The sequence below is a fragment of the Mesoplodon mirus genome (genome assembly GCF_964341445.2).
Source record: "Mesoplodon mirus genome assembly, chromosome: 18".
NCBI lineage: Eukaryota > Metazoa > Chordata > Mammalia > Artiodactyla > Ziphiidae > Mesoplodon > Mesoplodon mirus.
This window is the reverse complement of record NC_138994.1, coordinates 62,153,976-62,226,064: the sequence shown is the minus strand read 5'-3', so window position 1 is coordinate 62,226,064 and position 72,089 is coordinate 62,153,976. Positions and strand designations below refer to the sequence as shown.

General features: G+C 38.2%; 1 protein-coding gene across 3 annotated transcripts; it reads left to right on the top strand.

Annotated features, from left to right (window-relative positions):
- The first annotated feature begins 17,356 nt into the window (after nt 1-17,356).
- On the top strand, nt 17,357-69,574 carry DHX40 (DEAH-box helicase 40). Of its 3 annotated transcripts, none has more exons than XM_082604366.1 (18): nt 17,357-17,477; nt 18,379-18,546; nt 19,572-19,717; nt 21,193-21,312; nt 21,512-21,739; nt 22,329-22,395; nt 23,572-23,703; nt 32,590-32,689; nt 34,708-34,794; nt 34,942-35,124; nt 39,905-39,985; nt 41,401-41,558; nt 56,246-56,360; nt 56,960-57,068; nt 57,775-57,869; nt 66,517-66,586; nt 66,891-67,119; nt 68,289-69,574. In XM_082604366.1, exons 1-18 carry the CDS (start codon nt 17,426-17,428, stop codon nt 68,426-68,428), a joined length of 2,280 nt encoding a protein of 759 aa, XP_082460492.1. In that variant the 5' UTR covers nt 17,357-17,425; the 3' UTR covers nt 68,429-69,574. The 3 variants fall into 3 exon arrangements, with proteins under 3 accessions (XP_082460492.1, XP_082460491.1, XP_082460493.1); XM_082604365.1 differs by having other exon boundaries at nt 17,357-17,537; XM_082604367.1 differs by lacking the exon at nt 18,379-18,546 and having other exon boundaries at nt 17,357-17,537.
- The last annotated feature ends 2,515 nt before the right edge of the window (nt 69,575-72,089 follow it).

The window sequence follows — 72,089 nt, the reverse complement described above, 5'->3', positions numbered from 1 at the left end:
CCTCTTTTCTTGTGGTGGGATTCAGGACAAGTTACCCCAAAATGTGGCACCTTGGCTTTTGAATATTTTAAACTGAAAGGGTTTGAGAAAAACGGCAAAAGCAGTCAGGTCACACTGACCTTCCCCTTGCCCTTCTCCCCTGAAACTTGTCATAAAACCCTCAGGTAAGAGCTGCCCTCCTGAAACGGAGCAAGACCCTATGGTCCTCCCCTCCACGTCCTCAGCCTGCCTTTTGTCTGTGGAAAAACTTTAGCCAAAGAATACGTTTAATCAGAGAAATGTGAAACTGCAGAAGCAAATAAAAACAGTCTAACAAGACTAAATAATAATAGCTTAGTCATTAAGCATAGTCAAGGACCTTTCGTTCCTTCTCAAGGGCTATAGGTAATATTCTGAGCCATACCCTGTGAGTTGTTTTACAGATAATGAAACATCCACCAGGTGGAAGAAGTTAACTACATGATGCAGATTGTAGCCATGACATAAGCTGCCACAGTTCCGAGAATATGCCTCAAAGAAATGGAAACAAACCAACCCTGGAACTGAAGATTAACTGTACTTAAAACAATCAAAATGACGCTGGTCAGACCACCGATGACCAATTTCAAGATGACCGTCAGAACTGACTGTGCTGTTTCTGCCTGTAGCCCCCTCCCTCTGTCTATAAAAGCTCTTGCTCCCTGATTGTCAGGGGCGAGGGGGAGTCTGTCTTTGGACAGGAGTCCAACCCCTCCACCCGCCAGTTGCCACATCCAAAATAAAGCAAACCTTCCTTTCCACCAACCTTGCCTACTTATTGGCTTTTGAGCAGCGAGCAGCCGGACCGCACTTTTGGTTACACTCCCAGTACCTGGAGGAAAGGAGCATCCTTACCTCTTGAGACAAAGGGATCTGAAGAAGAATCCTAACAGATAGGAGTTGTTAATTTTCACTCAATTTACGACCCTTACCTCATACTCCTTATCCTATCCTATTTCTACACAACTGCCCACACTTCATCAAACCTAGCATAAGTATACACAGGTCTGGGTTTTTTGGGTTTTCATTTCCACATGAAGGTTCCATGTCACACAATACTCATATTAAATTTGTATTCTTTTCACTTGTTAATCTGTCTTTGGCAGTTTAATTTGCAGACCCAGCAGGAGACCCTAAGAAGGTTGAGGAGAACTTTTTCCTCCCCTACACTTGTGAAAAGTAAACATGAAAAGAAAGGAATCCCTTTTTCTCTCTCCAACCTGTAACATGAGCATACTTGACATTCCTTGGCCCCTCTGAGGCCACTCTCAAATGTCATCTCATCCAAACAACAGGAATCCCACTGCAAAAATGTTGGTGAGTAATAAATTTTTACGGAAGGTTTCATGGGAGACAGAGAGGTGGTTATGTAATATACCACAGCAGCATCTTTTTTTTTTAAAAAACAACTTTTAATTTTATATTGGAGTATAGTTGATTAACAACGTTGTGTTAATTTCAGGTGTACAGCAAAATGATTCAGTTATATATCACATGTATCCTTTTTCAAATTCTTTTCTCATTTAGGTTGTTATATAATACTGAGCAGAGTTCCTTGTGCTATACGGTAGGTCCTTGTTGGTTATCCATTTTAAATATAGCAGTGCATACATGTCAATCCCTAACTCCCTAACTATCAGCAGCATCTTTTAAATACCTACCTGAACACTTCTCTCTCCCTGAAGTTTCTCCAGCATCAGCCTCTTGTCTTTCTCATTTCTCTTTCTCAAATCCATTCAACCTCCTCCCTCCCTGTCTTTGTAAATTTATTTATTTATTTATTTATTTATTTATTTATTTATTTATGGCTGTGCTGGGGCTTCGGTGCTGAGCGCGGGCTTTCTCTAGTTGGTGGTGAGCCGGGCTACTCTTCGTTGCAGTGCGCAGGCTTCTCATTGCGGTGGCTTCTCTTGCCACCCTTGTGGCACATGGGCTTAGTTGCTCCGCAGCATGTGGGATCTTCCCGGACTAGGGCTCGAACCTGTGTCCCCTGAATTGGCAGGCGGATTCTTAACCACTGTGCCACCAGAGAAGTTCCCCCCCGCCCGCCTTTGACACTCTCATTTCTCCTTCTCCTCCTCTTTCTCCCCAAGTTCTTTGCCTTTGGGTCTCTTCCCATTTCTAAAGTGGAACAAGTGGCCCTCTTTTATTTTATTTTATTTTATTTATTTATTTTTATTATCTTTGGCTATGTTGGGTCTTTGTCGTTGCCCACGGGCTTTCTCTAGTTGCGACGAGCGGGGGCCACTCTTCGTTGCGATGCGTGGGCTTCTCATTGTGGTAGCTTCTCTTGTTGCAGAGCACGGGCTCTAGGCTCACGGGCTTCAGTAGTTGTGGCATGCAGGCTCAGAGTTGTGGCGCACGGGCTTAGTTGCTCTGCAGCAAGTGGGATCTTCCTGGACCAGGGATCAAACCCGTGTCCTCTGCATTGGTAGGCGGATTCTGTTTTTTTTTTTTTGCGGTACGCGGGCCTCTCACTGTTGTGGCCTCTCCCGTTGCGGAGCACAGGCTCTGGACACACAGGCTCAGCGGCCATGGCTCACGGGCCCAGCCGCTCCTCGGCATGTGGGATCTTCCTGGACCAGGGCACAAACCCACGTCCCCTGCATCGGCAGGCGGACTCTCAACCACTGCGCCACCAGGGAAGCCTTGGTCGGCGGATTCTTAACCACTGCACCACCAGGGAAGTCCCCAAGTGGCCCTCTTTTGACTTCTTCAGTTTACATCCCTACCTCCTCAGTAGGTACTCTGAAGGCTTTCCATCATTAATAGAAGATGGGAGAGAGAAAGGAATGGCAAATAACTGATTTGTTTTCTTTTTCTTTTTCATATTCCTTTTGTTTGAAATTGCAAAAAGTGAGAAATTGAGTGTGCAATACAGTAGAGAAAACAACAAAATATGAAGCCTGCACCTAAGGGGTCTGCAGGGACAATCATTTGTACCAAATGGATCATCAGTTGGGCACTAAAAGGATTAAGTGATTTGTCTTGGCTTTTGTACTTCATTAATGCCAAAATGGCTAGTTTATGTCATTAACACGTCAACAGGTAAGGCTTCTCTGTGTATCTGTTAGGGAACCATTGTCCAAAACTGCCTGCCCGGGCCAGGCATGATAATCACCACTGCGTGAGTTGTCTCACTACAGGAGGTCCCGATAAGAACAGGGAACTGACAAGCTGTTGCCAACCGGAAGAATTTGGGAGGGGTCAAAAGGAGAGAGGAGATGCCAGCCCATAATATGTCCTGCCAACCTCCCAGAGACCCCCCTGCTGGAAACCATCTTGACTGAGAGATTCTCATACCGCCAGGAAGGACCTTGAATCGGACCAAATATGGGCCCAGGCAAGATGATTGGCCAGAGACAACTGGGAAGGCTAACCCCACTACCAGGAACCCTGAGACTGCAAGCCACGCGGCAGAGCAGTTCTCCGGGGTTCCCTTACCCTGCTGCTCTCCACTTGAGCACCCCTTTCCAATAAAGTCTTCTGTTTGTCAGTATGTGTGTCTCCTCAGACAATTCATTTCCAAGTGTTAGACAAGAGCCCACTCTTGGGCCCTGGAAGGGGTTCCCCTTCCAGTAACATAACTTCTAAAAGAATACATTACAAATAACCTCTGTATGATTAACTCACTTAATCCTTTCTCATTTAAAGTGTCTTTTATTGTCTTCCAGGTGCAATTTTTTTCCAATAAAAAAATGTATTGCTAAATCCTTCACTGAACTAGTAAGTGCTTGAGACACGATAGGCCCCCTGCACGTCTTCCTTCCTTTTGCCAATGTGGGCTACCAATTACACGAATGTAGGTCTAAGGACACTGGAGAAGAAATTTTCAGACTCAGACCATTCAAACAAATGATTAATGTCCAACCAAGAGCTCATTCTATATGGGACAAAAATAGATGGAATGTGTTATTTGTGGTTCATCTTGGCTTGCTTTTTTTTTGACAGCACAGAACTGATTTCATTTTTATATCCTGCTCTTTTCTGTACAGTGACTTAGAAACATAGGTTATAGAAACTTTCAAAAGAGTTATCTATTTCCAGTGGCCCAAAATGGATATTTAAAAGGGTCTAAAAGCAACATAGACTGCAGGAACTTCCCTGGTGGTGCAGTGCTTAAGAATCCGCCTGCCAAGGAAGAGGACATGGGTTCGAGCCCTGGTGCAGGAAGATCCCACATGCCTCGGAGCAACTAAACCCCTGCGCCACAACTACAGAGCCTGCACTCTAGAGCCCGTGAGTCACAACTACTGAGCCAGCGTGCTACAACTACTGAAGCCCACGGCCCAGAGCCTGTGCTCCGCAACAAGAGAAGCCACCGCATGTGCTAGTTGTTTGTTAACAGCATTTGTTATTAGTTATTCCCATAATGAAACCATGATATTCTCACAAGATTCTTTCTTTAATCAGCTTTATTGAGGTATAATTTCTATGCAATAAAATTAATCAATTTTCAGCGCGTAGTCTTTTTTTTTTGCGGTACGCGGGCCTCTCTCTGCTGTGGCCTCACAGGCTCCAGACGTGCAGGCTTAGCGGCCATGGCTCACGGGCCCAGCTGCTCCGCGGCATGTGGGATCCTCCCGGACCGGGGCACGAACCCGTGTCCCCTGCACCGGCAGGCGGACTCTCAACCACTGCGCCACCAGGGAAGCCCCAGCGTATAGTCTTTGAAGGATGCATACAGTTGTGTAATCAGCCCCACAAACAATACATAGAATATTAACATCACTGTCAAAGGTTCCCTTACACCGCCTTTGCAGGAAGTTCCATCCTTCTACCTCCAGACCTGGCAACCACTGATTTGTTTTCGGCAAAAGATACTTTTCATTTATTAAGCAAATAATTATGAAGTCTTTCTATTTGGAAGTCCTTTAGCTAGATACTTCATAGAATACAAAGATAAGTAAGACAGTGTGTGTCCTTAAATAGCTTAAAATCTAGTCTAGTTTTATGTAATTTTGAGATTACTTGTCTACAAATAAAATGGGACTGAATTTCAGTACGTATATTATTATGTCTACTAAAAAGAAATAGGAAGAACAAATATTGCAAATGATTCCCTTACTTTTTAGAACGCTGAATGAGAACAGGTACCTTCATGAATGCCACTAATTATGATTTCTTTAAAAAGGTACAAGTTTGTGATTGCATGATGATCCAGATAATTATTTAAAAGTAAACTGTTTTTAAAATTAAGTAACAAATGGACTTCCCTGGTGGCGCACTGGTTAAGAATCCGCCTGCCAATGCAGGGGACACGTGTTCGAGCCCTGGTCCGGGAAGATCTCACAGGCCGCAGAGCCACTAAGCCCGTGTGCCACAATTATTGAGCCTGCGCTCTAGAACTTGCGAGCCACAACTACTGAAGTCTGCGTGCCTAGAGCCTGTGCTCCGCAACAAGAGAAGCCCCCGTGGTGAGAAGGCCATGCACCACAATGCAGAGTAGCCCCCGCTCACTGCAACTAGAGAAAGCCCTGTGCAGAGCAACAAAGACTCGATGCAGCCAAAAATAAATACACTTATTTTTAAAAATAAAATAAAATTAAGTAACAAACATATCAGAAAAAAGTGCAGAAATCGTAAGTGCACAGCTTGATCTTTCCAGGTTATTTAATGTCAACCTAGACCAACTCTCTGACCAATACAATAAAAAGGCAACATCCTAAAGCCTTTTGGTTTAGGTAGAATAATTACATCGTTGAAAAAAAGAAAGAGATAAGAGAATAATGTTCTGCAAAGGCTCACAAAGAATTGTGGGATGGCACAATGAATGGAGAAAATGGATGGCACATTAAAATTCATGAGGAAATGCCAGTTAAATTCCATGAATAACAAAGCGATTATTGTGCAGGATTGGGTTTTTCTTTCATCACTACAGAAAGACACAAAATCATTATTGTGATCTGCCATGTGGTTTTCCTTTGTTATTCGTTGCTGGGACTGCCCTATTAAATGTTTCATGTTACCCAGGGGAACGGTGGTCGCAGTGCACCACGTGGCTTTCTATGGTTCTAAGTGTAAGTGCATTTAGACCAGAGGAAAGGAACAAATTAAAAAGAAGGGCAGAACGGCTGGGTGGGCATTTTCTTGTGATTACAAAGAACCGAGTCTATCCTTAACCTTACTGCCCCTTGCTTCCCGCTTTACACCTGCCAATTCCAGAACAGGCGAAGCTGATATTTGCATTTGGAGCCTCCTTGGCCAATGCAATGGGGACTACAGGTAATTTCAAAAGCGGTAATACATGCAGATTGAGGAGAGGTATTAACATCAGGAGAAAAAACAATCTGGAAAAATAATCCTTTGAAGATGTGTGTAGAAGGGTCAAAATTTTATCCACAGTATAATTTCAATATGCACAGAAAACGCTGTTCTTTATCTTTTTTGATGGACCTAATTTTCCTTGCAAACTTCCATACTGGGAGGAAAAAAACCCCCAAACTTTAAGCTTGTCAATTCAAAGTAACTTTTTTTTCCAGTTTAAATAATAGTCACTTTTGAATAATACGTTTTCTTTTGGGTAGGTGCAAAAACTTTCACATTTCTTTCCCCTTACCCTTGCTTCTCTTCAGAATAATGTCTAGATGTATAGAAGGATTTGTGACCTAGTGGTGGCAAGGAGAGGAGAGGCCCCAGATGTCTGTGTGTCTCAGGATGCAAGTTTGTCCCTGTGGCAGAACAGCATCTCTGTTGACTGGTGGCCATTGAAGGCCCCTTTGAGATGTAGCGGGTCTCACCTGGCCTTTGGGCAGTGTGCTGGTATCATCACTGGGTCTGTGTTTTGCCATTTGCTCTATACACTGCATGCAGCCTCTTAGTTGCACTTGACTCATCCTCATTTCTGTGGTCTCTCACCAGGATCCCCTGCAAGTCACACAGGAGCCAGGACCAGTGCTTCAAGCTGATCCATCCACTGACTTCTGTCACTGCTGTACAATCACCATACTGGCTTTTGCACTGAGTCAAATAGAAGCAGGGCATGAGCCCTTTTATTTTCAGCTTTCTCCTCACTCTAACATATGCTCCTTCTCTAGAAGGTTGCCTTGGAGAAAGGCACTCAAGACACAGGGGACTAACCCCTCTTTCCCCTTTCAGGGCCACCATTCACCTTCCACTCCCTCTCTCTCTCTGAACAGGCTTTCTCTATATCCTCCTGCTTCACTGGAAGGAGGTGGGCACTGGATGGTTCCATCTTAATGGCAGACAGGAGTGATCCTAATAGGGTAAGTTGTCTTCCCCTGCAAGACAGTTGGGAACTGGGGGTTTACAAAATATTTATTTTTCCCAAATATTGTTCCGGTTTCTTTTTGAAGGAGCATGGCAAATGCTCCTTGATTATATATGCCATAGTGTTCAAAAATTATGACCACCTAGGAGAGACAAAAGAAATTTGTGATTTCATATTTTAGGCTGCTCATTATTTAGGCCTTTTATGAAAACAGAATTTCAAAAAGACTTTCAAAAAATTTCTATTTGAACCTTGAGGTAGGTTACTTTAAAGAAGAGTGCATTCCAGTTCTTATTTGGAGGACTTTAATCCCATTTCTTTTTTGTTTGGCCCTTTCCTCTCTTCTCTGTCTTCTCCAACATCAAAGATTCATCTAACTCTCCCATGACAAAAGACCCACAATTGCCTTGAACCTATGGATGGTCAGAAAAACAAAAACATGGAAGCACCAAAGTTCCCGTAGGAAGGGTATACCTTTTACTTCCTTCTATTTCTTTCCTTCCTTTGAAAACTACTGAACCTTTGTGAGGAGAGTGTTTTGGATGCATCATAATATGTGCAGAAATACAGTCTTGGATCTCAAGGATCTTCTACCTTCAACTTCTCGGCAGTAGAGGGTCAAAGAGATAACCAGGAAGACATGTGACATGGTACATTGTCTCTCCTATAAGCTATGTTCACAACTGATGTGGAAAAGACAACTTTGCTGTCTCCTTCAATGTCTTCATAACCAGTAAGATGTTTATAAATATTTAATTATTGATTTGCACAAATAGGCTTATTTATTGAGATATTTCTGAAATGTTTTGAGAGTTTTTAGTGTAGTGTTAATATGTCAGATATATAGAAAAGTATAGAAAATAACATGATAAACGTTTCTGTACTGAACAGCAAGTCTTTTTTGTTTGTTATGTTTTCTTTTGTTTTTAGGCTGTGCTAAGCAGCATGTGGGATCTTAGTTCCCCCACCAGGGATCGAAATCGTACCCGCTGCAGTGGAAGAGCAGAGTCCTAACCACTGCACTGCCAGGGAAGTCTCTTAACAGCAAACCTTAACATGTTGCCATATTTGTTTCAGATTCTTTTAAAAGAAATAAAAATTAAAAATAACAATTGAAGCAACCATCCCATCATCTCGTTCCCTTTCCTACTTGCCACAGGCAACCAGTGTCCAGAAGTTAGTATGTATCCCATGTTTTTTTGTATTTTACTACATAGATATGTGTCCATAAGCAATGTTATTATTTTTTGTGTTTAAAATTTTATTTAAATGTTATCATGCTGTAAGTACACTTTTGCAACTTTACTAATATAGTAGAGTTTATTTCTACTTTCTTATTTTGTGTTTTCGGTTTATCATGCTTTTATTTCACTTCCTTTTCTATACTTTCTTGCCTTCTATTACATTTCTGAGTTATCTTTTTCCCCACTTCTGCTGGCTTGAACATTACACCTTAAAAAATATTAACCTTGATTTATTATGGGAATAAAAAGGATTTTCTCTGGTAAACAGGTGGGGTTTCAGATTTATTTACATAAACATTTATGTGATACATAAAAAGTATCAGAAAACAAACTATGCTATTTTCTTATAGGCTTACACGTTTTGAAATCTATCTTTTCTTCACTGTAATTATATATAAGCTTTAAATTTTTTTTTGTTTTATTTATTTTTCCTTGGATTCTCTTTTGGTGAGAAGTTCATGGTTGTCAAGTATTTTTTTTTCATAGTAGTAAAACTAACAAGAACTTAACTTTGCTTATGTTTTACATTTATATAACAATATACACTTTTCTTTTTATTCATTCAGTGTTTACCCTTAAATTTATAACATGCACACTCAACCAAGCCTAAGATATCGTCAGCCTCTTTCGAACAATATACAATCCTAGAAGCTTCAACCCTCCCATCATTCTTTTTATTTTTTAAATTTATTTATTTATTTATTTATTTATTTTTGGCTGCCTTGGGTCTTTGTTGCTGAGGGCGGGCTTTCTCTAGTTGCCGCGAGCGGGGGCTACTCTCTGTTGCAGAGCTCGGGCTTCTCATTGTGGTGACTTCTCTTGTTGTGGAGCACGGGCTCTAGGCTTGTGGGCTTCAGTAGTTGTGGCATGCTGGCTCAGTAGTTGTGGCTTGTGGCTCTGGAGCACAGGCTCAGTAGCTGTGGAGCGCGGGCTTAGTTGCTCCACGGCATGTGGGATCTTCCTGGACCAGAGTTCGAACCAGTGTCCCCTGAATTGGATTCTTAGCCACTGCACCACCAGGGAAGCCCCATTTGTGTTATTATAGTAGTTTGGTTTCACCTTTTCAACTACCCTCTCAACTTAGAAATAAGTGTCAATATTGCTTTTTAACACTCAATATTAATTTAGATTTAGCAATATTTTTTACTAACTATTATGTCCACAATTAGTACTTATAGCCAATGCTTTTTCCTGGCTTCATTGTCCTTCATCTTGAAGTATATACTTGAGCATATTTTAAGCAACAATTTATTACTATTAAACTATTTTAGTATTTGTCTGAAAATAACGTCAGTCTCACTTTCAAATGATACTTTGAGTATAGACTTCTTGATTATTTTCCCTTAACAATGTGGTAATACCTGTCATTCTATTGTCTTTCCTCTATTTTTATTGAAGAGAAATCTGCTGATAATGTGTTATTTTTCCCTTGTAGGAAATGTTTTTTATCTTGTTACTTTTAAGATTTTCTCTCTTTCTGTTGTGTTCTATGTTTCACTTTGTTTAGGTATGTATCATTTTTATTTTTTCCTGTTTGTGGCTCAGTGATTATCTACTCAAATATTGCTTCCTTCCTATTTTGTTTATTCTATCACTCTGGAATTCCTTTTCAATATATATTGGGTCTTCTCAATTCTAGTCTCCATATCTCTTAATTTCTTTTTCATATTTTACATCTCTTCATAGTGATGTGCTGCATTCTGAGTGATTTCCTAAGCTCTGTCTTCTACTTTCTGATTTTCTCTTGACTTGTTTAAACTGTCCATGGACTTTTTAATTTCAATGAATACATTTTTAATTTTTTAATGTTTAATTTTATTATTTTTATAAACCTTCCTGTTTGTTTTTGTAATGTTCTCTTGTTTCACTATTGATCTATTTTAAAAATCTTTTTAATAATTTAAAACGTTTGTAAAGTTTTAATAAAAATAAAGTTAGTGACACATTCAATAAGGAGGCCACAAACAGTTGGCAGAAAGAGCAATGGCCTGAGATTTGGGAAGCTGTGCCCTGGACTTTGCACTGCCTCTGTCTAGCTGTATGACTGTGGGCAAGTCACTGGAGATATTAAGGTCCCTGTTTCCTCATCTCTAAAAGGGGGGCTGGTACTCTCTATGGTTTAAAAGTCCATAATTCTAGGTAGTGCAGAGATAGATAGTGTCATAGGAAAATACCTCAAAATTCTGACACTACTAAATGGAATGAAATGAGAGACAGAAAAACCAAGACACAAACTGCTCTTTTTATTTATTTACTGATTGATTGATTTATCCAGTTTTTTCCTTTATTTAGATTTCACATATAAGGGATAGCATACAGTATTTGTCATTCTCTGTCTGACTTATCTAATTCAGCCTAATGTCTCAAGGTCCATCCATGCTTTCAACCACTTTTTAAATTCAAGTATAGTTGATTTACAATGTTGTGTTAATTACTGGTGTACAGCAAAGTGACTCAGTTATAATATATATACATTCTTTTTCATATTCTTTTCCATTATGGTTTATCACAGGATATTGAATATAGTTCCCTGTGCTATACAGTAGGATCTTGTTGTTTATCCAAACTGCTCTTTTTAAATAGGGTGTAATAATTGGAAAGTAAAGTGAAAAAACTGAAAAACAAAAAGTTGAAAAAAACTCTCAAACAGGACCTATTGCAGATTTTAACTGTATAATTTAAAAGCGTAAGTCTCTACTTCTGCTACATTTTTCTCCTATGAAGAAATGATGCTTGAACAATTGGACATCTATGTGAAAAAAAGAACCTTGACCATATATAAAAATCAACTCAAAATGTACTATAAACCTAACTATAAAAACTTCAGAAGAAAACACATGAGAAAATCGTTGTGACCTTGGATTATGCAAAGATTTCTTAGGTACCACACCAAAAACACAGTCAAAAGAATAAACACTGATAAATTGGACTTCATCAAAATTAAAAACTTCTTCTCTTTGAAAGACACAATTAAGAAAATTAAAAGGCAAGCCACAGAGTAGGTCAAAATGTTTGCAAAGCATATCTGATAAAGGACTTGAATCCAGAATCCATAAGGAATTCTCAAAACTTAATAATAAAATAAGTAACCTCTCTCTCCCACACACAAGTGGGCAAAAGATTTGAACAGACATTTCACCAAAGATATGCAGACTACAAATAAATACATAAAATATGTTCAAAATCATTGTCATAGGGATATGCAAATTAAAACCACAATGACATACCACTACTACCTATTATTAGAATGGGTAAAACAAACAAACAGACAAACAAACTGAAAATATCAAGTCCTAGCAAGAATGCAGAGCAACTGGAATTCTCACACATGGCTGGTAGAAGCACAAAATAGACCAGCCACTTTGGAAAAAGGGTTTGGCAGTTTCTTGTAAACATACATTTATCATTCGACACAGCAATTCCACTCCTAGGTATTTGCTCAAGAGAAATGAACATATGGTCATTCAAAAACCTGTATGTGAATGTTTATAGTGACTTTGTGCATAATCGCCCAAAACTGGAAACAACATAAATGTCCCTGAATTAATGAATTGATAAATTGTGATACATCCATACAGCAGAATACTACTCAGCAATCTAAAAAGGATTACATTTTTAATACATACTACAACTGTATTCGACTACAGCTGAATCCCCAAGTAATTATGCTGAATGAAAGAAGCCAGATCAGAAAAGAGTACATACTGTACGATTCCATTCATTTTGGAAGAGGCAAAACTAAAGAGACAGAAAACCAATTAGTGGTTGCCAGGGCCTAGAGGTGAAAGAAGTGATTGACTACAGAGGAGCACAAGGGAATTTGTTAGAATAATGTAACTGTTTTATATCTTTATTATAGTGGTGGTTACATATCATATGCACTTGTCAAAATTCATAAAATGCATACAACTATACATTAAAAAAGAAGCTTTTTACTACTTGGAAATTATGCCTCAGTAAACCTTACCACACCCCCAAAGACTTATACACAGGCTCTATCACAGATTTTAATGGTCATACTTGAAAGTATAAGCTCCTTTCTTTCTCCTACGAGAAAATTGTATCATAAGTAAGAAATCAATAAGGACAACCAAAACTAAAAATTTTAAATGTAAAATACTTGCAATACAAAATCTATGTGCTTTGAAATAAGTAATATTAAATATGTATGGTATTTACTTGCTGGTAATTTCAATATTTTTCACTTTTTGATTTTACAAGTTAAATGTCAATGAAAGTTTGTGGGGTTTTTTTCTAGAGAAATAGTACTGTTTCATTTTTCCTTCAAATAATGTTGATGCTGACGTTTCTCAAATAAACCCAGCTTGCCACCTTCAGGCAAATGAAAGATTTACAGAGACCATCACCAGTGATAGAACATCAATTTTGCAGATTTCTCAATCATCCATAATTAATAATATCTTGGTCACCCTATTAGTGTCTTTGTGAGATTTCCTCTATCCAGAATCTTTCCCTGGCATTTATTGAAATCTTTCCAACTTTCAAAGCTCAGTTCAAATGCCAAAGTCTTTCCTCATCACTCTAGCTAGTTTTTCCTCCTTTAAATATTTAGCTCCTTGACTGCTTGCAGGTAGTGATAATCTCTTACGCATATTTTTATGCCTCTTTATGGCTATTAAGAAGGGTGAATAATATAGTTGTGCATTCTAATATTTACTGAATGAACACATGAATGAATGAGTGAATAGGAAGTTAGAGTACCCATTGAGCTTTTATTTGAAAGAGTTCCTATTTTACTGATAGAATAATGGAAATGCCACACATTCATGCACGATTATATGCATATGTGTAAAGCATCAATTTTCATTGATAATGACTAAAAGTGTCTCAATTTTTATTAACCTCTCAATTAAATAATATTATAGATGAATGATTAATGGCTGCTTGGTAAGTGGCCTTGTGATACTTACTCAAATCTTAATATCTGGACAGCAAAAAAAAAAAAAAAAAAAAGAGAGAAGAAAGTAGGATGATGTTTTTTAGTTTTGAACTGAAAGGTGGGTACTTCTCTAAGTTCTATGATATGGCCATCTAAACATTTTCCTCCAAATGCCTAAATGGCTAACATCCTACATGCATGTTAATAGAATATGTAACGAGCATGGGGTCCACTACCTCACTCATAGGAAAATTCCCTATTGTTTCTGTCTAACTCTGGTTAGGGAGTGAGGTTCTTCATGCTTCCATTCCCTCCAGAACGTACAAGCTCCCCTCTCTCTTTCCAGGCTTACATGTATCCAGGACTGCTAAGTGACTAACTGGTCACAGTTTTGGTTTTTTATTTATTTTTAAAAGGAGAAATGGTCTACACTTCAGATGGCTTATCTTCTTGAATGCCTACCACTAGAACTTTCTAACAAAAGATTCTCTTTATCTTGCCTACTTTGAGGGCTCCTTATTCCTTTGATCAGTTCTTCCTTTCTCATTACATTCTCCCTTCTCTCTGCCCTCTCTAGGCTCAGTCTTATCTGTCTGAGAGAGGCAATAACCAGTTCTTCAAGCATGCACAGGAGGCCCTGATCTTGGCATTTAGGTTAGCAGTGTCCTTGGATCTTTGTTTCTGCTCTGGTGAGGGCTGGGGCGGAAGAAAGGTCCTTAGTTTACCAGTAAGACAGAAATAAAGGAGGGAAATAGGGAGGAACAATCAGATTCATATTTTGGGATACAAATCTGTCACAAATGCAGATTCATTCATTCAAAGTCATACCTGCTTTGACTAAAAGTTTGTTCTCTCTCTTCCAGACCTGCATTCATTCTCAAAATGTGAACTTGCTTTTTCTCCCTCATCAGTACCTCTCTGTTTCAAGTCTCCTAAACACACATTCTAATTATACCCCAATGATACCATTGACCATGAATCATCACACATACACTGTAGCAGCAGCATCTTTTTCTGGCTATTCTCTTCTCTCCTTTCATTTACCTTAATTAATTCTAACCATACATCTCCAAATGCATTAAGTACCTTTTCAGTTTGCCCTCTATTTCTCTTCCCACCCACTTACAGTCTGGCTCCTATCTACTTCCCTTTACCAGACAACTATTGTTTTGGTCAAGTTTATGGATTAAAAAAAAATATTGGGCTTCCCTGGTGGCGCAGTGGTTGAGAACCTGCCTACCAATGCAGGGGACACGGGTTCGAGCCCTGGTCTGGGAAGATCCCACACGCCGCGGAGCAACTAGGCCCGTGAGCCATGGCCGCTGAGCCTGCGCGTCCGGAGCCTGTGCTCCGCAACGGGAGAGGCCACAACGGTGAGAGGCCCGTGTACTGCACACACACACAAAAAAATCCATGAACTTTGACACTATTGCTCACTCTCTTGACTTCCAGTTATGATTAGCTTTCTACATGCTGCCATTTGTCTGGTGTTTTTGACTTTCTGTATTTCATTGTATGAATATCTTTGATAATTTTCCTTTCTACCCCAGTTAAACTATAACAGTGGTTCTATACTCTCCTTTCTTTCTTGAAGAGGATTTAAAATTCTACTCCATTTTTAAAAATCTAATACTGAGCCTCTTTCCTGTCTTCTGGATTCTCTGAAGTAGACTGCATAGATTCAAGAACATTTTGAAAGACTGCTTATGACGCAATAGCAGCAGGGTGCAAGTCATACTTTTCACACTTCTTTGATTATCATTTCCTTCAGGTTTTTAAAAAATTAATTAATTAATTTTTGGCTGCGTTGGGTCTTCGTTGCTGCTACTTTTTGTTGCGGTGCGCCGGATTCTCATTGTGGTGGCTTCTCTTGTTGCGGAGCACGGGCTCTGGGCACACGGGCTCAGTTTCTCCGCGGCATGTGGAATCTTCCCGGACTAGGGCTCGAACCGGTGTTCCCTGCATTGGCAGTCAGATTCTTAACCACTGATCCACCAGGGAAGTCCTCCTTCAGCTTTTTCTTTTTCTACCCAAAGATAAAAGGAAGTAGATTCAATGTTGTTGAGAACACTGACTTTTCTTCTCAGATTAAACCCATGTATTTTCTATTTTCATTCTATATTTGTATCTTGTTTGCCATTGCAATTTGTAAACTCACTGAGCAGGAAATAGTTGTTGTTCTTTCAATATGGAATAGCCCTAAGCACATGGTTATTAATGATGACATGTTTTAAACACCCTTGGTTTTAAAGTCAACAATGTTAAACATCATTTGAGTTTTTCACTTTTACTTTTCTTTATTCTTGGCTTGCAGGTTTTATTCTGGATACTCTCACTATGTGGTTCTCATACGAGAATGGAGTCATTCTATAATAGTTGATTTACAAACATTGGAAGAAAATATATTAGCCACCAAGATTTAGATAATTCCGTCTCCCATTACAGTACAGTGGTATTAGTGTAACTTTGAAATCTAGTCATATTACCTCTGTTTTGAGGCAAATATGTGAGCTTTGATTCCCATGTATGAAAATTAGTGATAATAACCTACTTGTATGGGTTTTTGTGAAGAATAAGTGAAAAAATTTATATTACATGTTTGACTGCTAAGTGCTCAATAAATGGTAACTGTCATTGTTCTGAAATTATTCTGCTCATTTTCTTAAAAGTGACTACCATGGCCTGTACTCACCAATATCTTGCCTATACTACAAATGTATTTTTGCTTTTTCTGTGGTTTTTCTGAGTTGTGATATTTTGAATTCTAACAGAATGCAGGGTGTTGGGGGATTCCTTTAATGGATGAGAGAAATCTGGGATGTTCTCCTATTATCTCATTTATTCCTGTAGCTCCCAGGTTTGGAGATATAAAGTTGTTAGAAAGTTGCTCTCACTCACTTGCATTTTAGGAGACGTTAGTCCCATTTAAAAGGAGTTGGTATACATATATTTTAAATAAGCACAGAAAAATCTTGGGGTCCAATGACATCTTTTGAAGCCTGGTTGGTTAGGAGAATAGTGAACTTCAGTTAAAGTGACAACTTGAGCTGTCTTTTTTGGCAGTAAGTGTTGGTTAATACTAACAGCAGGAATGATTGAAAAGTCCAAGAAACAATCTTCTTGCATGGATTTTGTTATGATTGACACTACTTACAAAATTGTAAGGTTCTATAACAGAAAGACCTGCTTCCCAAAGTACCTTTTCTGAAAATTCACCCCACCCCGATTGTTGTATATCTGTTTAATTTTTCAGTTCTTGTGGTTTCCAAGGAATCCACAACCATTAAAAGTGAGCTTAACTCCTCTGGAGATCAATCATTCATTCATCCATCAGCGAATTCAAAAAATATTGACGGTCCAGTTTGAATCACTTTGCTGTGCTCCATGTACCATGATTTTCTAAAGTTGCCGCCCTTGCGTCTAGTTGGGGGAAAGGGGAAGAAAATAAACATGGAAATAAATTAAAATGCAGGGTCCTATGAAGGAACTGGACAGCGTGGGGGACCTAAGTTTTGGACACTACGGAAATAGAAGTTCAGCTCTGCAACTCATGAGCTGTGTGCCTTGAACAGGTCATTTCAGGATGAACAAGGTGAGAATGTCGTGGAACGCCGAACTTTAGGATGGTTCCAGCTCCTGGCAAAGGGTCACATCACGGTAGGTGTGTGAAGGTAGGATAGGCTTGCAGTGACCACTGAGAAAAAAAGGTGTCGCCTGGCCCTTTTGCGCACAAGGGGAGAAACAGGAGGGGTCCCTTCGGGACCTCTGGGCTGGCTTCGCCGGCGGAGCCACAGCGCACGCCGGCGTTTGGCGGGAAACACTCGAGGGTGTGCCCTCTGCTCGGGGCTGGGTCGCGAGGGTTGGGCAGCTCTCCGGCTGCCTCGCGCTACGTCATCGAATAGCTCCTCCTCCCCTCGCTCGAGTCGCACGCGCGGAAGTAAACACCTTGACGTCATCAGGGCGCGTCTTCGCCTTTCCCCTCCCATCTTCCCAGAACCGTGGACGTGCTCATCTCCGCTCCGGGCCAGGTCTATGTCCCGGTTTCCCGCCGTCGCGGGCAGGGCGCCAAGGCGGCAGGAGGAAGGTGAGCGATCAAGAGACCTCCAAGAAGAGCGGCCTTCGGCAGTTCCCATCGCAGATAGAGGTGCGGTCCGCGGGACACTACGGAGGCCAGCGGGAGTTATGGCATGGGGGTTCTGGGGGGTGGATAAAAGTCCGCCTTAGGCAGGCAGAGAAGAGTAGGGGGAGAGGCCGCAGCGTTCTTGTCGCTCTCCAAGCCGGAGGCGAACTTTGCATCCAGTGAGGACTTTGGTCTAGAGGGGGGCGGTCCCAGACCCAAGTTGGGTGAAAACCCTGCTGGGGGACAAAAAAGTGAACCCCAACGCCGAAACGCGTTCCTCTCTTAAATGGGCTCATAAAGCCTTTGTTCTCTACCCATCCATTCCCGCCTCCCCCCCTCCGCCCCTTCGTCGGGCCGCCAGCCTGCCTTTGGGTACGGTATGAGGGAGCCAGTTTCCAGGAGCCAGTTTCCATGGTTACCCACCACTTGGCCTTCTGGGATATCAGTCACTCTGAACAGGGACCTAACTTGAACCGTGAATCAGAAGCAAACACAGGTGGCTTTTAATTCAGCTGAGAGTTTTTCTGCTGTGTTCCAGGTTTTGGTCTATTTTTTAATAAAATTGGGTTTTGTTCTTCTGTATAGGTATGCTTGCAAATACATTGCCTTGTGCTAGGCTTAACTTTGTCAGCTACTTTGAGTCATGCATTAGCAAATGCTCAAGTTGATTTCACTAAAAAGTTGCTCTCGGTTTATAAACCCTTGCTTGCAAATTGGATGTAGGTGATTTAACTGAGGAGTCATGAGTTGATTATTTCCAGCCCTGAAATTCTATTGTTATTCCCTTTTCATTTTTGGGAGATTAAATCAGAGATATCTTTACAGGCCATTGAATTGCACAATTTTTTTCCCCCTGTCATTACAGAAGAGAAAGGATGCACATCACAGGAGGGAGGAACTACTCCAACTTTTCCTATTCAAAAACAAAGAAAAAAGCTTATTCAAGCTGTGAGGGACAATTCATTCCTTATTGTTACTGGAAATACAGGAAGTGGTAAAACAACTCAACTCCCAAAATATCTATATGAAGCAGGTAATTTTATTCTGGGAAAATATTGGGAGTACTTTAAAAATATCCTCTTAAAAGCTAATAGGACTTCTGTATTACACAAATGCCCATCATTTGTTTTATAGTCCCAGTTCTTCTCTTGGCACACTGTCCCCACATCTTCCTTGCTTTTTTACGGTCTTATTTCAGATTAGTTGAAATGGCATTTTCAGTTATCATAATAATTCCAAATAGAATTATAGGTAGATGTTGATTCTGTGCTATAGAATAAGGTTGTCTTGCAGTAGACTGTTGACCACTGGGTACTGAAATAATTCTCAGAGGGAAGGGAGATATTGATATCTGCTGCTGACATTAGTATTTCTTGGTTCTATCTCCAGAGTGTTATCAGGTAACTATTTATTCCTTGACTCTCCTAACACCAAGCCAGCTAACAAATTATCCTTACGGTGTCTTTCCCTTCAATACGGTAAAACTTTCTATCATAAGGTTGGTATAGAGCAAAATTATGTTGGATATTATAAAAATTTCGTAGTGTATGTTAACTTACTCTAATGCATCAAATCTAAGATGCCGTCTATTAAGACATACCACTATTTTACATACTATTAATTAAAAAAATGCCATCAGTTATAAGATGCATCTCCCTTTCAAAGATATTAAAATAGTAAAATATGCTTGTAGAGTCTATGAAAAGTGGTATATTTAAACTTCTGTGGCAAAGTTAAATCCATTTTAGGAAGTGTGTGGAATTTTATGGATTCCTAGGGGTTAAAAATTCTTGGCTTACTCTTTAGAGTAAATCTTTAGACTGAAATTGAAAAAAATTAATTAAAATATATACATTTAGAAGGGCTATTAATATGTATTCTTATTTTTAATTAATACTTAAATTTCCATGGTGCAAATGTAATACAGTGTGTTGTTAATTGTCAGAGTTTTCTTTTAGAAACACTTGAACAGTTTGTATTGATTGACCAGAAACAATTTAGCTCTGATGGGAAGCAATTGTTTACAATTTTGTGTTTTTTTACCTCTGGTTTTGATAGGGTTTTCACAACATGGTATGATTGGTGTGACTCAGCCACGAAAAGTAGCTGCCATATCTGTTGCTCAGAGGGTTGCTGAAGAAATGAAATGCACTTTGGGATCCAAAGTAGGATACCAAGTTCGTTTTGATGATTGCAGCTCTAAGGTACAAAAGTTTTTTGCTTGTATTTAATTAAGTACTGTAAATTTATAGAAAGAGTGAGAAAGTGATGAAAGATTTTGACTTCAAAATTCCATTTATATTTTAAAGAAACAAAGCCTCAGATTAGAATTAATTTGTGTTGCCCATTGTTAATGCTCTAGTCCTGGGGTGTCTAATTCATCCCATTTTCTCCCTTCTCAATTAGTTTATGTGACAGTTATGTTGATTTTTCACAGGACTCTCATGTATTTTAGCTGTAAGGATCCTTGGCATGTAACTTACATTTGTATTCTTTAAAAAAAATTTTTTATTGCAGTAAAATACATATAAAATAAAATTTACCATTTGTATTATTTTTAAACCATTTTTAGGTGAACAATTCAGTGGCATTAAGTTCATTCATAGTGTTGTGTAACCACTACTGCTATCTATTTTCAGAATGTTTTCACCATCCCAAAGAAAAACTCTGTCTACTAAACAGTAACTCCACATTCCCATCTCCCCGCCCCTAGTCCCTGGTAACTTCTATTCTGCTTTATGTCTCTATACATTTCCATATTCTAAGTACCCTGTACAAGTGGAATCATACAATATTTTGTCCTTTGTGTCTGGCTTATTTCATTTAGCGAAAGTTTTCAAGGTTCATCCATATTGTATGGTTGTATTCTTGAAGTCAGTGGAAAACTGACAGCTTAATGAACAAAGTCATTGAGCAAGTATTTATTGAGCATCTTCTATATGCATGGCAATAGTTCATAGCTACAATTTACATTCCTTCAGGATTTCTTAATCCTGTACCAGATATAAAACAACCTCTCATTTGCCCTTGGTCCCTGATAGGAATGGCCATCAACAGTGGCAAAGAATGACTCCCCAAAATACTGTCTTTGCCTTCCTAGTGGTCACTGCTGGGGATTTTTCTTTATTTTTTTCTTCCTTGGTTTTATGGATATCATTGCTGTTAACTCCTCCTCTGGACCTTACTCTCACCTTGTTTTAATTCTAGTCGACTGACCCTATTTTTGTAACAGGAAAGTGGTCAAGGAAGAAGAGAGTGAGAGAAATGGTGCACCTACCTTTTCTCTTGAGTCCTCTAAAATAGCAGCTGAGACAGGGAGATGAATTCCATTTCATTATTGTTTTCCCACAACTTGCTCACCTGCAGTCATTGCATTATCTTAACCACTTTCCACTGACTTCATTGTATTTCCTCATTGGTCACTTTTGTTTGCTTTATCCCAGAATATTCACCTTAGTTCCTTATCCCTGTCTCTGTATAGATCACAAGTTTCGTAATTTACCATCCATGTTATTAGACATGTTATTAGACTATTTTATGTACTCTTATTTCATCAGATTAGTTTGGTCATTTAATATCTGTACATCTGAGGGGGAAAATTTAGTTTGCAAAGCAGGGATGAATTTCTGTGATTTTATTTTTATGTATATGTTAATGTACTCTGCTGTTTGAACATTAGGAAACAGCCATCAAATACATGACTGATGGATGTTTACTGAAACATATTCTGGGAGATCCAAATCTTACCAAGTTCAGTGTCATTATATTGGATGAAGCCCATGAGAGAACCCTAACTACAGTGAGTATTTTACTGTATCGGTTATTTATTAGACAGTTTACTTCTTTTGGGTAGCTTTGTACTGTATAGTGAATTGCCTTCTCTTACTTACATTTTAATCTATTCAAATGGGAATCCTTTGGTTAGGAGAGCAAAATATTTAAAATAAATTGGTTGTTATGTACACTTGTGACTTACTAGAAATGTACTTTTCTTTCAGGACATCTTATTTGGTTTATTGAAGAAGCTGTTTCAGGAGAAGTCTCCTAATAGGAAGGAGCATTTAAAGGTCGTAGTGATGTCAGCAACTATGGAATTAGCCAAGCTCTCTGCATTCTTTGGAAATTGTCCAATATTTGATATACCTGGAAGGCTTTATCCGGTCAGAGAAAAATTCTGCAATTTGATTGGTCCACGAGATAGAGAAAATACTGCATATATTCAAGCGGTATTACTTGGCATCCTTTTTATGTCTTTTCTGTATCTATGATTCTAGTTGATTGAGTAGTTTGATAATTCATTTGTCTCCATTATTTTAATGGCAGCCCTCATAGGTCCTAGGACTTTTTTTTTTTTAAGATTTATTATTTACTTATTTACTTATTTTTGGCAGTGTTGGGTCTTAGTTGTAGCACGCGAGATCTTCGTTGAGGCACGCAGGATCTTTTGTTGTGGCGTGTGGGCTCTTCTTTGTGGTGCACGGGCTTCTCTCTAGTTGTGGTTTGCACGCAGGCTCCAGGGCACGTGGGCTCTGTAGTTTGCAGCACGCAGGCTCTAGTTGAGGCATGCAAGCTCAGTAGTTGTGGCACGTGGGCTTAGTTGCCCTGCGGCATGTGGGATCTTAGTTGCCTGACCAGGGATCGAACCCGCGTCCCCTGCATTGGGAGGCGGATTCTTTACCACTGGACCACCAGGGAAGTCCCAGGTCCTAGGACTTTCGAGAACCAAATTTAATTTTTCTGTGGAACTAGGGGAGGTGGTGGTGGTGGGGAGACTGTATTTCCACTAGCATATTATGCTTGTGTTTCTTGCTTTAGATTGTGAAAGTGACCATGGATATCCATTTGAATGAAATGGCTGGAGACATCTTGGTTTTTCTGACTGGTGAGCATTCAGTACCAGGTTTAAAAATTTTACTATTCGTACGAGGGAGTGGGGCACCATGATAGAGTGTTACCTTTGTTGGAAACTCTAGGCTCTACTCATGTTATCCTAGCCTTTTATGATTTTCTGAGTAGTTTTAGCTATTATATCTATTATAAGCTATATAAAGTAATTCTACACTGCCCTAGAAACCATGAGTCTCATTAGTAAACATAGGTAAAATACACTCACCTTTTAGAAAGATATTAAATGGTAAAGTATTCATGTTTTTAGTACTCTGTCTTATATAGAGCTGTTAACCACACTGAACGGTCCTGGATCTGAATGATTAGTGTCATTATTTCAAAGGACATACTACTTGCTCCTTTCTTCTGTGAGTGGTGGGACGGTACTCTGTGGTGGCAGTGCACAAGGCGTGGAATCCATGTCTCAGACAAGCCTTGTTTGGAGGTCAAAAATAGAATAGTTACATCTCAGACGAGTGTGATTTTTCAAGTAGCAGCATCTTACTAACAGATGTGAGTAATTTCATGGCTCACCTCCTACACTGCCTTGTACCCATGTCAGAAGTGAGACATTGTAACAATCTCTTAGCCTTTTTGAGGTACCTAAGTATTTTGAAATACACCTAAATGTAGTATCTCCTGGACTAGCCTCCCCTATGGTAATGATTAACTTTATTGAGTCTTCTCAAATATACCATATTAGCAAGATGAAAGGCTTGATGATTATAAACTTTTTTTTTTTTTTTTTGCGGTACGCGGCCCTCTCACTGTTGTGGCCTCTCCTGCTGCGGAGCACAGGCTCTGGACACGCAGGCTCAGCGGCCATGGCTCACGGGCCCAGCCGCTCCGCGGCATGTGGGATCTTCCCAGACCGGGACATGAACCCATGTCCCCTGCATCGGCAGGCGGACTCTCAACCACTGCGCCACCAGGGAAGCCCGATTATAAACATTTTTATTCCTTTAGAGATTTAAATTCCCTTGGAAACTTTCTTCTATTTTTAATTTTATTGTTGAGATTGAGTACAATTTATGTGTTCATCTACCTTAGATCAAATGAGAGATTTAAAATAACTATTATGTAAAACCACTATTAATCTAGAAGGGTTTTTTTTATTCTTAAATTAATTTTGCTGTTCGGTTGCTGACATTATTTTCTCCCCTCATTTCAGGTCAGTTTGAAATCGAAAAAAGTTGTGAGTTACTTTTTCAGATGGCAGAGTCTGTTGATTATGATTATGATGTCCAAGATACCACTCTAGATGGCTTGCTAATACTGCCATGTTATGGATCTATGACAACAGGTAATTCCTCGCTAGAACAGAAAATTTGATTTTTAAAACTTTTCATTGAGTAATAACATGTATACAGAACAGTGTGCAGATCTTAGGTGTTTAGGTCAGTGAATTTCACAAAGTGAACTCACCTTTGTAACCAACACCCAGATCAAGAAACAGAGCATTAGGAGAACCAGTCAGCATCCTTTGAGATAAGTGATTTTTTTTTCTTGAAATCTTTTCACATTCACTTTTTCAAGACCTTGGACATCTATTCTATCCCCCTTACTATTGTTAAGAGTGGCTTATGTCTTCTCCCAGCAGAACAAAAATATTGTTGGTAATTTTTTGAAATTAAGGCTATAATTCCTTGATAGTAGTACCATAAGTCAAATCTGATTTGCCACTGCCACGGAATTTCTAGAAATTTTATATATCCAGATATATCTGAAACAAACCAGTGGATTGTTTTCTTTTTATGTAGCTACACACATTAGTCTACTTTTCAAGTACGATGTTCTTTTTTAAGTTCAAAGAGCAAATGCAAACTCTTATCATTCTATTTGTTCATAATAAATGTTGTTGAATGAGGTTTAGAATTTGTTTTATAGAACTATTTTATTATGGAATTTGACTTGTAAAAGCAAAGGGAAGTTAACCTGCAGTCTCCTATTTGAAGTTTGATTGGGATTAGCATTTAATGTAATGCAAAAAGCATTTAAATGTCTTTATATTTTACGTGTAGTTTTGTTTTTGTTGAGTAGGTGGTTCTTATCCTTATATTACGAAAAAAGTTCAGGAATACATGTGTTGGTAAATAACCATAGACCATGTGCTATTTTGGAAATCCCTTTTGTGATGATATTGGGCCCTTGCTCTCAACATTGAGATCTATTTTAGATTTTTACATCTTCAAGGGAATTTGTAGGGTCATTATTAGATATTTAATGTTCTCATTGTTTTTTTTGAGATTTTATCTACTAACTTTTATAATTTACTTTATAACTGATAAGATAATTCAAAACCTGTTGCAGTTGCTTTGTTAACTATTAACAATATATATATTTTTTCTTTTTCTATATAAAGTAAATAATTTCTTTCTTTCCATCTTACTGCCATATTGAAAATAATGTTCTCTGTCTGCCGCTTCTTGATTATCTTCCTGAAATTCAGTTTTTGTACTATTAAACGTTGCTAGTGACCTTCTATTCCTCAAATACCATGGCTTTTTTCTATTTGTATTTTGATTTTGTGTTAATATAAGTCTCCTTAAATGCTGTTGTTTAGGATAATTATTTTGGTTCTCCTGACCACTATTTCTATAAGGCTGCTGTCTTCCCACCCTCCCTGGCCTTTGTTCCCTTCTGAATGTGACTGTTCCCTAAGGTTTCATCCTTAGCTTGCTGTTTTCTTAGAATTATCTGTTTTTGGAGAGCTTGGCTCCTGGGATTCACCTGTCACTTTGTGATGACTCCTGAAAGCTGTCTCTAGTTCAGTCTCCTGCACTCTAGACCTGCTGGGTCTCACAGGGCTTTCTGGTCTGTGCATCCTAGATCATACAGTCCAAACAAGTGGCAACTCCTACAGGTTTTCTTTTACCTTTATCTTGTCCAGATCATTCATTTTTCTTTTTTTTTTCCTCATTGTCATCATTAGAATTGGGATCCTCAGTTTGCTTTCCTGAGCTGTTAACATATCCTGCTAACTTGTTTTCCCTGATATAATTTACCATCCTACCTGCCATGATAAACATAATCTTCCAAAAGCACAGCTCTGATTGTGTCAGTCTCCTGTTGGGTACCTTCAGCCATTTCCTATCGCCAACTGAATTATAATGCGAACTTAATAACTTGGTATTCATTATCCTTCCAGTATGACTTCAACCAGCTTTCAGCCCTAATTCCCAGTGTATGTGATTTTCTTTGTTGGTGTATATGCGTAAATGGTAAAGATGCGGGATTGGGTGTGAGTAGAGCCATTATTAAAGGGTTTTGTTTGTTTATTTTAGTTTCCCTTCCGGTTCCAAGGACACTGTAGGTGAGCTACTGGTGATCCATTATGATCATAACAATATTTATTGTAGCAGTTTATAACAGTGCAAAGAGGCATTCGGATGGAGCTGATGAGGTACTAAGTAATGGGTGAGGTGGAGTTGGATGAAGTAGGGAGAGGGTGGCAGGTTCCTGGGATCTAAGGCTTTCTTTCTAAGCCTGCTAAATACAATATAGCACTTATTTTCTTTATTATTGCTACTTTGGGTTGTGGGGAGAGACACATAACATTATCATGTTATTTCCTTTATTTCCTATTAGCTTCAGGAACAGAAAACTTGCACTTGGGAGTGAGGAGAGGGAAGAAGAGTTTCCTGCTTATAGCCTGGAGTGAGGGGGTACAAATGGACCTAGGTTTAGTGAATAAGTAAAAATTATGAGGTGGATATTTTATATTTGCTCTTATTTCTGGGCTAGCCATGAGGGTGGCTGACTGTTTTAAAGGGACATCTTAAAATACCTCCCTACTTGACATCAAAAATTTTCATCTGTCAAATGTGAAGAGGTGCTGTGGTATCCCTTCTACTACCAGGGTCATATTACCCTGCTCCCTGGGCTGAACTCCCCCAAGCCCCACCCTTTGCAATGTTCACTCAAGCTCAAAACGTAAGAGAGATTTTTGATTCCTTTTCTTCCCACAACATTTTTCTGACTCTGTGTTTGCTCTTTCCTGAACTTGTACTCCTCCTTTCCCTTTTATTCTCCCCTTTCACTGGTTAAAATATGCTATTTTGTTTCACAAGTGCAACCAACTCCATAAAAACCTTTCCTGATTTCCCTCCTCACAGCTGGTTTTTATCTCTTCTTCATTTGAACCTCATTGTGCTTTACCGTATCTCTTGTGGCGCTTAACACATTTATCTTGTGTTACGATTGTCTCACCCCCTCTATGAGATTGTGAACTTCCTGAGGACAAGTACTAAACGTTGAAAAAGTCCTGACTAAGTATTTGTTAAATTGAGTTCCAGATTTTTTACTTTCTGCTGGATTCTATTAATGTCTTACACCAAACACTATGTCTGAACCTTTTTCTTGTTTCTTTCAAACCTTTTCCCTCTTCTGACTTCCCCCTTTTTGTTTAGGTCTTATACTCCTTCAGGTTGGTCATGCATTTAGGGAAAGCTGAACCCTCACAAAAATTTATGAACTGAAATATACCTGTTACTTCATCAGTGACAGTTATTTGCATGGCATTAGACACTTTTAGCACTGATGTAATTATCTAATTCAGTGCTTCTTAGCCTTTTGTGGAGGGTGGGGATCTCAGATTTTTATTTTTAAGTAATGAAAGCCTGGCTGTTTTTCTAGAAAAGTGCACATATACCCATATATCTATATTTGCATAATCAGATTTTTTTATTTTACAGATAGAGGCTAAGTGATGTTCCTGAGGTCACATGGTGAATCTACATTTGATAACTGGTTGTTTATTCAGTAGTGGAGGATCTAACAGTACATGTGTTTCCAGAATAGATGAAGAAAGGAGAGGAGCTTTACCTTGGATTAGTGTACAACATTGTAAAAGGGGAAAACCTACTCATTTGGATTATTGCATAAATCCAAAAATAGTTTTGTTTTCTTTCTTCTGCTTGCAAACCAAAGATATTACTTCAATATAGCAAGTACCAAGTGTCTAAGATAGTTTTCTTAAATGTTAAGATTAAAGATGTGGGGGAATAAGGCTAGTGAGTTTCACATAAAAACTTTTAGTCTATGTGGAGTCTCCCCAAATGGGAAAAATTTTCTTTTGTCTTAAAAAGAAATATATACTTTTTAAAAACAATAAAATCAGCAAAGAAAAATAAACTTACTCAGATGCCACCAACATGATTAAGTGATAATAACTATTAATATTTTGAGGCATATTGTTTTGACCTTTTTATTTATACATTTAGATATATTTTATTGTTTAGTGTTTTTTTTAACAAAAATGAATTTATTTTACATATGCTCCTTCATTTTTCTTTTTTGCCCTTTGTAGTTTTAAAAGTATAGAAAAGTACAAAAAAAATCCATTTTCCACTATGCAGAACTAATAGTTGGTGTCTCTCTTTTAAGAAAAATTACTCAATTAAGGGAAAGTAATACAGTTTCATTATAAAGAATTCAAGCAGTGTACAGTTTTGCAAAGGTAAAAGTAAAGAAATCACCTCAAACTCCATCCAGAAATAACCATCTTTAACATTAGAAAAAACATTATTCAGATCTGTGTGTGTGTGTGTGTGTATGTGTGTACATATAGAAGGATAAGTGAGTAGTTAGATAGGGTGACAGAAATACTTTTTTTAAGAATGAGATTATAGTATTAGCTGCTTTTTTAAAAAGTATTTAATTTTACTTGAATTTACTTGAAGGAATTGTTAACTTCAAGAATATCTTTACCACATGAGATAATATTTTACAAGAGTGCTTTAAAGTTTAAAAGGATGAAAAATATTAAGCTGAAGTTAATATCTTCTTTTTAGACTATATTTGATTGGAGATCTTATCTGTTGCCTGATTTGAAAGATGAGCACTTAAGTACTGATATTCTTCTATATCCTCCCGTTCTGATTTTTGTTAGTTATTTCTACATTGTTCAGTTGTATTCAGTATTTACTATCAATCCTTTTACCATGGTTTTTCCATTCCTAAGTTACTTTCAGTTAATTTTAGATTGGCTAGATTTTAACCTTTTTTTTTTTTAATAGAAGAGCTCTTGGGTGTTATTTTTTTTTGTAGTTCTTTTGTTTAAGAATGTCTGGCTTTTGCCTTTATACTTGAGCTACATCTTGGCTGGGTTTTATGTTCTTGGGTCACACTTTCTTTTCCTTAGAACTTGGTAGACGTTGTCCAGTTGTCTTCTGGCATTGAATGTTGCTGCGGAGAAGTCTGAGGCCAACCTGATTTTTTTTCCCCTCCTTGTAAGTGATTTGCTTTTTCTGTCTGATTGCCTGAAATTTTCTATTTTTATCCTTAAAGTTCAATAGTTTTTAATTAGAATATTTTTTGGTGTTGAGTGTTTTATAGTAAAATTTTCCTGGAATTTTATGTGCTCTTTTTAAAAATCAACTTTATTGAGGTATAATTTACGTACAATAAACTGTGCCCGCTTTAAGTATATAGTTCAGTGAGTTTTGACAATGTACATACCTGTGTAACTACCACCACAAACAAGATAAATTATTCTTAGTTGCTCTTTTGATCTGCAAATTCAATTCTTTATTTCAAGGAAATTCTCTTGGGTTATATCTTTGTATATAACTCTTGTCTATTTATTGGTTTCCTACTTCAGGGATACCAATTATTCTTATGTTGGATTGCATGTCTTCCATATTTTTTAGCTTCCTTCTAGTTACTTTATCTTTTCACCTGCAGTTACTGATTATCTCAAGCCTTTTCTCTATGTCAGAAGTTTGATTTTCATCTGTATTAGTGAGAATTCTCAAGATATTTTTGACTTACCCAAAAATGACTTCGGGGGGTGGGGGTAGAGTTTGAGCTGAGCAGTGTTGTACCTCTTTTATTCTGTTCCAGAATCATCTTTTTCCCCCTTTGATTGACAATTTCTGTTTATAGCTTTATGTTCCTTTTATACACATATTCTCTCTCTCTCTCTCTCTCGCACACACACACACACACACATACACACACACACACACTTTCTCTCTCAAACACGTTTCTGCTTTGGGATCAATTTGGAACAAGAAATTCTATGAGGACGTTTCAGTTGGCCTTAACATATAATATGTCACATACATGTATCTTAGTAACATTACTCCATTAAGAGCGTTAAGTGGTCTCTCTCAGTATCCTTATTTCTTGGTAGATTTTGGAACATCTTTCTACCTCTTTGCCAATCCCCCCCCACCATTAATTTATACTCTAGTACCTTATTAGGTGCATGGAGGTAATCAGGAGAATTGCTACATCTTAATGAAAATATTCAGTTTCCCTTTTTCTTTGTGGAAAGTGAGAATGTGCTTTAGGATATATGTATTTAACTTTTCCCCAAACCTTTATAAACAAACATAAAATTGGCATGTGTTTATACTTGTGGAATATGGTGAAAGTATGTGGGTAAAATGTAAATGTGAAACAAACGTGAGTCTTGTCAAAACAGCAGTTTCAGGACTTTTTTTTTTTTTTTTTTTTTTGCGGTACACGGGCCTCTCACTGTTGTGGCCTCTCCCGTTGTGGAGCACAGGCTCCGGGCGTACAGGCTCAACGGCCATGGCTCACGGGCCCAGCCACTCCGCGGCATGTGGGATCTTCCCGGACCGGGGCACGAACCCGCGTCCCCTGCATCAGCAGGCGGACTCTCAACCACTGCGCCACCAGGGAAGCCCCAGGACTTTTTAATTGACTGTAGTGAACAAAATGATAAACTGAAATTTTGCCTGAACTGAAGACTAAAATTAGGTACTTTTAGACATGGGTTAATTGAAAAACAGTTACTCATAAATATGCTCAGACTAGACATTTCTAATTTATTTAAAATTTTAGGGTAATATGGAATTTCAAAGGTAGAAGGATCTCAATTTATTGTTTATATCATGCATTTTTAAATTGATCAATTCATTGAACTTTACTGAGCACTTTCTATGGTCCAGCCATTGTAGGTACTGGGCATATGTACCTACAATGACAATGTACATACCTGTGTAACTACCACCACAAACAATAAAAGAAAGTCCTTATTCTTACAGAGCTACACTGTAGTAGAATAGATAGACAATAAATAATAAATAAATGTGTAAACATATAACTTGAACTGCAAAATAGTATATGAGTCCTTTGAACCGTCTGAGCTACCTAAATCTAAGAAACACCTAAAAAATAATTTTTATCACTTATGTGTAAGCTGCCTTTCTAGCACTTTTTTACTTGTGAAATAATTTCAGAATGATTTTTAGAAAAATAGTAGCAGTACTTGACTTGGTTTTAAACTTGGCTGTCTATATGTAAATCCTGGGCAAGCTGCTTGACCTCTCTGGGCTTTAGTGTTCTCATCTATAAAATGAGATAGTTGGCCTAGTAACGTAATTTTAAAACTGTGATTGTCTGTGCCACTCCTTTTCCCCTTCATAATAGTTCAACTTTGTTCTGTTTTATATATTGCGGATACATGGACCTTTTTAAGATTTTCTTTGGAAACAGGTTTTGTACTTTATTTAAAAACAGGTTTGGTTAAGATTTTCTTGGCTGCTGAAAAGAAAACAACTTGAGGTTGTTCAGGTAGAAAGAGTGAATTTTCTGAACAAATTTCCAAATATCTTGTGGAAATTGCAGCCAGGCATTTAAATTTTTTCTCTTTTTAAAGGACATATATGGGGCTTCCCTGGTGGCGCGGTGGTGGAGAGTCTGCCTGCCGATGCAGGGGACATGGGTTCGTGCCCCAGTCTGGGAAGATCCCACATGCCGTGGAGCGGCTGGGCCCGTGAGCCATGGCCGCTGAGCCTGCGTGTCCGGAGCCTGTGCTCCGCAACGGGAGAGGCCACAACAGTGAGAGGCCCGCGTACCACAAAAAAAAAAAAAAAAGGACATATATGTACTTACTGTTCTAACATATAACATAAAATAGTAAACACATATAAAATAAAGAGTTTAAAAGGATGTTATGAGAAATATAAATAGACATGCTAATGATTTCTTTTTATACCCCAATCGATTGACTTATGTACTCTCTGGAATTATTACTCCTCATTTTTGGATGTCATTGAAATAGACGATCTACCCAAATCCCTTGCTTGACCTCTCTAGCTTAAGTGATCTTTTCCTTCATCCCACCATGGCCACCCCTTCAAAAATTTAACGTTGTAGACTTTGTCATTATCTTCATTTCTGATCTCAGTTTTAAACCTCTTTCTGATGATTACTTCCTGTCTCTGCCAGCTCACTCTCTGTTCCTAATTCAACAGTTTTCAGATTGCATTGAGATCTGTCTTATCACTTATCTCCTTTTGCCTATGCTGTAATCATTTCCTTGCAAACATTAACTCTCTTGTCCTGTTCTCTGCTTAACCTGGCAGGAGGGCAAGTCTGGTCAAACCCACCTTTCTGCTTATTTTACACTCAGGCCTGAGAATTGCCAGCAACCCAGAAATACTCTCTTGTGAACTCTCATGGATGATTCATTTTTTATTCTCTTTAGACTAGCTTTCCTCCATGTACACTAGTCCCTTCCCTATGGTTCACAAGTTAATTCTTTCTCTTTGCAAGAAACTGGCTTAATCAAATTGAGCATCTCTTGGACCTTATTCCAAATTCACAGGAGAATGAGACTGGCCCAGTTGAAGGGAGATGTTTATCCTTGGTGCCACAAACTGGCCAGAGGAGCAAGGTACCATATGTAAGCATCGCTGCTGAGGCCCACCCTTCAGAACGTGTGGATAGTGGGAATAAGGGTGGTGTTACTTGTTTAGAGATGGAGTGATGAATTGGCCAGACACCTGAAAAAGTAAAAAACCGCCTTAGCCAATCAGTGTTTAAAGCACAGAGAGGTTCTTAATCTGTTGTCCGTGGATAGATGTCAGAGTCCTGAACACCCTGTTATTATTTGAAAATTTTTTTGTGTATGTACCTATGTGACTTTTAATGGAGACAAGGCCCACAGTTTTTAAATAGTCTCTAAGGGAGCTATGACCTATATAAAGGACTCTGCTGTAGGGTTTATTTTAGCAATAATCATCTATGATTCCATGGATCTAGAGATCTTAATAGTGAAAGATGAGGAAAAATAGTTTTTGCTATTATATTTTGAATTCAAGATAATTAAAGAGGTGAAGAAAACAACTTTTAATGAAAAGAAATGAGTTTTTCAAAACTTGAGTTTGACAAATGCATGTTGTAAATTAGTATTTTGTCTTTACATATATTTTAGATCAACAGAGAAGAATATTTTTGCCACCTCCACCTGGAATTAGAAAATGCGTCATATCCACCAATATTTCTGCAACATCTTTGACAATAGATGGAATCAGGTATAACTTTAAAAATCCTTTTAAAGCTGAGGAAGCCACTTAGCTAATCATAAAGCATTAAGTTTGTGTCTCTGTGCCCTCCACTAATTCCCTTCTCACTTTTTTAACTTGTAATCACCTATCATTTTTTGTAATTATTGATTGCTCTGAATAGGAAATGGAGTAGGAGGTGCACATAGTATTTCTGTTCACACTTTTTTTTTTTTTTTTTGGCGGTACGTGGGCCTGTCACTGTTGTGGCCTCTCCCGTTGCGGAGCACAGGCTCCGGATGCGCAGGCTCAACGGCCATGGCTCACGGGCCCAGCCGCTCCATGGCATGTGGGATCTTCCCAGACCGGGGCACGAACCTGTGTCCCCCTGCATCAGCAGGCAGACTCTCAACCACTGCGTCACCAGGGAAGCCTGTTCACACTTTTTAAATACTGGTACTTGGTAACATGTAGCTTTCTCTTCCCAAATTTAAGATTATGTGTGATGTTTCATTAAATGGGTTTCTTTAAATGGGAAGCCAAACTTGTTTTTTCTGTATTACATTACCAGCAGGTACCTAAGATGATCTGATATTCCCTTCTTACCTGTCAGCTCCACTTCACATAGTAAGCTTTGTATATCCAAGTGTTTATCTCGAAGTACTGTTGCTTGCTTTTCACCCTTTTGTGAAATGGACTTTATTTTTCAATGTAATTAGTGATGCCATCAAATTTTGGAGTAAATTTTGTAGAGAAACACTTATCAGTCTAAGTCTAGACTCATAGCTAATATGAAGTTCTTTCAGACTGTTGAACCACATTCCTTCTGGATATTTATCTTTTACCCAATATATTTTATGTCCTTAACTAAGTCTGTCTCTGCCACAGGAAGGCTGGACCAGACCCAGAGATCCTATATGTTTCTTTTGGGTAAAGTGATCATCCAGATCTAAGAAGAAGTTTAATTTCCTCTGCTTTTCTCTTTACTTTAAAAATAATGGTTTCAATAAGGGCTTAGGCAAGCAGCTCTCTTGAGTAAATTAAGCTCTGCCATTTTCTGTTTCCAGCAAAGGCAAAAGTCATTAAATAGTGTGTTTCAGAATGTTCCCTAAGTGAATGATAGACTTAATACTGTTCCTAACTTAGTTTTTTACCTGACTTATTCTCCGTTAAGTTGGCTTAAAGTGGTGTAGTTAAAGGCTAACTGGAATTAGATTCTGAACTTGTTAGAATGGTTTAGAGCTGATTTTCAAGTTTGTTTTTTTAATGGGAGAACATAAAATTAACATTGAAAAGTGAATAATTAAGTACTGTTTATTACATACATAATGTTGTGCAACAACCACCTTTATCTAGTTCTAAAACATTTCATCACCCCCAAATAAACACTTGTACACTTTAAGGGGTTGCTCCCCATTTGCGCCTCCACCCCAGCCCCTGGCAACCACCCCTTTCTGTTTCTATGGATATCCTATTCTGGATATCTCATATAAATGGAATCATACAATATGTTACCTTTTGTGCCTGGTTTCTTCCACTCAGCATGTTTTTGAGGTTCATCCATGTTGTAGCATGTATCAGTACTTCATTCCTTTCTATGGCTGAATAATATTCTGTTGTATGTGTATACCATAATTTGTTCATCCTTTCGTCCCTTAATGGTTAATGGACATTTAGGCTGTTTCTACCTTTTGGCTCTTATAGTCCTCTTACAGTGCTACTATGAACATATGTCTACAAGTATTTGTTGAGTACTTGTTTTCAGTTCTTCTGGGTGTATGCCTAGGAATGGAACTTCTGGGTCATATGGTAATTCCATGTTTAATGTTTTGACAACCCTCCAAACCATTTTCCACATTGGCTGAACCATTTTACATTCCCAGTAGCAGTGTATGGGGTTTCCAATTTCTTGACTTTCAAGTTTTACACTTAACTTAAAAGTTGTTGCATAGTTGTTAGTTTGGTAGAAAAGGAGTACCCAAAGTGGTTAAAAATGAACAAGTCTTTCCTTATTTTCTAGAAACTTACCTTTTTTTCATTATACTTAGATACGTGGTAGATGGTGGCTTTGTGAAGCAGTTAAACCACAATCCCAGATTAGGATTGGACATCCTAGAGGTGGTTCCAATTTCAAAGTAAGTCTCTGTGTTAAGCCTTTTTGTTCAAAGAACAGTTGATTAGATAATTTCTGATTGGTTTGGGGAAGGAAGTGAATTACTTAGAAAAATCACAGAACATTTTGGGGACTTTGTTTTTTGTTTGTTTGTTTTTTTCTTCTAAAGGAGTGAGGCCTTACAGCGAAGTGGCCGAGCTGGCAGGACTTCCTCAGGAAAATGCTTTCGCATCTATAGTAAAGATTTTTGGAACCAGTGTATGCCTGACCATGTGATCCCTGAGATTAAGAGAACTAGTTTGACATCTGTAGTTCTGACCTTAAAGTGCCTTGCCATACACGATGTAATAAGGTATGTAGACAACTTGAAAAAAAGAAAAATTTGTTAGGGAGTCAGGTTATTCCTCAGAAATTTTTTTGAAGTATTTGACTCATATGTCCCTACATTTCAAGGTTCAGCTAAACCCAAATAAAGGGCTTCTTTGCATTGCTTTACTGGGATTTGATCCCTTGCTCGTATTTTAACCTTGGCTTAATGGAGTTTTCATGCTGATGTTTATTTGGATAATTTAATGACCACTGTTTATCTGTAATGAAAGGTGTACAATGACCCTAATGCCACTCAGAAAGTGTTGTTGAGTTTGTATGGCCAGCATGGTACCAAGTACGATGAGAGACAGAATATATACTCCTTAGTAGGTTTTTGCTTTCACTAAGCTTAAATTATAATGGGGAAACGAGGTTCGACACGAAGCAAAAAATAGAACAACTGTTAAATTAGTTAAATGTTAAAGAATATAATTAGTATAGGACAGAATATTGTAGGAGCTTGAAATTTCACATTATGAAATTTATGGTAGAAGAAATAATGAAAGAAAGTATTATCTTGGTTTTAATTTTGGTCTTAATTGGAAATGTTAAAGTGTGAGGAACCTTGGGAGAAGGTGACCATGCATTTTTTAAATGCATAATAAAAAGGGAAGTAATTACTAGGTGCATCCAAATATGTATTGTATACTCTTAGAAAGCCATCTAAGATTTTTTTTTTATCGTTATTATCATAAGACTAGAAGTTTTCTTCTTCTTTTTTTAATATTTATTTATTTTGGCTGCGCCGGGTCTTTGTTGTGGCATGTTCAGTTGCGGCACGCGGGATATTTTTTTAGTTGCAGCATGTGGGATTCTTAGTTGCGGCATGTGGACTCTTAGTTGCAGCATGCATGCAGGAACTAGTTCCCCAACCAGGGATTGAACCCAGGCCCCCTGCATTGGGAGTGTGGCATCTTACCTACTGGACCACCAGGGAAGTCCCGAGACTAGAGATTTTCTAGATGAGAATATAAATCCTAGAAAGAGGAAAGCAAATATGTAAAATTCTAACTGATATCATAAATGATACTAATGAGAAAGAAAAGCCATTTAAAGAAATCTAAATGGCCAAACAGATGAACCCATATTTAAAAATAATATTTATAAAGGCTAACAGAGCAGCATATAATCAAGAATAAATATATATTAGGAAAATAGGAACAATAATTACTCAATATCATCTGCACTGAGTTATTTTTTCATCTTAAGTTTTAAGACTTAGAATGTAATGAAAGTTCTTAAAATGCTAGAGACCAGAAAAAAAAAAGACTTCTCTCCCCCACCCCCCCTTTTTTCTCCCAGTTTTATTGAGATATAATTGATATACAGCACTGTATAAGTTTAAGGAGTACAGCATAATGACTTATATACATCATGAAATGATTACCCCAATAAGTGTAGTGAACATCATCTCATACAGATAAAATATTAAAGAAATAGAAAAAAATTTTTTCCTCATGATGAGAATTCTTAGGATTTACTCTCATAACAGCTTTCGTATATAACATACAGCATTGATAATTATATTTATCATGTTGTGTCTCCCTGCTCTTTTTGAGATGTGTGCAGAATATGGGCAGGTACAACCAGAATTTGGGATAGGTGGTATAGTATTTGTAGGTGACAGAGAGAAAATGGAACTTTTCAGTTATTATTTTGCCTCCCCTTTCTCCTCCGTTAGGAATGATTTTAAAACTGAAAAGATAAGAGCAAGTCTAGATAAGAAGGAATTAATGACCAATATCGATTAGGAAGTAATGAGAGAAAACCTAATGACCATAAATGAGTTTGTATTGTGGCTTTAGACATTATTTCCATGGTACCAGAAGAACTTGCAGATACAATGTCAGAGGTATCGTGGGTCGTCTCTGAGAAATTATGCAGAACAGGTTACCAGAAAATTGTGAGAAACTCAAAAATCAATTTTCCATTTAAGAAAAAGGCAGGTTATAGAAACAACTGCCCAGTAAGCTTGACATTGATTCTTAGCAAATTCTAGCGTAGTTTATTGGAAAATGGTTTAAGAGAATATAATATATATATTTTTTAATATTTATTTATTTATTTGGCTGTGTTGGGTCTTCATTGCAGCATGTGGGATCTTTCCTTGCAATGTGCAGGCTTCTCTCTAGTCGTGGAGCGGGCTCTAGAGCGTGTGAGCTCTGTAGTTCGCAGCACGTGGGCTCTAGTTGAGGTGTGCAAGCTCAGTAGTTGTGGTGCACAGGCTTAGTTGCCCCACGGCATGTGGGATCTTAGTTCCCCGAGCAGGGGTCGAACCCATGTCCCTTGCATTGGAAGGCGGATTCTCTACCACTGGACCACCAGGGAAGTCCCTAAGAGAATACAATGTTGATTTGTAATCATCAGTGTGAATCACAATGGTTCACAAAGAATATGTTATCATAAACCATTTTCTTTTCGGTTTGAAGGCAGGACCATCCACTTAATGGATGCACCACAAGGATTTATTGATGGATAACCTAATGTCTCTTGTTTTCAACACAATATTTAACAAGGTTACACTGACGTATTTGTGAATAAGATGTGGCAGTACTGCTGAATTAGGGTATATTTGCCAAATAGCCGAATCCAGAAAGTACTGATTAATTGCTCTCCAAGCCTTGATGAAGGCTTTACTGGTAGTATGCTGAATTTCACTCTTTCCTGATAAGCAGTTTTAATGAAAAGATTCAATAAAGATATTGAAGTCATGATTACCAGATTTTTGGAAAATATCTTTTTTTTTTTTTTTTTTTTTCTTTTTGCGGTATGCGGGCCTCTCACTGTTGTGGCCTCTCCCGTTGCGGAGCACAGGCTCTGGATGCGCAGGCCCAGCGGCCATGGCTCACGGGCCCAGCCGCTCCGCGGCATATGGGATCCTCCTGGACCGGGGCACGAACCCGCGTCCCCTGCATCGGCAGGAGGACTCTCAACCACTGCGCCACCAGGGAGGCCCCTGGAAAATATCTTCATTTCTAATGGGTAGATGATTAAAACCAAGATTTAGAATGGTCTCAATAGGCCAGAACCTTGGGCAAAAATCAACAAGGTAAAAGTCTGAAGGGGTACATCTTAAATCTTATGTTTTGGTTGCACATTAAAGACATTCAGTGTGGAAAAGTTCTGAAATTATCAGATCACCACAAACTTAATATGAGCTTGCAATTATTATTCTGTTTAAAGAACAATTAAAAAATTCCACTAGCATAAACTTTGGTTATATTAATAAACCACAGTGTCCAGGTGATTGGGAATTATAGCATTCCTGTTCTGTGTTGGTCACTGTACATTTGGAGTTCAGTTTTGCATGTCATCGAGTTTTATTAGGAGTTTGACGAACTAGATTGTTTCTAAAAAATGCTAAATATGTTTGGTGGGTCTCTTAGAAACCAAATAATACAAGGAGAGTTTGACAGAATTGGTAATTGGTATAATCAAGGGAGAGAAATAATTGTAGTTTTTACAAATCTAAAATGACTCTTATCTAGAAGAGGAAGCTGACTAGTCTGGTATTGCTCTAGGATAGGGGTCGCAAAATATGGTCTAGGCTCACTGACTGTTTTTGTAAATAAAATTTTATTGGAACACAGCCATGCCCATTCATTAATGTATGGCTGCTTTTGCTTCAGCAGCAGAGTTGAGTAATTGTGACAGAGACCATATGGCCTGTAAAACCTAAAATATTTACTATCTGGCCTTCTTTAGAAAGTGCTTGCCAACTCTTGCTCTAGCAGATACCAGGACTTGTTGGTACAAGTTGTAGGAAAGCTGACGGTAGAACAGTCTACCAGATTTTTGTTTATTTGTTTTTAAATAGAGTTGTCAATCCTCGAATTGACTTTTGTGTAAGGTATTAGACCTTTTGTCCTCTGTTGGACCTTTTTCAAGGTGAGAAATTGGAGTAGATAATTTAGCATTTCAAAACTAATGGTGGAAAAAAAATGCAGTGCAGAATAATATTAAGTGATTATTGTTCCTGGGGTGGGGGGATATATATTGACACTTGGTTATATGCCACTCTGCTGTCCTTTGTGAATATTATTTTTTCCATATTTAAAGAAATATTTATTTTCAAGTGTGAAATAGATCCATGTTCTAGAGGCATCTCAGTAGTCATACTGTCCTTTGTGAATATTGTTAATTGTCTTATGTTTATAAATGATATTGTGGTATGTAAGAGAATGTCCTTATTTTCAGGGGGTGCACTCTGAAATATTTTGGGGGTAAATTGGCATTACATTTGCAACCTGTTTGAAGGTAGTTCAGGAGAAAATAAGTACATACACATCCATACATACAATAAAGCAAATTGGTTAAATTAATTTAAGTATTTATCATTTCATTAAAAAGCCATTTTGAGGTACTATTAAATAATTTCTAATTTTTAGCCACTTTCAGTTAATTTTCCTTCAGTGTTTTATAAAATTGTAATAAAAATTACAGACTACAGAACAGAGTAGAGTTGATATTGGCTATGAAGAATGAGGAAAGGTTAAGATAAGTAGAGAGGAATGGTGAGAGTGTTCTGGCTAAGGGGGAATCAAAAAGAAGGGCTTCTTGAATTAAATGGAAGAGTGTGATTCAGAAAAAAATTTCCTCCTTTGCTGAATGCTGATCACAGTCATAGAATGCTTTGAAAAAAAAAAGAGAGGAAAGACTTGAAAAACAGAAGTAAAACCTTTTAAATGAATTTTCAAATCTGTATAAGATCTTGCCATGTTCAAGGAATGGAATCTCATTTTACGTCTCATTTAAACACACAGGTTTCCCTATTTGGATCCACCTAACGAGAGACTTATCTTGGAGGCTCTTAAACAACTCTACCAGTGTGATGCTATTGACAGGTAAAACACAAACAAAAAACAAAAAAAACCCCCAACCACAATAGATGTTAATCTCTTTTTAAAATAGGGTTCTTTTTTGTGTGTGTGTGTGTGGTACGTGGGCCTCTCACCGTTGTGGCCTCTCCTGTTTCGGAGCACGGGCTCCGGATGTGCAGGCTCAGTGGCCATGGCTCACGGGCCTAGCCACTCCACGGCATGTGGGATCTTCCTGGACCGGGGCACGAACCCGTGTCCCCTGCATCGGCAGGTGGACTCTCAACCACTGCGCCACCAGGGAAGCCCTGGGTTCTTTTTTTAAAAATTATTTATTTTTTATTTATTTATGTTTGGCTGCATTGGGTCTTTGTTGCTGCACACAGGCTTTCTCTAGTTGTGGCGGGGGGGGGGCTATTGTGGTGCAAGGACCCCTCATTGCAGTGGCTTCTCCTGTTGCAGAGCACGGGCTCTAGGCACGTGGGCTTCATTAGTTGTGGCATGCGGGCTCAGTAGTTGTAGCACGCGGGCTCAGTAGTTGTGGCTCGTGGGCTCTAGAGTGAAGGCTCAGTAGTTGTGGCACACAGGCTCAGCTGCTCCGTGGCATGTGGGATCCTCCCAGACCAGGGCTTGAACCCGTGTCCCCTGCACTGGCAGGTGGATTCCCAACCACTGCGCCACCAGGGAAGCCCTAAAATAGGGTTCTTAACACTTTCCTTTATCATTAGTAAGTGATTTGTTTGAATTGAATGGATTGTTTTCCCTGAAATTAAAATTTGTCCTCAGTCTTTCGTCACCACAATTCTGAAATTGTACCATAAAACTGTTTTTGTTTAGTATTGGTATTATTTAACAAGTAATTTCTTTCTTTTTTTTTTTTTGTACCTTTTGACTGCTTTCATCCAATTTCCCCTCCCTTCTCACCTACTTCTGGTAACTGCAAATCTGATCTCTTTTTCTATAAGTTTGTGTGTTTGTTTGCTTTTGACGTATAATTGACCTACAACACTATGTTTTTCCCTAACAAGTAATTTCTGAGTACCACTTCAGTGCCAGGCATTATGCTGGGTACATCAAAATGATGAGACCCAGAGTCCTTGTTCTCATGATTGTGTGATGGGAAAAGATTTGGTAATTATCATTGTCTCATTTCTTTAAGGACATTTTCCATGCTTCTGTAGCATTGTGTGTCTTTTATTATACTACTTTATTCTGCCTCATTGTTTAGTTTTTTGGATATATAGGCCCTTGAGAGCAAGGAATTTATCATCTTTATATTTCTCTTATCAATGAACACAGTGTATCATATTTCTTATCTTGAATTGAATTTCTGGAGGTAATTTAGGGTAATCTAAATTGTATCTGACTTATTCTGAATGATAAACATTTCATTTGTACTCTCCCAAGGTAGAAAGACTTAAAAACTTTTTCTTTCCATTAAGGAGTGGCCATGTGACCAGATTGGGTTTGTCTATGGTAGAATTTCCTCTCCCTCCACATCTGACATGTGCAGTAATAAAGGCTGCTTCTCTGGACTGTGAAGACCTATTACTTCCAATAGCAGCAATGTTGTCTGTGGAAAATGTCTTCATTAGACCTGGTAAGAACTTTATTGATGAATTTTCTTTTCTATTTAATAGATTTTATTTTTTAGAGCAGTTTTAGCTTTCTAGAAAAGTTGAGGGAAAGTACAAACAGAGTTTTCCCTATTATTAACATCTTTCATTAGTGTGGTACCTTCATTACAATTAATGAGCCAATATTGATACATTATTATTAACTAAGGGATCACTGTTTGTATTGTAAATTCTGTGGGTTTTGACAAGTCTGTAATGACACATACTCACCATCAGAATATTGTGCAGAATAGTTTCACTGCCCTAAGCATTTCCCATGTTCCACTTAGTCATTCCTACATCCCTTCCCCCAAACCCTTAGCAACCACTGATCTTTTTACTGTCTTCATAGTTGTGCCTTTTCCAGAATGCCATATAATTGGAATCATACAATATGTAGCCTTTTCAGATTGACTTCCTTAACTTAGCAATGTGCTTTTACGGTTCCTCCATGTCCTTTTTTTTTTTTTTTTTTTTGGAGTATGGTTGCTTTACAACGTTGTGTTAGCATCCACTGCACAACAAAATGAATCAGCCATACACATACAGATATCCCCTCCATTTTGGACTTCCCTCCCATTTAGGTTACCACAGTGCATTAGGTAGAGTTCCCTGTGCTATATAGTATGTTCCCATCAGTTGTCTATTTTATACATAGTATTGAAAATGTATGTGTCAATCCCAGTCTCACAATTCCTCCCACCCCACCCCTTTCCCCTTTGGTATCCATACATTTGTTCTCTACGTCTGTCTCTATTTCTGCTTTGCAAATAAGATCATCTATACCATTTTTCTAGATTCCACATATATGTGTTATTATATGATATTTGCTTTTCTCTCTCTGACTTACTTCACTCTGTATGACACTCTCTAGGTCCATCCACATCTCTACAAATGACCCAATTTCATTCCTTTTTATGGCTCAGTAATATTCCATTGTATTCATGTACCATCCTCCATGTCTTTCTGTGGCATGATAGCTCATTTCTTTTTATTGCTGAATAAAATTCCATTGTGTGCAATTTGTTTATCCGTTCACATATTGAAGGACATCTTAGTTGCTTTCAAGTCTTGGCAGTTATGGATAAAGCTGCTCTAAACATTAGTGTGCAGGTTTTTGTGTGAACATCGATTGTCAACTCGTTGCCAAACTGTATAATAAGAATATGTTTAGATTTGTGAGAAACTGCCGAACTGTCTTCCAAAGTGTCTGCACAATTTTGCATTCCCACCAGCAATGAGCCTGGATTCCTGTTGCTCCACATCCTCAACAGCTTTCGGTGTTGACAGTGTTTTGGGTTTTGGCTGTTCTCATAGGTGTGTAGTGGTATTTCATTGTTGTTTTAATTTGCACATCCCTGATAACATATGATATTAACTGTCTTTTCATGTGCTCATTTGCCATTTGTGTATCTCCTTTGGTGAGATGTCTGTTCCAGCCTTTTTTAATCAGGTTATTTGTTTTCTTATTGTTGAGTTTTAAGAGTTCATTGCATGTTTTGTATAACAGTTCTTTATCAGAAATGTCTTTTGCAAATATTTTTTCCCAGTCTGTGACTTGTTTTCTCATTCTCTTATTCTCTTGACGTCTTTCACAGAGCAAAAGTTTTTAATTTTAATGAAGTCCAACTTATCAATTATTTCTTTGATGGGTCATGCCTTTGTGTTATATCTGAAAAGTCATCACCATACCCAAGTTCATCTAGATTTTCTCCTATGTCATCTTGTAGGAGTTGATGTCCTTTTGTTCCAGCCCCATTTATTCAGAAGACTCCTTTCTCCATTGTAATTCCTTTGCTCCTTTGTCAGAGTTAATTTGGCTGAATTTGTGTGGGTCTCTTTCTGGGCCTTGTATTCTGTTCCATTGATCTGTTTTCCTATTCTTCTGTCAATACCACACTGTCTTGATTATTGAAGCTTTATAATAACTCTTGAACCTGGATAGAACCATTTATCCAGCTTTTCTCTTTCCCTTCAATATTGTTTTGACTATTCTGAGTCTTTTCCCTTTCTATATAAACTTTACAACCAGTTTGTTGATATCCACAAAATAACTTTCTGAGACTTTAATTGAGATTATATATTTTTAAATAATATTTTAAAAATATTTATTTTATTTATTATTATTTATTTTTGGCTGCATTGGGCCTTTGTTGCTACGCATGGGCTTTCTCTAGTTGTGGCGAGCGGGGGCTACTCCTTGTTGTGGTGCGCGGGCTTCTCATTGCGGTTGCTTCTCTTGTTATGGAGCACAGGCTCTAGGCACGCGGGCTTCAGTAGTTTTGGCACGAGGGCTCAGTAGTTGTGGCTCACGGGCTCTAGAGCGCAGGCTCAGAGTTGTGGCACACAGGCTTAGTTGTTCTGCGGCATGTGGGATCTTCCTGGTCCAGGGCTCGAACCTGTGTCCCCTGCATTGGCAGGCGGATTCTTAACCACTGCGCCACCAGGGAAGCCCCTAATTGAGATTATATTGAATCTATAGATCAAATGGGAAAGAAGTGACATGTTGACAGTTATTGTCTTCCTGTCCATGTACAAGGAATATCTGTTTATTTAGATCTCCAGTAATTCACTGAACATTTTTTTGATTACCATATAAGTAGCCCTAGGAAACATGAAACTGAAGAGAAACAATTTTTTTCATTTTGTTATTCTTTAACTTAGTTTTTTGAAATAGGGAGTGTATAACGTTCCTGGCTGAAAGTTAATTTCCTTTCACTGGTAAAGGAAGATAGTATGGTGAACCTTTGCCCTGTTATAATACATTAGTAATATATTAACCTTTTTTTTTTCTACAATCAAAAATAAATGGTAGGTCAGCCCTTGTACACTTAGAGAATTGTTTTGAAGTTTCTATGCCTTTAGCCTTCTGCTTCTTTCCTTTCTTAGTGTGTCAGTACAGGATACAACTTGGTTCATCACACGTGAGCTTTGCTTTCTTCTAGTGCGGGGGTTGGGGGGGTGGTCACAATTTTTTTTTTTCCAAAGAGCTTCTGAGTAGATAGTATATCGTACCTGCAACCAAGACTAACAATAGTGTGCTATCTCACTGGCTAAATCCCTTTATGACTGTGGGTGTTGGGTCCAGATTGGTTTATTATTGTGATGGTTATAATGGAGGATATGTTTTTCTATAAAAACACTCTGTAGTTTAATTAGTGTGCTACCTATCCCAAATAGATTGCAGTGTAGTTTTTTTTTTTTGTTTTTTTTTTTTTTTTTTTTTTTTGCGGTACACGGGCCTCTCATTGTTGTGGCCTCTCCCGTTGCGGAGCACAGGCTCCGGACACGCAGGCTCAGCGGCCATGGCTCACGGGCCCAGCTGCTCCGCGGCACATGGGATCCTCCCGGACCGGGGCGCGAACCCGCGTCCCCTGCATTGGCAGGCGGACTCTCAACCACTGCGCCACCAGGGGAGCCCCTGCAGTGTAGTTTTTAAGTGTCAGAATTTTGATTCTAGTAGTACCCTAATTGCAGGGTTGTTTTTTGTTTCTAGTATAATACTATATGCAGTAAATACGGTTGGCTGGCTTTCATTAGGTAGTATCAAAGCTAAAAATACTCTTTTTAAAAACTATTGCAGAGTATTGAAATGGGGGTCAGGAGATCAGGATTCTAACCTGACTTACTGCTACCTAATTATCTGACTGTTGGACTAGTTTTTCTGGACTTCATTTGTAAAACCAGGGAGCTAGATTAAGGTGATCCAACTCTAACAGTCTTGTAATGCCAGAAAAAAGGAAATGTTTTTCCTTGTTGGAATATTGAAATAGATAAAACTAGTCTGGTGTTACATTTTTTTGTGTGTGTGGAGGTGGGGTATAACATTTTACTGTAATACAATTTCAAACTTACAGAAATGTTGAAAGAGTAGTAAAAGAATTTTTAAAAAAACTTTTATCTAGTTTCAGCAGTTTTTAACATTCTCCTGCATTTGCTTTATTATTCTCTCTGTGCATGAATACATATACATATTTATTTATTTTTATTTTTATTTTTTTGGCTGCGTTGCTGTGTGTGGGCTTTCTCTAGTTGTTGTGAGCGGGGGTTACTCTTTGTTGAGGTGCGCGGGCTTCTCATTGCTGTGGCTCCTCTTGTTGTGGAGCACGGGCTTTGGCGTGTGGGCTATAGTAGTTGCAGCACGCAGGCTCAGTAGTTGCGGCACATGCACCCTAGGGCGCACAGGCTTCAGTAGTTGTGGCCCGCGGGCTCTAGAGCGCAGGCTCAGTAGTTGTGGTGCATGGGCCTAGCTGCTCCGAGGCATGTGGGATCTTCCTGGACCAGGGATTGAACCCACGTTCCCCTCACTGGCAGGCAGACTCTTAACCACTGCACCACCAGGGAAGTCCCTACATATATGTATTTATAAATATGCATTTTATTTCTTTTTCTGAATCATTTGAGAGTAAATTGGAAACATTGTGCTCCCTTACCACAAAACATTTACATGTATGTTTATCAAGAACATGGGCAATCTCTTATTTAACCATAGTACATTTATCAAAATTAGGAAAGTTAACTGATACAGTGCTGTTAATCTAGTCCAGAGTCCATATTCACATTGTCCATTGTCCCTAGAGTACACAAAAGTAGTTTCAGAATTGCTAAGCTATACCACTGTGAAAGGCAGTCCTGTATAAGTAGAGTTCAGTATTTGCTTATAGTTGTGTTTTTTTTTTTTTTGAGGCAAAAGTTACATGTAGTAAAAAGTATAAATCCTAAGTGTATAATTCAGTGAATTTTGTGAAATACATTTACCAATGTACCCTACACTCCTGTCAAGATATAGAACAGTTTTATCACTCCAGAAAATTCTCTCAGTGCCCCTTCTCAGATTCCATCCTACCTCCTCCCAGCAAGCCACTTTTCTGACTTTTTTCAGGTTAGTTTTGCCCCTTCTGAAACTTCACATAAGTAGAATTACACAGTATGTGCTTTTTTGTGTTTGGCTTCTTTTGGTCAACATATTGTATGTGAGATTCATCCATGTTCTTGTATGTATCAGTGCTTTGTTCTTTTTATTGTTGAGTAGTATCCTGTTGTATACTACAATTAGTTTATCCATTATCCTATTGATGAACATTTGAATTGTTTCTTGTTTGGCGCCATTTATAAATACAGCTATTTTGAAAATTCTTGTGCAAGTCTTTTATAGATATATTTTTTAAATTTTCTGAGGTAAATACCTTGGAGAAAAATAGCTGCATTACCGAGTTTAACTCTAAGAAATTGCCAAATCTTTTCCCACAGTGGCTCTACCATTTAAAAATCACATCAGCAGTGTTTGAGAGTGCAGCTTGCACTACGTGTCTTCCTCAACATTTGGTGTTGCCAATCACTTTCATTTTATATATTCTGTTATATATTAGTCATACCTCTTTGTGGTTTTAATTTGCATTTTCATGATGACTAATAATTTTGAGCACTTTTTCGTGTGAGTATTGATCATTTATCTGTCTTTGTGAGGTATCTATTACAGTCTTCTGCCCATGTTTTAAATTAAAAAAATATATATATATTGAATCTGGTAGTTCTTTATTCTAGGTACAAGTTATTTGTTAGGTATGAGTTGTGCATATTTTCTTCCCAGCCTGTGGCTTTTCTGTTTGCTTTTTTCACAGTGTCTTTTGATGAGAGAGGTTTTGAATTTTGAAGAAGTTTTAGTATATCAATTTTTGTGTGTGTGTAGTTATTGCTTTCTACGTGGTAAGAAATGTTTTCCTGCCCCAAGATAGTAAAAATATGCTTCTTTCTTGTATCTCTACTGATACTTCGATCTAGAAGCTTTACAGTTTCTAGCCATTAAGTTTAGGACAGTAATCCATCTGAAATTAAGCTTTGTATATGGTGTGAGGTAGGGGTCTAGATTACTTTTTTTCCTGTGAATATCCACTTGTTCCAGCACATTTGTTGAAAAGATTTACTTTCCCCCATTGAATTGCTTTGGCACCTTTGTTAAAAATCTGTGGAAAGTAGGGGGACTTACCTGGTGGTCCAGTGGTTAAGACTCCATACTTCCACTGCAGGGGGCACGGGTTCTATCCCTGGTCGGGGAACTAAGATCCCACATGCTGCGCAGTGTGGCACGGCCAAAAAAAAGAAGTTAAAAAAAAATCTGTGGAAAGTATATGTGTAATAGTCTACTTCTGGACTTTATTTTATTCCATAGATCTATTTGTCTATCCTTATGTCAGTGCCAACTTTGTATTGATTACATAGCTTATGATAAATTTTGAAATCAGCCAGGAAAAGAAGCAGAATATTTATTTTTTCAGTATTGTTTTGATTATTCTATATTCTTTGTATTTCCATATAAATTTTAAAATCAGCATATTAGTTTCTTAAAAATAAGCCTGCTAAGAATTTTGATAGAGATTGTATTGAAACCTTTGCTGGCTTTTTGCCATTTCTTAACATATCTTTGCTCTATTGTTGTCATATATATTATATTTACATACATTATAAACCCCACAATACAGTATTGTAATTTTTCCTTTAAACCTTCATACGTCTTTGAAAGAAGTTAAGAGAAGAAAAGAAAAATTAAGTCTTTTCCATAGCTAGAAGTTAAAGTCCAGGTGTTAGTTTTTAAACTCTTATTTAGAACCCTCTATCTGTGGGTGGACTGTTGACTCAGTTTTTTAGCCTTTCAGGTTGTTCAGGTCTTAACTTTTGATTATGTGTTCTTTTTTTTTTTTTAAATCCTTGAGGTGGTTTTTGGTATCTTGAAAGCCTTTATTTGGGATCTACACTTTAGCAATTCCAGGAAAAGGGAGACTTTCCTTTGCTAGCCTAATATTTGGACTTAGATATCTATGGACATAAGTCAGTCTAATTCTTTAGAATATTGAGGTAATAGCCAATAGGAATATGTCTTGTATTCTGTGCTTTGATTTGATGGGAAATTTTTGAGTAAGTCTTGCCTTTGTGAAGCATGTGATGTCAGTGATGTTAATGGATATGAAGCATGAATTACCCTGAAAGCCCTCAGGTGACACATAGATTTATCAGTGTTTCTAAATGCCATACAATGAAAACATAACTGTAAAGCAATGGCCTTGTCTATTGTCTTGTCAGATTTAAGATTAAGTTTATTTTCCTTAGATACTGACCTAGGCCCTTTTTTAAAAAAGTAGGTAATACATGTGTTGCTATTGTCAAATATATTATATTTCCATGTTATAGGCCCAACAATACAATTTTATAGATAATGTTTCATGCAATTTCTTTTAAATACATAAGGGAATAGAAGAAATAACCAATAATAATATAATCATACTCTTTTAAAAAATTACCTACATTTTAACTTTTACCAGTGCTCTTTTTTAGTGTCATTCAGATTACCATCTTGTGTCACTTCCTTCCAGTCTGAATAACTTCTTTTATTATTAATTGTAAGGCAGGTATGCTAGCAATGAATTCTTTCAGGTTTTGTTATCCAGGAATGCCTTTATTTTGCTTTCATTTTGAAAGATAGTTTTGCTGGATATAGGATTCTTAGTTAATGGTGGTTTTCTTTCAGCATTATATCATCCCATAGTCTTTTGGCCTCCATCATTTCTATTGAAATCGACTTTTAATTTTATTGAAGTTCTTTTGTGCACAAGTAAATTTTCTCTTGCTCCCTTCAGTATTTTGGCTATTATATGTCTGTGGATCACTTTGCTTTTATCCTACTTGGAGTTCATTAAGCTTCTTGAATGTATACATAAATATTTTCCGTCAAATTTTGGAATTTCTCAGCCATTATTTTCTCAAATTTTTTTCTGCCCCTTTCTCTCTCCTCTTCTTCTGGCACTCCCATTATGCATATGTTGGTGTGCTTAATGATGTCCCATATTTCTCTGAGACTCTTTGGATTGCCTGATCTCTCTTGATCTATATTTTGCTGATTCTTTCTCCTGTGAGTCCAAGTCTACTGTCAAGCCCCACTTAGTGAAGTTTTCATTTTGCTTATTGTACATTTCCACTTCAGCAGTCAGCCACTGATTGGTTGGAGGTTGTTCCTAACCCCCTTAAGCCACTGGTGTTTGCACCCTTTACTATTGGATTTATGTTGTGTGGCTTGAAGACTATTTTCACAGTTCAGGGAGTTTATGAGTTTGTCCTGTGTTCAGCCAAAGACCAGAGTCTTAGATGTTCCCTCTCCTTTTGCTTCTTGGGCATCTGCACAGTCTTCCAGAGCATCAGGACAAACTGTGGTTTTTGCAGGTTTCTCTGATATTTCTGTTAAATGTTTGGCTGGTTTCATTTATTACAAACCCATAGGTAACATCATACTCAGTGGGAAAAGCTAAAACCTTTCCTCTAAAACAGGAACAAAACAAGGATGTGCACTCTAGCCACATCTGTTCAACATAGTATTGGAAGTCTGAGCCACAACAGTCAGACAAGGAAAAGAAATAAAAGGCATCCAAATTGGAAGGGAAGAAGTAAAACTGTCACTATTTGCAGATGACATGATACTGTACATAGAAAACCCTAAAGTCTGCATCAAAAAATTATTAGAATTAATAGATGAATTCAGTAAAGTTGCAGGATACAAAATTAATATTCAGAAATCTGTTGATTTTCTATACACTAATAGTGAACGATCAGAAATAGAAAGCAAGAAACTAATTTATTTTAAATTACATCAAAAAGAATAAAATACCTAGGAATAAACTTAACCAAAGAAGTGAAAGACCTATACTGTTAAGACTATAAATCATTGATGAAGGAAATTGAAGATGGTACAAAGAAATGGAATGGTATCTCATGTTCCTGGGTTGGAAGACTTAATATTTTTAAAATGTCCACACTACTCAAAGCAATCTATGGATTTAATGCAATCCCTTTCAAGATACCTGTGAAATTTTTCACAGAACTAGGACAAATAATCCTAAAATTCGTATGGAACCACCTAAGACCTTGAATTGCCAAAGCAATCTTGAGAAAAAAGAACAAAGCTGGAGATGTCATACTCATTGACTTCAGACTGTACTACAAAGCTACAGTAATCAAAACATCATGATACTGGCTCAGAAACAGACATATAGATCAACAGAACAGAATAGAGAGCCCAAAGATAAACCCATGCACTTATGGTCCATTAATCTACCACAAAGGAGTCAAGAATATACAATGGAGAAAAGACAGTCTCTTCAATAAATGGTGTTGGGAAAACTAGACAGCTATATACATGTAGAATGCATGAAAAAGAATGTATAAAAGAATGAAATTAGAACGTTTTCTCACTCCATGTATAAAAATAAACCCAAAATGGATTAAAGACCTGAATGGAAGACCTGAAACCATAAAACTCATAGAATAGAACATAGGCAGAACATTCTTTGACATAAATCATAGCAATATTTTTTTGGATCTGTCTCATAAGGCAAAAGAAACAAAAGCAAAAATAAACAAGTGGGACCTAATTAAACTTAAAAGCTTTTACACAGCAAAGGAAATGATTGACAAAACAAAAAGACAACCTACTGAATGGGAGAAAAAATTTGCAAGTGATATGACTGAGAAGAGGTTAATATCCAAAATATATAAATAGTGCTTGCAACTAAATATCAAAAAAAAACAAACAGCCTGATTGAAAAATGGGCGGGGAATTCCCTGATGGTCCAATGGGTTAAGACTCTGTGCTTTTACTGTCGAGGGCTTGGGTTCAGTCCCTGGTCGGGGAACTACAATATCCCACAAGCCCTGCAGCAAAAAAGGGGTGCAGAAGACCTGAATAGACATTATTCCAAAGAAGATATACAGATGGCCCAACAGGTACGTGAAAAAATGCTCAACATTGCTAATTATCAGAGAAATGCAAATCAGAACCACAATGAGATATCGCCTTAACACCTGTAAGAATGGCTATCATCAAAAAGTCTACAAATAATAAATGTGGCGAGGTTGTGGAGGAAAGGGAACCCTAGTATACTGTTGGTGGGAATGTGAATTGGTGCATGCAGTATGGAAAACAGAATGGAGTTTCCTCAAAAAAACTAAAAATAGAACTACCTTATCATCCAGCAATTCTACTTCTGGGTATACATTTGAAGAAAATGAAAACACTAATTTGAAAAGATAACATGTATCCCAGTTATAGCATTGTAGCAGCATTATTTACAATAGCCAAGATATGGAAGCAACCTAAGTGTTCATTAACAGATGAATGATTAAAGAAGATATGGTATATATATATATGTATATATATGTATACACACACACACACAATGGGATATATCTTAGCTGTAAAAAAGAATGAAATTCTGCCATTTGCAACAGTGTGGATGAAATAAGTCAGACAGAGAAAGACAAATACTCTGTGTTATCACTTATATGTAGAACCTAAAAAATAAATGAATTTACATAACAACACAGAAACAGACTCACAGATATAGAAAACAAACTAGTGGTTACCAGTGGGAAGGGGGGAGGATGGATAAGACCGTGGTGTGGGATTAACAGATGCAAAGTACTATGTATAAAATAAATGAGCAACAAGGATATATTTTACAGCACAGGGAAATATAGCCATTATTTTGTAATAAATTTTCTTTTTTTTTTTTGCGGTACGCGGGCCTCTCACTGTTGTGGCCTCTCCCGGCGCGGAGCACAGGCTCCGGACGCTCAGGCCCAGCAGCCATGGCTCATGGGCCCAGCTGCTCCGCGGCATGTGGGATCCTCCCGGACCGGGGCATGAACCCACATCCCCCGCATCGGCAGGCAGACTCTCAACCACTGCGCCACCAGGGAAGCCCATAACTTATTTTTTTAAATAAATTTATTTATTTAATTTTGGCTGTGTTGGGTCTTCGCTGCTGCGCGCAGGCCCTCCCCAGCTGCAGCAAGCGGGGCCGCTCTTCGTTCGGTGCACGGGCCTCTCACCGCGGTGGCCTCTCCTGTTGCAGAGCACGGCCTCCAGGCACACATGCTTCAGTAGTTGTGGCTTGCAGGCTCCAGAGCGCAGGCTCAGAAGCTGTGGCACACGGACCCAGTTGCTCCGTGGCATGTGGGATCCTCCAGGACCAGGGCTCGAACCCGCGTCCCCTGCACTGTCAGGTGGATTCCCATCCACTGAGCCACCAGGGAAGTCCCTGTACTAACGCTGAATGGAGTATAATCTATAAGCATATTGAACCGCTGTGCTGTACACCTGAAACTATTATCATCTTGTACATCAGCCAATACTTCAATAAACACAGCATGGCTGCTCTGCTTCAAGGTTGCTGGTCTGCCTCTGTTGATAGTACACCAAGCTGTCATGCTCCATGGATTGGTAGCTGATTGATCTGTGTTTGACAGTGCCCTGGGGCATAAATTGCTCCATAGTCTGATCCAAATAAAGTTAGGCACCTTGGCAAGAGCATCCCTTGGCATCATCCAGGTCTGATTCCTTGAGGCAACAATTGCTACCAGTTTCTTATTCATACTTAAAGAGACACTCTTGCTATACGTACATATATGAGCTAGGCTTAACTTTAAAAAAAAAAATTTATTCTTGGGTGCTTTGGTTCTTTGTTCCTGTGCACAGCTTTCTCTAGTTGCGGTGAGCGGGGGCTACTCTTCGTTGCGGTGTGCAGGCTTCTCATTGCGGTGGCTTCTCTTGTTGCAGAGCACAGGCTCTAGGCGTGCGGACTTCAGTAGTTGTGGCACGTGGGCTCAGTAGTTGTGGCTCGCAGGCTCTAGAGCACAGGCTCAGTAGTTGTGGCGCACGGGCTTAGTTGCTCCGCGGCATGTGGGATCTTCCCGGACCAGGGCTCGAACCCGTGTCCCCTGCATTGGCAGGCAGATTCTTAACCACTGTGCCACAAAGGGAAGCCCCTAGGCTTAACTTTTAAACCTGGATCATCAAGCCTTCAACTGTTACAAAATGCAGCTTCAGTTTTTGAGCATGTGACTTGCTGAGATCTTGTTACACCCTAATATATGTATTCATTGTCCAACTGCTTTTAAGTGCATTTGTAGACTTTATAGGTTAAGCAGTTCTTTCTGGCTTGCGTCTTAGTCATTGTAGATCACCTAATTTAGTTTATTATATACTTATTGGTAAAACTGGCTTGTATTTTCAGATCTAACAATGAATAAAGATTTTAAACATCAAAATGATGATACTGTCAACATTTTTAGTAATAGTTCTTTTGCTGTAGTAAACTGTGTATACAATGTCTGCTAGTATAGATATTGCTTTAGAAGTCAGACAACGGAGTGAGGGCTCTTAAATGTTTTTAACGTGGTAAACAGCATCGCCTTAAAATGGAACAAAAATATAACATTGTGTTGGTTTTAAAATTTTTAATTATTTTAACTGATATTTTTAGAAATAAATCGTACTTTATGTGTACGTGTCACTTACAGCCTTACTCCCCTGCTTCAGCTCTGAGGACTGCTGTTATTAAAACCCTTTCTGTGTAATAGTTTTATTTTCTGATTGGTTGTTATATAGAAAAGTATTAACTTATCTTCCCAAAGAGAGAAGTTCAGCTGATACAGCCTTGTGTTGCTGCTTCAGCTTCTTATTTAGTTTTTGCCTCAGTAGCATTATTTGCATGAGTTAAAACTGATAATAGAATTTCAATCTGGGGAAAGATAATAAATTAAAGAAAATGACAAGTCTGCTGGGAAAGTAATTAAAGATGGATAGTCAAACTACTGTTTAGTCAGAGTATAAACTTGCTGAGATTGTAGGAACTGTGTGTGATATGGTTTTTTACTTTCCTATAGAAATCCTGAATTTACTATGGGACTTCTGCCAGTTTTAATTTTAATTAATTAGGTTATTTTTGAGGGAAGAGTTAGGGAAAAGGAACAAAAATATGTTCTGTATTTTGTCTTGACTTTGAGAATAACAGGGGGAGAGAGAGAGACAGAGAGAAGGTAGTAGCAATGTGGGAAGGATAGCCAGAAAAGCAGTGTGCTCTCTACATTTTTTAAAGTGTGAGCAGGTAGCCACTCTTTAAACAGCAGAGATCCAACACTAACCATGCAGTTAATCTTTACAAAATATAAACTGAGTTTAGAATTGTAATCCACTAAAATTTATTGTAGTTATTATGACATTTTATTAAGAGATGGTAAGCCATTTGTGTAAATTGTTGTAGTAGGTATTACAGCTAAATTGAACATTTCTAGGGTCAGCTGGAGGCAGAGAAGAGAAGAACTGAACCATAATAGGAAGCTTCTCTGAGGCTTCATAGCCCAGAGGTCGGAGGAGGCTGGGACTTTACATTTGTATAGCAGGGATACCACAATTCAAGGATGCAGGAGCCCCTGGCTGATAGGTAGGCTTGTCTCTTAGTGTTGGAGCCAAGACAGGGTTGATGCTTGAGTCTAGTGCATAGTACCTTCTGGGCAATGGTGTTTGGGTGCATGAAATTAGATGTCTTGGCTTAAAAATCAATATCCATGACAATATCCATGATAGGCATTATATCTTCACCTTGGCAGGGCCATTTGTATGGCCTGTGATAAATCATATTTGCTCTCCTTTTGTCTCTAGCTGCTTCCTTCAGTTGTTACCCAGGTCACATAGGTGGAAGCCACTTAAAGCCTGGGATAGAAGACTTTATATCTTCGTGAGTGTTTCATTTAATCAGATTGATTTCTTCCTAATACCAGGAACTGATGCTTTGCACATTCACATTGTAGTCTGTCTAAGTGCTGCTGCCTGGAATTGGGCAGCATGGTGCCTCTGCCAAATCCAGCTGCGATGGGCACACTGAACGTGTAGGGTGGGGGTTTGATGCCCTACAAGGAGGGAAGAAGCCCTAAGACCTTTTGAAGAAAAGGGGGGCGGTTAAGTTTAGAGACAGGCAAAACACTTCTTTGGGGTTAGAAGTCAGGATATGGGTTATCCTTGTGGACGGGAATGGGTAGTTATTGGAAGGAGAGCAAAAAAAGGGCTCTGGGATGCTGGTAATATTCTGCTTGTTGATCTGGGTGTTGGGTACATTGGTATGTTATATTTGTGACCACTTATTGACCTGTGTACTTATGACCTGTGTAGTTTTCTGTATGCATGATATACTTCAATATAAAGTTAAAAATGAAAAGTTTGTAGTAGTTCAGTTCTGCATATATGATGGTCCTAATTGTCCATAATTAGGAACTGGATAAATAGGGATTGGTTAAATTGTGTTATGTTCCTCATACCCCTGCGAAATACAATGTAGGTATGTTTGAGAATGAATAATTCTATATGTACTTATATTAAGCTGTTACTAATAAAGGAAATTTCAGAAGGTATATCCCACTTATGTAAAAATAAACCATTGTACACAAGGCTTGTATATATATAGAAAATATCTTGAAGGAAACACACTAAATAATTAACAGTGGTTAGCCTTGAGGATTGGTTTATGGGTAATGTAACAAAGTGGGGAACATTGAACTTTTACTTAAGTTTTTTTTTACTGTGAGCATGGGTTACTCTTATGGTAAAAACCAATAGTAAATTCCAAATACTATTTGGGAGGAATAATGTTGCTATTCTGGTAAAATCTCCAAAGTGTGATAAAAGAAGAAAAGGAATTGTGGGAGTAGAGACCCCCCAGAAGAGTTAATGTACTTCTCCCTTATTCCACCTCAGAGGGTGAGGCAGATTTTAATGAGCTTGAATAAACAAAGTGAATAGAGGCACTTGATGTAAAGTAGAACTAAACTGCCTTTCCAATTGTCGTTTTAGTTGATCCAGAGTACCAGAAGGAAGCAGAACAGAGACATCGAGAATTGGCAGCTAAAGCTGGAGGATTTAATGACTTTGCGACTTTAGCTGTCATCTTTGAACAGTGCAAATCAAGGTATGTGAGATAGTTCTTCGTACTGGAAAGTGTTAGTTTGAAATATATCTTCAATATAGTATATTATTTTAGACAGTAAGGTTCAGTGGGAATGATACTGACCTCAAGGTATTTTTGTGAACATTAGTGAGATTTCTCTGTCAGGTGACTATGACTTAGTAGTCACTTATTGCATAACATTAGTTCTCTTCTTTCTTCTCTCCCTAAACTTTTCCTGAAAAATGACCTTATAGAATTTTGGCTCTGTGTAAGTAGCTTAGTTGAGAAAATGATTGGATATTTGTTAAAGCGTATATGAATAAAAAGGAACGCATTTCCAAATCATGTTTTAATTCACTTAGAGGCACCTGCGTTAACTTGTTAAAGCATATATGAATAAAAAGAAACCCATTTACAAATCATGTTTTAATTCACTTAGAGGCACCTGCATTAATTTGTTTTTTCAAATTCCTTAAAGTGCTTTTTTATTAATTGGACAGGTCTCATAAAAGAGCTGCCAGTCGCCTATGGGTTTCTAGTTGTGTAATAGAAATGAGAACGTTAGACTGTCTTTCACTCATAGAAGATATTTTTGAGACACCAATATTTTTGTTTTGCAGTGGCGCTCCAGCTTCGTGGTGCCAGAAACATTGGATTCATTGGAGGTGCTTATTTTCTGCATTTCGTGTTGAAGCTCAACTTAGAGAACTGATCAGGAAGCTTAAACAGGTGATTGCTATAATGTGTTTTTCCTTGAGTAGCATTTTGGCAAGGCCTTCTGGGTACTCTACCCCAAACCATGTGTATTAGAAGGTGTTGAAGAATGGTTTGTAGGAACAGGCACCGCTCCTGACCCTGTGCGAGTGCACAGCTCTGCTATCCCTTATCCTTTTGGGAGGCTCTTTTCTGGGCCTTGGGTAATTTCCTCACATTCATATGCTTACCAGTACTCAGTGGAACCCTTGAGGCCCCTCTGCATATCTCCGGAGTTCTCTATGCAGATCTCTCCTCTCCTGAACTCTGGCCTGGGAACTCTAGCCGTCCTGGTCTTCCTGGATTCTCAACTCTGTCTCTTTAACTCTGGGAGTTCTCCAGGTTCCACTTGGGTTTTTCCTTTCCTGCACCTTCGTCCAGAATCTTTCTCAAGGTTGACTGTAAGCCGGGGCAGTTATTGGACTGACTTCATTTATTTTCCCTACTTCATTTATTTCTCAGAGGTCACTGTCCTTTATTGCTTGATATATAGTGTTTTGGAGATCATTATTTCACATGCTTTGTCCATTTTTTGGTTGGTTCAAGTAGAAGGGTAAATCTGGTCCCTCTTACTCCGTATTGGCCAGAAACAGAAGTCTTTAGAAGTGTGGATTTTTCAAACTAAAAGATTATTTCAAATTGTTCTGTGAGATTTACCACTGTACATGTATTCTTTCTATAGCAAAGTGACTTCCCAAGAGAGACCTTTGAAGGCCCTAAACATGAAGTACTGCGAAGATGTCTTTGTGCAGGTTATTTCAAAAATGTAGCTCGCAGGTAAGCAGTAAGAGCTTGAGAGATGGATAGAGAAATACAACCGTATTTGATGACAATATTAAATATTTAATATTAAAGACAGTTTGATTTAAACTCTGTTTAAATCAAATTATGATGACATCAATTACAGTGACCCTTTTCATAATTGTCACTTGTGCAAGGGGAGCTGCCGTGGCTGAGAGCAAGATATTGAAGCTCACGTGGGGCAGGAGGGGAGTCTGTAGGACAGCTGTCCAGCATGGGGTATTAGTGCCTAAGTTGAGTGACACTGGTTTTCTTGCAGAGGGGTGGCTCTTTGTGGAGTGTGAAAGCCAAATAGGTTGAGGATGGCATCCCTGAGGAAGGGTAGTTTGGTGTGGAATGTCAGGGCTTGAGCAGGATTGGGGAAGGTACTCACATGGGAGTTATTTGGTATTGAGTGTCAGAGTCTGAGTGTAGGGAGGGAGGCCATCTTTGTAGGGAAAGGGGTAAGAGTGGTGGTGATGGGAGATTCGTTATATACAGAGGAATTGATCACATAATTGAATATATTAAGGCAACTGGTGAAGGGAGTTAGAAATACTGAAAGGGAGAAAACAAGAATGAGCCCTGTGGTGTTGATTGGAATTTCAGGTATTACGGGTTTGTTTGTTTGTTTGTTTGTTTATTTATGGCTGCGTTGGGTCTTCGTTGCTAAACATGGACATTTTCTAGTTGTGGCGAGCGGGAGCTACTCTTCGTTGTGGTGCGTGGGCTTCTCATGCGGTGCCTTCTCTTGTTGCGGAGCACAGGCTGTGGGCGCGTTGGCTTCAGTAGTTGTGGCACGCAGGCTCAGTAGTTGTGGCGCATGGGCTTAGTTGCTCCGCGGCATGTGAGATCTTCCCGGACCAGGGCTTGAACCCGTGTCCCCTGCATTGGCAGGCGGATTCTTAACCACTGCACCACCAGGGAAGTCTGGTATACAGTTTTTACTATAGTTAAATGGATGGATAGATAGATATAGTAATAAAAATAGATGGTACTGTGTGTGTGTGTGTGTGTAATATGTATTTCTATGTATGTAAATATGTAACCTAACTATGAGATGGACTGGGAGCAATGACACTATAATAGCAATGAATATACTTTGTGCCCAGATCTTGACTTGGAACAACCATCTGCCACATAAAAGACCCAGGGCTCTTTGGAGAAATCGGGCTGGGAAAGTACATGATGAGCCCGAAACATCTTATTTTGCCAGCAAGCAAAGTAGTGATCAGTGAAGGTTGAGGCCATGTCAGAAGTACAAGGGAGCCAGCTTGAATAGGTCCCAGCTGATCAAAGATGGGATATTTTGAGCATTGAAATAAATAATGATAGTAATGGATTATATAACCCATTGAATAAAATGAAATCATGGGTCTATAATCATATAAATTAATAAATGAGTAAATTAAAGGTTTAATGACAAATAGAATCATTTACATAGTTGAGCACCTCTCCACAAAACTCTTGTTAATTACAAAGGGAAAAAGTAACTTCTCAGTGAAGAAGCCTGGCAGATGTTACCTAAATCAAGCAACAAATCAAAATCATGTTCCTCCTGATAGGATATAATGAAAACACAGCATCACTTCTGTGATATTCCTGCCAAAGATCTGTAACCTGAATCTAATCATCCTAAAACAGACAAAATTAAATTGAGGGACATACTGCAAAATAACTAGCTGATAATTTAAAGGTGTCAAGATCATGAAGGTCAAAGGAAGACTGGGGAGTATTCCAGAATGAAGGAGACTAAGGGGCCATAAAATGTAAAGGCAGTAAATGATTCTGAACTGGATCCTTTTGCTATAAAGGGTATTATTAGGACATTTGGTAAACTTCATTGGGTTCTGAGGATTAGATGCTAGTAATGTGTTAGTGTTAATTCCCTGGTTTTGATGGTTGTATTATGGTTATATAGGAGAATATTCTTGATTATAGGAAATGCACACTCAGGTATTTGGGGATGATGGGTCATAAGTTTGGCTACTAACTTTCAAATGGTTCAAGAAAAAAAGATTTTTGTACTGTCCAAATATGTACTGTGTAGATATATATGCAAATAATTAATGCAGTCTGATCTGGGTTATAATAGGAATATATGTGAAGTTCTGTAGGAAATCAGTTGTGATGATTGAGCTCTAAAGTATAATTTTGACAAGTTTTTGGAATAACATATATATAGGGAAGTATAGAAGAGGATAAGAATTTAAAGTTAACATGAATTAGAAAAAATGCAGATGAAATGTTCTAATGATCATATATTTTTTTGAATTTTTGAATTTATTTATTTATTTTTTTATACAGCAGGTTCTTATGAGTTATTCATTTTATACATATTAGTGTATACATGTCAATCCCAGTCTCCCAGTTCATCCCACCACCACCACCCCCCACCCCACCGCCGCTATCCCCCCTTGGTGTCCATATATTTGTTCTCTACATCTCTGTCTCAATTTCTGCCCTGTAAACCAGTTCATCTGTACCATTTTTCTAGGTTCCACATATATACGTTAATATATGATACTTGGTTTTCTCTTTCTGACTTACTTCACTCTCTATGACAGTCTCTAGCTTCATCCACCTCTCTACAGATGACCCAGTTTCGTTCCTTTTTATGGTTGAGTAATATTCCATTGTATGTATGTACCACATCTTCTTTATCCATTCATCTGTCGATGGACATTTAGGTTGCTTCCATGACCTGGCTATTGTAAATAGTGCTGCAATGAACATTGGGGTGCATGTGTCTTTTTGAATTATGGTTTTCCCTGGGTATATGCCCAGTAGTGGGATTGCTGGGTCATATGGTAATTCTATTTTTCGTTTTTTAAGGAACCTCCGTACTGTTCTCCATAGTGGCTGTATCAATTTACATTCCCACCAACAGTGCAAGAGGGTTCCCTTTTCTCCACACCCTCTCCAGCATTTGTTGTTTGTAGATTTTCTGATGATGCCCATTCTAACTGGTATGAGGTGATACCTCATTGTAGTTTTGATTTGCATTTCTCTAATAATTAGTGATGTTGAGCAGCTTTTCATGTGCCTCTTGGCCATCTGTATGTCTTCTTTGGAGAAATGTCTCTTTAGGTCTTCTGCCCATTTTTGGATTGGGTTGTTTGTTTTGTTAATATTGAGCTGCATGAGCTGTTTATATATTTTGGAGATGAATCCTTTGTCCATTGATTCGTTTGCAAATATTTTCTCCCATTCTGAGGGTTGTCTTTTCGTCCTGTTTGTAGTTTCCTTTGCTTTGCAAAGCTTTTAAGTTTCATTAGGTCCCATTTGTTTATTTTTGTTTTTATTTCCATTACTCTAGGAGGTGGATCAAAAAAGATCTTGCTGTGATTTATGTCAAAGAGTGTTCTTCCTAAGTTTTCCTCTAAGAGTTTTATAGTGTCCGGTCTTACATTTAGGCCTTTAATCCACTTTGAGTTTATTTTTGTGTATGGTGTTAGGGAGTATTCTAATTTCATTCTTTTACGTGTAGCTGTCCAGTTTTCCCAGCACCACTTATTCAAGAGGCTGTCTTTTCTCCATTGTATATCCTTGCCTCCTTTGTCATAGATTAGTTGACCATAGGTGCGTGGGTTTATCTCTGGGCTTTCTATCCTGTTCCGTTGATCTCTATTTCTGTTTTTGTGCCAGTACCATATTGTCTTGATTACTGTAGCTTGGTAGTATAGTCTGAAGTTAGGGAGTCTGATTCCTCTAGCTCTGTTATTTTCCCTCAAGACTGCTTTGGGGGCTTCCCTGGTGGCACAGTGGTTAAGAATCTGCCTGCCAATGCAGGGGACATGGGTTTGAGCCCTGGTCTGGGAGGATCCCACATGCCGCGGAGCGACTAAGCCCGTGAGCCACAACTACTGAGCCTGCGCATCTGGAGCCTGTGCTCCGCAATGGGAGAGGCCGCGACAGTGAGAGGCCCGCGCACCGTGATGAAGAGGGGCCCCCGCTCGCCGCAACTGGAGAAAGCCCTTGCACAGAAACGAAGACCCAACACAGCCAAAAATAAAAATATAAATAAATTAATTAATTAAAAAAAAAAAAGACTGCTTTGGCTATTTGGGGTTTTTTGTGTCTCCATACAAATTTTAAGGTTTTTTGTTCTAGTTCTGTAAACAATGCCATTGGTAATTTGATAGGGATTGCATTGAATCTGTCGATTGCTTTGGGTAGTATAGTCATTTTCACAATATTCATTCTTCCAATCCAAGGACATGGGATATCTCTCCATTTGTTTGTATCATATTTAATTTCTTTCATCAGTGTCTTATAGTTTTCTGCATACAGATCTTTTGTCTCCCTAGGTAGGTTTATTCCTAGATATTTTATTCTTTGTGTTGCAGTGGTAAATGGTATTGTTTCCTTAATTTCTCTTTCAGATTTTTCACCATTAGTGTATAGGAATGCAAGAGATTTCTGTGCATTAATTTTGTATCCTGCAACTTTACCAAATTCATTGATTAGCTCTGGTAGTTTTCTGGTGGCATCTTTAGGATTCTCTATGTACAGTATCATGTCATCTGCAAACAGTGACAGTTTTACTTCTTCTTTTCCAATTTGTATTCCTTTTATTCCTTTTTCTTCTCTGATTGCTGTGGCTAGGACTTCCAAAACTATGTTGAATAATAGTGGTGAGAGTGGTCATCCTTGTCTTGTTCCTGATCTTAGAGGAAATGCTTTCAGTTTTTCACCATTGAGAATGATGTTGGCTGTGGGTTTGTCGTATATGGCCTTTATTATGTTGAGGTAGGCTCCCTCTATGCCCACTTTCTGGAGAGTTTTTATCATAAATGGGTGTTCAATTTTGTCAAAAGCTTTTTCTGCATCTATTGGGATGATCATATTGTTTTTACTTTTCAGTTTGTTAGTATGGTGTATCACATTGATTGTTTTGCCTATATTGAAGAATCCTTGCATCCTTGGGATAAATCCCACTTGATCATGGTGTATGATCCTTTTAATGTGTTGTTGGATTCTGTTTGCTGGTATTTTGTTGAGGATTGTTGCATCTGTGTTCATCAGTGATATTGGCCTGTAGTTTTCATTCTTTGTGACATCTTTGTCTGGTTTTGGTATCAGGGTGATGGTGGCCTCATAGAATGAGTTGGGGAGTGTTCCTTCCTCTGCAATTTTTGGAAGAGTTTGAGGAGGTTGGGTGTTAGCTCTTCTCTAAATGTTTGATAGAATTCACCTGTGAAGCCATCTGGTCCTGGACTTTTGATTGTTGGAAGATTTTTAATCACAGTTTCAATTTCATTACTTGTGATTGGTCTCTTCATATTTTCTATTTCTTCCAGGTTCAGTCTTGGAAGGTTATACCTTTCTCAGAATTTGTCCATTTCTTCCAGGTTGTCCATTTTATTGGCATAGAGTTGCTTGTAGTAGTCTCTTAGGATGCTTTGTATTTCTGTGGTGTCTGTTCTCCTTTTTCATTTCTAATTTTATTGATTTGAGCCCTCTCCCTCTTTTTTGTGATGAATCTGGCTAATGGTTTATCAATTTTGTTTATCTTCTCAAAGAACCAGCTTTTAGTTTTATTGATCTTTGCTATTGTTTTGTTTCTATTTCATTGATTTCTTTCCTTCTGCTGACTTTGGGTTTTGTCTGTTCTTTCTCTAGTTCCTTTAGTATGGTTAGATTGTTTGAGATTTTTCCTGTTTCTTGAGATAGGCTTGTATTGGTATAAACTTCCCTTTTAGAACTGCTTTTGCCGCATCCCATAGGTTTTGGATCATCGTGTTTTCACTGTCATTTGTCTCTAGGTATTTTTTGATTTCCTCTCTGACTTCTTCAGTGATCTCTTGGTTATTTAGTAACATGTTATTTAGCCTCCATGTGTTTGTGTTTTTTATGTGTTTTTCCCTGTAATTGATTTCTAATCTCATAGCATTGTGGTCAGAAGAGATGCTTGATATGATTTCAGTTTTCTTAAATTTACTGAGGCTTGATTTGTGACCCAAAATATGATCTATCCTGGAGAATGTTCCGTGCACACTTGAGAAGAAAGTGTAATCTGCTGTTTTTGGATGGAATGTCCTATAAATATCAATTAAATCTATCTGGTCTATTGTGTCATTTAAAGCTTGTGTTTCCTTAGTAATTTTCTGTTCAGATGATCTGTCCATTGGTGTAAGTGAGGTGTCAGAGTGCCCCAGTATTAGTGTGTTACTGTCAGTTTCCTCTTTTATAGCTCTTAGCAGTTGCCTTATGTATTGAGGTGCTCCTATGTTGGATGCACATATATTTATAATAGTTATATCTTCTTGGATTGATCCCTTGATCATTATATAGTGTCCTTCCTTGTCTCTTGTAACATTCTTTATTTTAAAGTCTGTTTTATCTGATGTGAGTATTGCTACTCCAGCTTTCTTTTGATTTCCATTGGCATGGAATATCTTTTTCCATCCCCTCACTTTCAGTCTGTATGTGTCCCTAGGTCTGAAGTGGGTCTCTTGTAGACAGCATATATATGGGTCTTATTTTGGTATCCATTCAGTGAGCCTGTATCTTTTGGTTGGAGCCTTTAATTCATTCACGTTTAAGGTAATTATCGATATGTATGTTCCTGTTACCATTTTCTTAATTGTTCTGGGTTTGTTTTTGTAGGTCCTTTTCTTCTCTTGTGTTTCTCACTTAGAGAAGTTCCTTTAGCATTTGTTGTATAGCTGGTTTGGTGGTGCTGAATTCTCTTAGCTTTTGCTTGTCTGTAAAGCTTTTGATTTCTCCATCGAATCTGAATGAGATCCTTGCCAGGTAGAGTAATCTTGGTTGTAGGTTCTTCCCTTTCATCACAGTTGTGCCACTCCCTTTTGGCTTGTAGAGTTTCTGCTGAGAAATCAGCTGTTAACCTTATGCGAGTTCCCTTGTATCTTATTTGTATCCCTTATCTTATTTGTCATTTTTCCCTTGCTGCTTTCAATAATTTTTCTTTGTCTTTAATTTTAAAGACAGTTTGATTACTACGTGTCTTCGTGTCTTCGTGTCTTCGTGTGTTTCTCCTTGGGTTTGTCCTGTTTGGGACTCTCTGAGCTTCCTGGACTTGGGTGGCTATTTCCTTTCCCATGTTAGGGAAGTTTTCGACTATAATCTCTTCAGATATTTTCTCGGGTCCTTTCTCTCTCTCTTCTTCTGGTACCCCTATTACTGAGAATGGTGGTGCGTTTAATGTTGTCCCAGAGGTCTCTTAGGCTGTCTTCATTTCTTTTCATTCTTTTTTCTTTATTCCGTTCCACAGCAGTGAACTCCACCATTCTGTCTTCCAGGTCACTTATCTGTTCTTCTGCCTCAGTTATTCTGCTATTGATTCCTTCTAGTGTATTTTTCATTTCAGTTATTGTATTGTTCATCTCTGTTTGTTTGTTCTTTAATTCTCCTATGTCTTTGTTAAACATTTCGTGCATCTTCTTGATCTTTGCCTCCATTCTTTTTCTGAGGTCCTGGATCATCTTCACTCTCATTATTCTGAATTCTTTTTCTGGAAGGTTGCCTATCTCCACTTCATTTAGTTGTTTTTCTGGGGTTTTATCTTGTTCCTTCATCTGGTACATAGCCCTCTGCCTTTTCATCTTGTCCATCTTTCCGTGAGTGTGGTTGTTGTTCCACAGGCTGCAGGACTGTAGTTCTTCTTGCTTCTGCTCTAATTATCACATTTTAGAATAGTGAAAATTACCTATACCCTTGAAAGGAGATGTAGCATAATATAATGTAAAGAATACTGTATTTAAGTCAGAAGACCTATATGTTTAGGACTTGCCTCATCATACATTAGCTCTGTGACCTTGAGAAAGCTATCTAATTTATTTGAATCTCAGTTTTGACCTTTTAATAAACTACCTGGCTCTCAAAACCCATAGGCTTATTTGAGGTTTTATTATGAAAGCATTTTGGAAATTCTCAAGCACAAATACGATATTATTGTTAATATTGCTGTTTATTGACCAGAAATATTTATACTTAATTAAAATGACTATTTAAGTTGTATCATTAGTTCTTTTTTTTCTTGGCTGCACCGCGCAGCTTGTGGAGTTTTAGTTCCCCAACCAGGGGTCAAACCCAGGCCCTTGGCAGTGAGAGCACAGAGTCCTAACCACTGGACCGCCAGGGAATTCCCTGTATCATTAGTTTTAAGATGAATTGGTAGAGGGGACTTCCCTGGTGGTGCAGTGGTTAAGAATCCGCCTGCCAATGCAGGAGACACGGGTTTGAGCTCTTGTCCGGGAAGATCCCACATGTCGCGGAGCAACTAAGCCCATGAGCCACAACTACTGAGCCCATGTGCCACAACTATTGAAGCCCACACACCTAGAGCCTGTGCTCCACAACAAGAGAAGCCACCACAATGAGAAGCACGTGTACACAGCAGAGTCGCCCCCACTCGCCGCAACTCGAGAAAACCTGCACACATCAATGAAAACCCAACGCAGCCAAAAATTAATTAATTAATTAAGAAAACAGATCAATTGGTAGAGAAGTTATAGTGACAGTTGAATAAATATAAACCTCTGCTTATAGCAATCTCTGTATTAGAACATATAACTTTTCATCGTTAGTGCTCTACGAGGAAACTTATTTAGTGCTCTAAACTTATTGCATCGCTGTTACTGTTCTTGTCTTTATCCTTTGGTTGTTTGGTTCTTAGGTCTGTTGGGAGAACGTTTTGCACAATGGATGGGCGTGGAAGCCCAGTTCACATTCATCCTTCCTCAGCAGTAAGTACCTTGTTTTTAATCAAAGGAAGAAATTTCTTCTTTTTGTAAAGGAAGGTGTAGGCATTTCTTCCTTTTGTAAAGGTATAGGAATAAATAATATACAGATGTCTTCTACTTTTCTCTTTTGAGGATAGTTTAGCATATATCTATATTACATAAAGGTATTGGTTGGCCCATGCCTCCTGTTTGATTGAAGAATATAGAGATTAATTCAGAAGAGTTTGGTCTGTTGGTATTTGGTTGGTCTAATGTGCAACAAGGCAGGTTATTGAATTATCATCCTTAAATGAATTGTTTTGTGTAGCTTCATGAACAGGAAACCAAACTTGAATGGATCATTTTCCATGAGGTATTAGTTACCACCAAAGTCTACGCAAGAATTGTGTGTCCAATCCGTTATGAATGGGTGAGAGACTTGTTACCCAAGTTGCATGAATTTAATGCACATGATTTGAGCAGTGTGGCCCGACGTGAAATGAGAGAAGATGCAAGAAGGAGGTGGACCAATAAGGAAAATGTAAAGCATCTAAAGGGTGAGTGAATCGCTTGTTCTAGAGCATAAGTGTCCAAATTCTCATATAATTACAGAAAAACTGTTAGAGCTTAGATTCTTTCTCTGTCTCCTCAGAAAAGCAAAGAGTTGTCATGAGTCTCAGACTTCCTTTGACTTCCTTCTTTCCTTCCAGTTAATCATGTTCTCCTTAACCCCTCTATTCAACAGCATTATTAATAACAATATCTACTGAACTTTCTTGCCACATTCTAACAACTTGCATTACCCCATTAAATATTCACAATAACTCTGTGAAGTAACTGCATATCCCTACTTTATAGATGAGGAAATACTTAGCAGTATACCATCATTTCCTGAAAATCCCTAAGCTAATATTTGGTGAATCTGGATTTTGAATCCAAGGAATTTGACTCTGTGGCCTCTACTCTTAACTGTTATGCCATATTGCTTCCCAGTAGTGCTTTACTATTTTTATTTTGTGTATAAAAGTTTGTGAATTATTACTGCAGAACATCCTTTTTTTTTTCCAGGAGAGTTTTCCTTGATGTTAGGTCCCTAGTTGTGAGGCATAAACTGTTGTGGTCCTGAACTAGGGCAGAAAGCTTAATTCTCAGCTTACAAATAGAAAGAGCTTTTCAGTAAAGCGTTTTGAGGCTGATGGATGGAGCAAATCGTATTATCCTTATCTAACATCACTGAGAAATAGAATGGTGGCGAATTTTGCCCAAGGTCATTGGAAATGTTAACTAGTCTGTTTTGTTGTTAGTGTATAACCACACTACATGTTTGACTTAGGGTCAATTTTTCTGACTCCTCAGACCTCTATGCTCTTATTTTATTCATTCATTCATTCATTCATTCATTCATTCATTCATCTGGCTGCGCCGGGTCTTAGCTGTGGCTCGCAGGAGCTTGTTAGTTGCAGCATGTGGGCTCCAGTTCCCTGACCAGGACTGAACCCTGGCCCCCTGCACTAGGCGCGCAGAGTCTTAGCCACCGGACCACTTGGGAAGTCCCTTTATTCTCTTACTTTTATCCATAGACGATATCATTTCTTTTGAAAGGGCAAAATTTAATTTCCTTCTTTTCCCCTTAACATTAAAAAATCAGAGCATCTCTTTCTCTTAACATTTCTAATACTGAAACTCAAAACTAAAATTTTATTGGATTGATTTGTAATGTTTTCAGATGGAATATCAAAAGAAGTCCTAAAGAAAATGCAAAGAAGAAATGATGATAAATCCATATCAGACGCACGTGCTCGTTTCCTTGAGAGAAAGCAGCAGAGGTCCCAGGATCACAGTGACACCCTGAAGGAAACAGGCTAAGCAGTGAACCCTCCAATTCAGGAAGTAGGAAAAGCAGCCAGAAAATGTGCTTCTGCTTTGCCATTTATGTCAGACAGCACTACCAACAGGAAGTGGTCAGCAGCTGTTTTTAGCATACGAGTTAAAAGCAAATCAAAGATCATCAGTACCAATAAATGGAATTTTCAAAGAAAAGATTGAGTTGCCATAGTCATAGGAAATGATATATGAAACCAATGAAAGACAATATATGTGATATTTTCCTCACTTCAATTTTGCTGGCCTTAACTGGTATCAAATGCTGTCAGTGAGATATTTTCAAAGAACATTGAATTGTATTTAATCAGCGTGTATTCCATTTGCATTGAAGCATTAAAAATTATTTTCCTTAAATCTCTTTAAGGCCTTCTTGTTGCTATTAGAATAGTATTATATCAGGTTATCAGGTATGTGACCATTTCCTTCTGAAGGCTGAACATAAAAGAGGTTTTTACTGAGCAATACTTAGATGTCTAACCGTTTAATTGCTACAGAGCTTTATAGATATTTAGAGAAAAGACTTAATCAATTAGTAAATAAGAAAATTGCCTATGGCAAGATTCTTTGTTGAATTAATATTAATCCTTAAGTTGATTTTTCTGGGATTATACAAATTCCTTTTTATATAAAAGTATATTGTTTAAAACAGTAGCTATAGCCATTAACCAAAGGACAGATGATATATATATGTTCTTGTTTTAGCTGTCCCTACATACTTGTATCAGCGCCACGTATGTAGGTGTGACAGTGTTTCAAACAGCCCTTCCACCTGGCCTACGCTCTTGCCTCCAGCTGCTTGGGTAGGACCATTTAAACATCTATTACGCCGATCTTGAAATGGGATTTTCAAAGCAGCCGACACTGCATCACCAGTGTTTCAAACTGGAACCTTGAGGCTAGTTAGTATCACACTCAGGCCACACTCAGCACTTGTCCACTCTGTTGTTTACTGCCTTGTATTCTAGTTATTTGTGTATTTGTCTGTCTCCCCCACTAGATTATACGCTCCTTGTGGGCAGGGACTATGTCTTTTTCATCTTTGTATCTTTCATGGCACCTAGCACAGTGCTTTGCACATAGTAGTCAATGTTTGTTAAATAAAGCTATTAGTGTCGTTCAAATTCAAAAGGCAGTATAATGTGTGTTTTTAGATATTTTCTGTAAAATTTAAGCATCTAAAATTTTAATAGATAACTCACTCTTTCACAGTTACTTCCTTTGGCATCTAAACAATTTTCTGTTCAATATTAGAAACTTGAAGGCTTTATTGAAAAATTACATGAGGACCCAAATCCATGTTTGTTCTTGAAGTAAGGTGAGTGGTGATGGTTTCTCAGAACATTCCTAGCATTGTTAATTTGTTCTTCTAATCTTCAGTGCTCAAGACACTGTTTCAGCACATTAGTCCTATCAGTTTCTCTTCCCAGGTATGTATCAGTGCATTTCCTTAGACGTGGTGGGGGTGTATGTGGATTCTTGGAATGACAGCTCTTTTATTTCAGTAAGTGTTTATTAAGCACACATTCTAAATCTATAGTCTGTATCTATAATTTCATCAGTTTTCCCAATAATGTCCTTTATAGCATTTTCCCCCAGTTCAGGATCCAGTCAAGAATCGTGTATTGTATTTAATCTCCTTTAATCTGGAAAAGGTCTTCTGTCTTTGTCTTTCACATTTAACATTGTTTAAAATTGAAGTGTAGGGAATTTGGGATTAACAGATACACACTACTATATATAAATAATAAGGACCTGCTGTATAGCACAGGGAACTATATTCAGTATCTTATAATAACCTATAATGGAAAAGAGTCTGAAAAAGATTATATATGTATGTATATATAGTTGAATTACTTTGCTGTACACCTGAAACATTGTAAATCAACTATACTTCAATTAAAAAATAATTTTAAAAGTAAACTGGAGTAAATTGACCTACAACACTGTGTTATTTCCAGGTGCCCAACATAGTGATTTGATATTTCTATACATTACCAAATGATCATCACAATAAGTCTAGTTACCATCTGTCACCATACACAGATATTACAATATTATTGACTGTATTCCACATGCTGTACATTTCATCCCCATGACTCATTTATTTTGTACCTCTGAAGGTACAGACCTGAAGAGTGTACCTCTTGATCTCCCTCACCTATTTCACTCATCCCCCATTCCTCCTTCTCTGGCAGCCACCTGTTTGTTCTCTGTATCTATGACTCTTTCTGTTTTATGTTTGTTCATTTGTTTTATTTTTCAGATTCCACATATAAGTAAAATCATATGGTATTTGTCGTTCTCTGACTTATTTCACTTAGCATAATACCCTCTAGGTCCATTCATGTTGTTGCAAATGGAAAGTTTTCCTTCTTTTTTTTTTTTATGGCTAATACTCCACTGTAAATATATATACCACATCTTCTTAATCCATTCATCCATCAATAGATACTTAGGTTGCTTCCATATCTTGGCTATTATAAACAATGCTGCATTGAACATAGGGTTGCATATAGCTTTTCAAATTAGTGTTTTCTTCAGAAAAATACCCAGAAGTGGAATTGCTAGGTATATGGCAGTTGTATTTTTAATTTATTGAGGAACCTCCATACTGTTTTCCATAGTGGCTATACCAACTTACATTCCCACCAACAGTGTACAAGGGTTCCCTCTTCTCCATGTCCTTGCCTACATGTATTTGTTGTCTTTCACATTTAACATATTTGAATAACAGTTTTGACATTTTTTAATAATACAGATTAGTTATTCTTTAGTATATCCTCAATTTGGATTTCTCTAATGTTTCCTCATGGTTTTGCATTTGTGACTGGAATACTGCGTAATGATACAGTGTCTTTCCCAAGGCATCAAATCTGGAGATACATGGTATTTGCCCCTTATTGCTGATATTAATTTTGATTAATTGGTTAGGGTGTTTTTGATTTCCTCAATCTAGTTACTCTCTTTTTTATTATTATTAATTTATTTATTTATTTTTGGCTGTGTTGGGTCTTTGTTGCTGTGCTCAGGCCCTCTCTAGTTGCGGTGAGTTGGGGGGGGCCACTCTTCGTTGCAGTGCACAGGCCTCTCATTGTGGCGGCTTCTCTTGTTGTGGAGCACGGGCTCTAGGTGCGTGGGCTTCAGTAGTTGTGGCACACGGGCTCAGTAGTTGTGGCGCACAGGCTTAGTTGCTCCGTGGCATGTGGGATCTTCCTGGACCAGGCCTCAAACCTGTGTCCCCTGCATTGGCGGGCGGATTCTTAACCACTGTGCCACCAGGGAAGTTCCAAGTCTAGTTACTCTTATAATTAATAAGTAATTTGTGGGAGGGATACTTTGAGGTTATGTGAAATAGCCTATTCCTTATAAATTATTACCCTCTGGATTTATCGTCAACTGATGAGTCTTGCCTGAATCAGTTTATTCTTATGGTTGCAAAATGGTGCTTTTTTTTTTTTTTTCCTATACAGGTGATCCTTGAACAACATGGGTTTGAACTGCATGGGTCCAGTTATACATGTTTTTTTTTTTCAATGAATACGTAGTATTGTATTGTACTACATGATCTGTGGTTGGTTGAATCTGAGGATGCAAAACCATTGACATGGAGGTCTGACTGTAAAGTTATACAAGGATTTTCGAA

Coding starts and splice junctions, on each gene's coding strand:
- DHX40 (XM_082604365.1), top strand. CDS start 17,426: ATGTCCCGGTTTCCCGCCGTCGCGGGCAGGGCGCCAAGGCGGCAGGAG. Junction 22,396..23,571: donor CATCTTGGTTTTTCTGACTG/GTGAGCATTCAG, acceptor CCCTCATTTCAG/GTCAGTTTGAAATCGAAAAA. Junction 67,120..68,288: donor AAATGTAAAGCATCTAAAGG/GTGAGTGAATCG, acceptor TAATGTTTTCAG/ATGGAATATCAAAAGAAGTC.